We start from the raw sequence: 60,948 nt of genomic DNA, 5'->3' as shown, positions 1-60,948 counted from the left end.
ACCATTTCTTTTTTTCAGTATAATATTTAATATTTTTTATTAAAACATAGTTGATATACAAATTATATTGGTGTCAAGTATACAACATAAGCGATATGACAGTTATCTACATGATTAGATGCTTACCCCAACTAGTGTAGTTACTGTCAACATATAAAGATATTAGAGAATTATTGACTATATTCTCTATGCTGTACTTTCATCCCCATGATGAAATGTCTGTGTCTAGATGAATTCTTTTGCATGAAGATGCCAAGTTGTCCCAGCACCATTTGTTGAAGGTATTTTTGCTCCGTTGTATTGTTTTTGCTCCTTTTGCCACATGTCAGTTGCCACATGTCATATTATGATTGAGATTTTGTGCTTCTTTATCCCCTTCACCTTTTTCATCCACCCACCCCAATAACTCCTCCCCTTGGCAACCATCAGTCACTTCTCAGTGTCTATGAGTCTATTGCTATTTTGTTGGTTTTATTTTAGATTCTACTTATAAGTGAAATCATACGGCATTTGTTTTTCTCTGCCTGAATTGTTTCATTTAGCACAATACCCTCTAGGTCCATCCATGTTGTCACAAATGGTAATATTTCTTTCCTTGTTATGGCTGAATAATATTCCATTGTGTATATGTACCATCATCTATTGTTTATCCATCATCTATTGATGGACACTTGTCCATATCTTCGCTATTGTAAATAATGTGACAATAAACATAGGTATATATAACATAACTTTTTCAAAGCAGAGATTTTGTTTTTGGGTAAAATCCTAGAAGTGGAATTGTTGGGCCATATGGTATTTCCAGTTTTATTTTTTTGTGGAACCTCCATACTGCTTTCCATACTGACTACACCAATTGACATTCCTACCAACAGTGTAGGAAGGTTCCCTTTTCTCCACATTCTTGTCAACACTTGTTATTTCTTGTCTTTTGGACAGTGGCCATTCTGACTGGTGTGAGGTGACACCTCACTGTGGTTTTGGTTTGCATTTCCCTGATGATTAGCGATGTGGAGCATCTTTGCATATGCCTGTTGGTCATCTGTAAAGACATACAATTTCTTAAATAGGAAGAAGATTAAACATCATAAAAATACTAATTCTCAGCAAGCACATCAACAGGCTTTTTCCCCCTGCAACTAAGAAGCCGACTATAAAGTTTAAATAAAAAAATAAACAACCAAGAATATGGAGAAGCAGCCCTATCAGACATTGTATTCAAAAACCTCAACAATTAATATGAGTAATGAGCACATGAATAAACAACCAAACCAAAGAAACAAAATAAGTTCAGGAATAGACCAAAATACATATAGATATTTAGTTTAGCCTAAAGGTTTGAGAATAAAGATAAACTTTATAATTCATAGTTCAGGGATAAATGAATAATAATTTGAGAAAGAAGTTTCATCTATACCTCACATCATATACTAGGATAAATTAAAAATAGATCAAAGATTTAAAGCTAAAAAATTGTACACATTAATAGTAAAGTTCTTTCTAATTGAGTCAAAATCCAAAAACCAAATAAGAAAAGATTGATCAATTTAAGATTGATCAATTTAACCACATTTAAGAAAACTATAAACAAGGTCTAAGTACAAATGACAACCTGGGAAAATATACTTACAATTCATATTACAAAAGATTGATTCCCCTAATATATGAAGAGCTCCTAGAAGTTCATAAGAACAAGACCAAAAAAAGTCTATTGGAAATCTTAGAAAAACGGGCAAAGACATGAAAAGGTATTTCACACACACACAGACATGAAGTTGGTCTATAAATGCACAAACACCCATTTGTAATATGAGGAATGCAAATTAAAACTACCCTGAAATATTTTTTTTAACCTATCAAACTGGAGAAAATTCTAGAAATTCGACGATCTGATGGTAAACAGGCACTTACATTCTTTGCTCTTTGGAATACAAATTAGTACAATTCCTACGTAGATTAACAATATTTATAATGATTTAAAAATGCATTTTCCCATTGACCCAATAATTTCACTCTGGGTATTAATTTTATATATGTACTTCATGTGTACAAAATGATGCTTATATAAGGTTATTCTGAAATAATTCTTAAAATAGGAACAAAATGGAATTCACACCAAAGGACCATTGGTATATTGTGATGTGTCCATTCAGTGAAACATGAGGCAGCTTAAAAATTTTTTAAGTGAGGTGCTTTAACATCTTAATAGGGAAAGAACTACAATATATATGGCTAAATTGAAAAAGCTGTATCTAGAACAGGGTTCAACAAACCATTTTTGTAGGGCCACAGTAAATATTTTCAACTTTTTAGACTACATAACCTTTGTTGCAACTACTCCACCTGCCATGCAACCAGTGTAGCATGAAAGGAATCATAGACAACATGTGAACAAGTGGGTGCAGACAGATTTGGCCTGCTGGCAGTAGTTTGTCAAACTTCTGCACTGTGTATGTAGTTTGCTATTTTTGTTTAAATGGGTGTATGTGTGTGTTGGGAGAGATAAGAATATATATTTGGTTTTCCTTGTATTTGTATAAAAACATTGGAAAGATACATGTGAAAAACAGAGTGTGTTTCAGTCAGGGGCCAATCAGGAGACAGAAACCATGAAATATTTGAACAGGGAAACTTTAATATAAAGATTTATTAACTAGTATAATATTAACTATTACAACGTAAAGAATTATTAACTAATAAAGGAGATTAACTCCTAAGAGGAATAGAGAAACCTCTAAAGCAGTATTGTCCAATAGAATGTTCTGCAATGATGGACACATTTGTGTGTCTGCACTGCCCAGTGCAGTAGTTGTATGCCACATGTGGCTATTAAACTGTTGAAATGTAGCTAGTGTGACTGAGGGACTGAATTTTTTAGTTTATTTTCATTAATATATATTTAAATCGGCTACTGGCTAGCACACTGGGCATAGATCTGGGGAGTAGCTGCTACTAAGGCTGAGGGAGTGTACTCAAGGAGGAACAAATTTGGAAAGGCCCTTCATCCCTCAAAGTGAAGATTCCCACCTCATTGGAGAGGGTGTGGCTGTAGCCCACAGGATGCTGGAGTGTGTGTATCACTGGGTGTCCTGCATTCCTTTGACAGAGAAGCTGCCTGCTAGTAAGAAAGCCATCTGCTGGCAGCCACACTATAGAAGCCAGAAAGAAAAGCACAATACCAGAAGACAAGCCCCTTCTTCTTGCAGTTTACCTCAGTGCCCTCTACTGCCAAGGTCTAGTATTATACCATCTGCTAAAGGAGAAATGTTGATAGGGTCAAGTTCTGGTGTCACAGAGCAACATAAAGAAGAGCAAATTTGGAGCTGAGAGGCAAAATATGATAACTGGTACAGGATGGATGGTAACTGGGTAGGAGCAAAACTTTTCACTGTATATCTTTAAATATTATTTTGAGTTTCAGTCATGTAAACATATTACTTACTCAACAAATTAAAAACAAGATGAAAAATGTAATCCAAGCAAATATAAATCAAAAGAAAGCTAGGACAACAAAACATCCATACCCACAAAAAGGGCCACATATATCAGTAAAAAGAACTTTATGCTGAGAAGACATAATAATTAAAAACATATATGCACCTAATAATGTAACCTACAAATACATTAAAGTACTGATAGACTTACAAGGCAAAGTGGGTAAATTTACAGTGGTAGTTGGAAATATTAATACACCTCTCTTAGAAACTGATAAAGCAGAGAGAACAAAAGCAAGCATATAAACATTTGAACAATTAATGAGTATAGGCTAATATGAATAAATGCATCCACAAACACAGAGTACAAATTATTCTCAAAATCACATGAAATATAAAATGGATAACATACTAAGCTACAAAGGAATTATTAGTAAGTTCTGAAGAATTGACATCATAAAGATCAGTTATCTAAATCAAATGCAATAGAAATAGAAATTAATAACAAAAAGGAGAGCTGAAAAAAAACTCCACATGTTTGAAAATTTAAAATCATACCTCTAAATAACTAAAGGAGTAAAGATGACATAACAAGGGAAATTAAGAAATACTTGATATTAAAGACAGATATATATATAATCAGTGAGATGTTGCTAAAGCCTTTTTTATTAGGAAAATAATATCTTTGAATGTCTTTCTTAGGAAAAACCAGAAAGTGCAAATAAAATGAGGTTAATATTAAAGAAGCTAAAAAAATAAATAACAGAGTAAACTCCCTGAAGAATAAAGGGAATCATATACAAAAGCAAATGCCAATTAAATGAGGGGAGGGATCAATTAACAAAACCAAAATTTGCTTCTTAAAGAAAAGAACTCTAAAACTAAGATAGGCAAACTCTTTGCAAAGACAGAACAAATAAATTACATAATAAAAATGAATACATAAGCATAGCTACAGCAAAAATAGAAATTTTAATTTAACTTTAAAGCTATTAAAATACAACTTTAAAAATACAAAAAAACATAAAAGAGTTTTGTTGTATCAAGATGTTTGGGACTACAAATAGTAAAAAAGAAATCTATCTGAAACCAATTTTAAGAGTAAGAAATTTATTATCTTATATAACAAGAAGCACAAATGTAGGATAAATCAATGACTGGTTAACTGTACCTTCATTAAATCATCAAAGTCAAGTTTCTTTCTACCTCCCTACTTTTTTATCCTCAGGGCATCAGACTCATCCACAGACTAGCTCCCCTCCTAGACCCAAGATAGCTGTAGCAGCCCCAGGCTTCACATTATCACAACTACAATAATAGGCAGAATGTTTCTTTCTGTGTTTTCTATTTTGTCAAAGAAAAAAATCTTACCCTTATCCTCTATCATATGTTCTTCTGCCTAATTGCATCATATACTCACATCTAAGTTAATCAGTGACAAGGAAAAGGGGACCACTATGTTTGGTACTGGCCAAATCTGGATCACTCTACAAATCACTCTCTGAGGCTGGGATGGGCTGTACTCTCCTGAAATCTATGATCCAGCAGAGAAAAATAGAGGGATAGTGAAATGACTGATAGAGAGGCAGTCAAGAGTGTCTGCTATTGTTATGAACAACTTTATGCCAAACATTTTTTGAAAACAAGCAAAATATGTAAGTTCATGGAAAAATAGGAAATTGTCCCATTGACACAAGAAACACTTTTGCATAAAATATTCACTCATTCATTTGTTCAATAAATAATTACTGAGTGACTATTAAGTGCTAAGTACTGTTAAAAAACATGACCAGGAGGAGTAAAGATGGCGGCGTGAGAGGAGAGACAGAGGCTTCCTCCTAAAACTGGATACAATTAGAAAATTTAATTGGTGCAACTAATCCTGAGAGAGCAACAGGAAAGAGGACGGCATCAGACTGCACACACCTGGAGAAAAGAGCAGACCTCACCGAACGGGGTAGTACCAGAGCTGTGGCTCGGCAGGACCTGAGCCCTTCCCCCACCTCAGCTCACTGGCGTGAGGAAGACAAAGGGAGCAGGGAGGGAGTGGAAGGCCTGGGACTGCTGAATACCTAGCTCCGGAGATCTATGCTGGGAGCACAAACCTACATTTCATGGTGCTTTCATGAGACTTGCATGACTACCAGGTTGGAAAGTTAATACAGGCAGAGTTCCTGGGAAGACTGAGATGCCGGCTGCTTGTGGAAAGCAGGGATCCATATCTGGCTGCTCTGGGACAAAAATATACCTGTGTGGCTGGCCCACTGGCTCAGGCAGTGGAGACAGGCACAGCAGCTGGGAGGCGGGGAACAGCTCTTTCCTCCCCCCAGGCACCAGTACCGCTTCCCTGAGGCCCCCAACATTGCTTCAGGGACTGAGCAGCTCCAGAATAGAGCTTCTGGACACTAGAGGGTGCCATATACAAACATGAAATGCCAAAGGAACCTTGTCCAGAGTAAAATTGTTAATACAACTCCAGAGAAAGATTTAAATGATATGGACCTCGTGACTCTTCCTGAAAGGGAGTTCAAAATAAAAATAATCAACATTCTAATGGAGATACAGAAAGACATCCAGGAACTCAGAAATGAATTCAGGTCAGAGATCCAATCATTGAAGAACACGATGGAAGGTATTAAAAGCAGGTTGGATATGGTGGAAGAGACAATAAATGAAATAGAAACTAGAGAAGAGGAATACAAAGAAGCTGAGGCACAGAGAGAAAAAAGGATCTCTAAGAATGAAAGAATATTGAGAGAACTGTGTGACCAATCCAAGCGGAACAATATTTGCATTATATAGGGATAAGAGAAGAAGAAGAGAGAAAGGGATAGAAAGTGTCTTTGAGGAGGTAGTTGCTGGAAACTTCCCCAATCTGGGGAAGGAGATAGTCTCTCAGGCCATGGAGATCCACAGACCTCCCAACACAAGGCACCCAAGGAAGACAACACCAAGACACATAGTAATTAAAATGGGAAATATCAAGGATAAGGACAGACTGTTAAAAGCAGCCAGAGGCAGAAATAAGATCACATACAAAGGAAAGCCCATCAGGCTAACATCAGACTTCTCAGCAGAAACCTTACAGGCCAGAAGGGAGTGGCATGATGTATTTAATGCCATGAAGCAGAAGGGCCTGGAACCAAGATTACTTTATCTGGTGAGATTATCATTTAAATTTGAAGGAGGGATTAAACAATTTCCAGATAAGCAAAAGCTAAGAGAGTTTACCTCCCACAAACCATCTCTGCAGTCTATTTTGGAGGGACTGCTATAGATGGAAGTGTTCCGAGGGTTGGATAGCTGTCACCAGAGGTAGCAAAACCACAGTAGCAAGGATGGAGCAGCTGATTGCGAGGCAAATGCAAAATTAAATTGACTATCCCCAAAGTCAATCAACCGATAGACAAAAAGTACAGAATTTGATACCTAATATGTAAAGAATGAAGGAGGAAGAAAAAGGAGGAGAAATAGAAAAGAACCTTTAGATTGTGTTTGTAACAACATACTAAGTGAGTTAAGTTAGACTCTCAGATAGTAAGGAAAGTAACCTGGAACCTTTGGTAACCACGAATCCAAAGCCTGAAATGGCAATAAGTACATACCTATTGATAATCACCCTAAATGTAAATGGACTGAATGTACCAATCAAAAGACATAGAGTCACTGAATGGATAAAAAAGCAAGACCCATCTATATGCTGCTTACAAGAGACTCACCTCAAACCCAAAGACATGACTAAAAGTCAAGGGATGGAAAAAGATATTTCATGCAAACAATAGGGAGGAAAAAGCAGGTGTTGCAGTACTAGTATCAGAGAAAATAGACTTCAAAACAAAGGAAGTAACAAGAGATAAAGAAGGACATTACATAATGATAAAGGGCTCAGTCCAACAAGAGGATGTAACCATTGTAAATATATATGCACCCAACACAGGCATACCAGCATATGTGAAACAAATACTAACAGAACTAAAGGAGGAAACAGAATACAATGCATTCATTTTAGGAGACTTCAACACACCATTCACTCCAAAGGACAGATCCACCAGACAGAAATTAAGTAAGGACACAGAGGCACTGAACAACACACTAGAACAGATGGACCTAATAGACATCTATAGAACTCTACATCCAAAAGCAACAGGATACACATTCTTCTCAAGTGCACATGGAACATTTTCCAGAATAGACCACATACTAGGCCACAAAAAGAGCCTCAGTAAATTCAAAAAGATTGAAATTCTACCAACCAACTTTTCATACCACAAAGGTATAAAACTAGAAATAAATTGTACAAAGAAAACAAAAAGGCTCACAAACACATGGAGGCTTAACAACATGCTTCTAAATAGTCAATGGATCAACGACCAAATTAAAATGGAGATCCAGCAATATATGGAAATAAATGACAACAACAACACAAAGCTCCAACTTCTGTGGGATGCAGTGAAAGCAGTCTTAAGAGGAAAGTATATAGCAATCCAGGCATATTTAAAGAAGGAAGAACAAACCCAAATGAATACTCTAACATCACAATTATCAAAATTGGAAAAAGAAGAACAAATGAGGCCTAAAGTCAGAAGAAGGAGGGACATAATAAAGATCAGAGAAGAAATAAACAAAATTGAGAAGAATAAACAATAGAAAAAATCAATGAAACCGAGAGCTGGTTCTTTGAGAAAATAAACAAAATAGATAAGCCTCTAGACAGACTTATTAAGAGAAAAAGAGAATCAACACACATCAACAGAATCAGAAACGAGAAAGGAAACATCACAACGGACCCAACAGAAATACAAAGAATTATTAGAAACTACTATGAAAACCTATATGCTAAGAAGCTGGAAAACCTAGAAGAAATGGACAACTTCCCAGAAAAATACAACCTTCCAAGACTGACCAAGGAAGAAACACAAAATCTAAACAAACCAATTACCAGCAAAGAAATTGAAGCAGTAATCAAAAAACTACCCAAGAAAAAAAACCCCAGGCCAGATGGATTTACTTGGAATTTTATCAGACATACAGAGAAGATATAATACCCATTCTTCTTAAAGTTTTCCAAAAAATAGAAGAGGAGGGAATACTCCCAAACTCATTCTATGAAGCCAACATCACCCTAATACCAAAACCAGGCAAAGACCCCACCAAAAAAAAAATTACAAACCAATATCCCTGATGAATGTAGATGCAAAAATACTCAACAAAATATTAGCAAACCGAATATAAAAATACATCGAGAGGATCATACACCACGACCACGTGGGATTCATCTCAGGGATGCAAGGATGGTACAACATTCGAAAATCCATCAACATCATCCACCACATAAAGAAAAAGAAAGACAAAAACCACATGATCATCTCCATAGATGCTGAAAAAGCATTCAACAAAATTCAACATCCATTCATGATAAAAACTCTCAGCAAAATGGGTATAGAGGGCAAGTACCTCAACATAATAAAGGCCATATATGATAAACCCACAGTCAACATCATACTGAACAGTGAGAAGCTGAAAGCTTTTCCTCTGAGATTGGGAACAAGACAGGGATGCCCACTCTCTCCACTGTTATTTAACATAGTACTGGAGGGCCTAGCCACAGCAATTAGACAAAACAAAGAAATACAAGGAATCCAGATTGGTAAAGAAGAAGTCGAACTGTCACTATTAGCAGATGACATGATATTGTATATAAAAAACCCTAAACACTCCACTCCAAAACTACTAGAACTGATATCGGAATACAGCAAAGTTGCAGGATACAAAATTAACACACAGAAATCTGTGGTTTTCCAGTACACTAGCAATGAACCAATAGAAAGAGAAATCAGGAAAACAATTCCATTCACAATTACATCAAAAAGAATAAAATACCTAGGAATAAACCTAACCAAGGAAGTGAAAGACCTATACCCTGAAAACTATAAGACACTCTTAAGAGAAATTAAAGAGGACACTAACAAATGGAAACTCATCCCATGCTCTTGGCTAGGAAGAATTAATATCGTCAAAATGGCCATCCTGCCCAAAGCAATATACAGATTTGATGCAATCCCTATCAAATTACCAACAGAATTCTTCAATGAACTGGAAGAAATAGTTCAAAAATTCATATGGAAACACCAAAGACCTGGAATAGCCAAAGCAATCCTGAGAAAGAAGAATAAAGTGGGGGCATCTCACTCCCCAACTTCAAGTTCTACTACAAAGTCACAGTAATCAAGACAGTTTGGTACTGGCACAAGAACAGAGCCACAGACCAGTGGAACAGATTAGAGACTCCAGACAGTAACCCAAACATATATGGTCAATTAATATTTGGTAAAGGAGCCATGAACATACAATGGGGAAATGACAGTCTCTTCAACAGATGGTGTTGGCAAAACTGGACAGCTACATGTAAGAGAATGAAACTGGATCGCTGTCTAACCCCATACACAAAAGTAAATTCAAAATGGATCAAAGACCTGAATGTAAGTCATGAAGCCATAAAACTCTTAGAAAAAAACATAGGCAAAAATCTCTTGGATGTAAACATTAGTGACTTCTTCATGAACATATCTCCCTGGGCAAGGAAAACAAAAGCAAAATGAACAAGTGGGACTATATCAAGCTGAAAAGCTTCGGTACAGCAAAGGACACATCAATAGAACAAAAAGGTACCCTACAGTATGGGAGAATATATTCGTAAATGACAGATCCGATAAAGGCTTGACATCCAAAATACATAAAGAGCTCACGCACCTCAACAAACAAAAAGCAAATAATCCAGTTAAAAAATGGGCAGAGGAGCTGAGCAGACACTTCCCCAAAGAAGAAATTCAGATGGCTAACAGACACATGAAAAGATGCTCCACATCGCTAGTTATCAGAGAAATGCAAATTAAAACCACAATGAGATATCACCTCACACCAGTCAGGATGGCCAACATCCAAAAGACAAACAACAAAAAATGTTGGCAAGGTTGTGGAGAAAGGGGAACCCTCCTACACTGCTGGTGGGAATGTAAATTAGTTCAACCATTGTGGAAAGCAGTATGGAGGTTTGTCAAAAAGCTCAAAATAGACTTACCATTTGACTCAGGAATTCCACTTCTAGGAATTTACCCTAAGGATGCAGCACTCCAGTTTGAAAAAGACAGATGCACCCCTATGTTTATCACAGCACTATTTACAATAGCCAAGAAATGGAAGCAACCTAAGTGTCCATCAGTAGATGAATGGATAAAGAAGATGTGGTACATATACACAATGGAATATTATTCAGCCATAAGAAGAAAACAAATCCTACGATTTGCAACAACATGGATGGAGCTAGAGGGTATTATGCTCAGTGAAATAAGCCAAGTGGAGAAAGACAAATACCAAATGATTTCACTCATCTGTGGAGTATAAGAACAAAAAAAAAACTGAAGGAACAAAACAGCATCAGAATCACAGAACCCAAGAATGCACTAACAGTTACCAAAGGGAAAGAGACTGGGAGAACAGGAGGGTAGGGAGGGATAAGGGTGGGGAAGAAGAAAGGGGGTATTATGATTAGCATGTATAATGTGGCGGGTGGGGGAAAGGGGAGGGCTGTGCAACACAGAGAAGACAAGTAGTGATTCTACAACATCTTACTATGCTGATGGACAGTTACTGTAATGGGGTTTGTTGGGGGGACTTGGGGTAGGGGAGAGCCTAGTAAACATAATATTCTTCATGTAATTGTAAATTAATGATAACAAAATAAAAAAAAGTAAAAAGCATGACCAATAACTACTAGCAGCCACACTTCCTCCACCCCAACCATGTGCTAATAAAAAATCACCAGACCAGGATGGTTTTGCAGATAAATTCTACCAAACTTTTAGAGAACAACTAGTTCCTCTGTTATTCCAGTTTTTCAGAAAAGAGGGGAGAATTGTCTAACCAACTTATGAATCTAGTTAAACCTTGATATTATACCAGATATGGATGGTAGGAGAAAAGATAATCATAGGCCAGTTTTACTTATAGTTATAGATGCAAAAAACCCCAGGTGAGATTTAGTTTAGGAATGTACAGGTGATTTAGCATCCAATAAATCTATTGAGAAGTTTCAGATTTAAAAAATATATAAAATATTTCAATAAATATAGGAAAAACATCTATTTGTGTTTTCCACATAAAAATTCCACATAAAAAACTTAGACATTGTATTTAGTGCAAAAATGTAGATTTCCAATTACTATGGAAACCAGACAAGTATACTTCCCAATTCCACTACTATCCAATGTAGTATTGGCAACCTGGTATATAATAGATAGCATCACAACTCAGAGAGGAAAGAATGAACCATTTAACAAGTGGTAGTGGGAAAATTGACTCATAATGTAGGAAAGTAAAAGTAGCCTCCTAACATACACTATAAAAAAAGAACCAAACAACTCAAAAGTTCTCCAGATGGATTGAACACCCAACATGAAAAAGCAAAGCTATAAACACTATTAGATGAATAATGTAGGCAAATATCATTGACTGTAGAATTGGCAAAAATTTCTTAGGGAAGAAAACAGATGGATATGACTACTCCAAAATGAGAGATTCTGAGTATATCAATCAGTGAGATTGAGGTTTAGCTCTGAGAGAAGTAAGCAGTCCAGGGATGACACCAGGGACCCTTCTGCATCCTTAGTACCTAGTTCCAAATTCAAGATCCAGTACTTGAACCAGTAAAAAGGAGAGGAGGAAAGAAGAGAGCTCTTTATCTTAAAGAATATTTTCTGCAACACAGAAACTGGCACTGAACAACACACTAGAACAGATGGACCTAACAGATACCTATAGAACTCTACACCCAAAAGCAGCAGGATACACACTCTTCTCAAGTGCACATGGAACATTTTCCAGAATAGACTACATACTAGGCCACAAAAAGAGCCTCAGTAAATTCGAAAAGATTGAAATTCTACCAACCAACTTTTCATACCACAAAGGTATAAAACTAGAAATAAATTGTACAAAGAAAACAAAAAGGCTCACAAACACATGGAGGCTTAATAACATGCTCTTAAATAATCAATGGATCAATGACCAAATTAAAACAGAGATCAAGCAATATATGGGTACAAATGAAAACAACAGCATGATCCTCTAACTTGTGTGGGACACAGAGAAGGCAGTTCTAAGAGGAAATTATATAGCAATCTAGGCCTATGTAAAGAAGGAAGAACAATCCCAAATGAATAGTCTAAATTCACAATAACTGAAACTGGAAAAAGAAGAACAAATGAGATCCAAAGTCAGCAGAAGGAGGGACACAATAAAGATCAGTAAAGAAATAAATAAAATTGAGAATAATAAAGCAATAGAAAAAATTAATGAAACCAAGAGCTGGTTCTTTGAGAAAAAAAAACAAAATAGATAAACTCCTAGCCAGACATATTAAGAGAAAAAGAGAATCTACACACATAAACAGAATCAGAAATGAGAAAGGAAATATCAATACAGACACCACAGAAATACAAAGAATTATTAGAGAATACTATGAAAATCTATATGCTAACAAACTGGATAACCTAGAAAAATGGACAACTTTCTAGAAAAATACAACCTTCCAAGACTGACCAAGGAAGAAACACAAAATCTAAACAAACCAATTACCAGCAAAGAAATTGAATTGGTAATCAAAAAACTACCCAAGAACAAAACCACCGGACCAGACAGATTCACTGCTGAATTTCATCAGACATTTAGAGAAGACATAATACCCATTCTCCTTAAAGTTTTCCAAAAAATAGAAGAGGAGGGAATACTTCCAAACTCATTCTATGAAGCCAGCATCACTCTAATACCAAAACCAGACAAAGACCCCACCAAAAAAGAAAATTACAGACCAATATCCCTGATGAAGATAGATGCAAAAATACTCAACAAAATATTAGCAAACCAAATATAAAAATACATCGAGTGGATCATACACCATGATCAAGTAGGATTCATCTCAGGGATGCAAGGATGGTACAACACTCAAAAATTCATCCTCATCCACCACATCAACAAAAAGAAGGAAAAAACCACATGATCATCTCCATAGATGCTGAAAAAGCATTCAACAAAATTCAACATTCATTCATGATAAAAATTCTCAACAAAATGGGTATAGAGGACAAGTACCTCAACATAACAAAGGGCATATATGACAAACCCACAGCAAACATTAAACTTAACAGTGAGAAGCTGAAAGCTTTTTCCCTAAGATCAGGAACAAGGCAAGAATGCCCACTCTTCCACTTTTATTCAACATAGTACTTGAGCTTCTAGCCACGGTGATGAGACAAAACAAAGACATAAAAGGCATCCAAATTGGCAAGGAAGAAGTCAAACTGTCCCTGTTTGCAGATGACAGGATATTGTACATAAAAAACCCAAAAGAATCCACTTGAAAACTACTAGATCTAATATCTGAATTCAGCAAAGTTGCAGGGTACAAAATTAATACACAGAAATCTGTTTCATTCCTATACACTAACGATGAACTAGCAGAGAGAGAAGTCAGGAAAACAATTCCATTCACAACTGCATCAAAAAGAATAAAATACCTAGGAATAAACCTAATCAAGGAAGTGAAAGACTTATACTCTGGAAATGACAAGACACTCATGAGAGAAATTAAAGAGGATACCAATAAATGGAAACACATCCCATACTCATGGATAGGAAGAATTAATATTGTCAAAATGTCCATCCTGCCTAAAGCAATCTACAGATTCAATGCAATCCCCATCAAAATACCAATAGCATTGTTCAACGAACTGGAACAAATAGTTCTAAAATTCATATGGAACCACAAATACCCTGAATAGCCAAAGCAATCCTGAGAAGGAAGAATAAAGCAGGGGGATCTTGCCTCCCAACTTCAAGCTCTTCTACAAAGCCACAGTAATCAAGACAATTTGGTACTGGCACAAATACAGATCCATAGACCAGTGGAACAGAATAGAGAGACCAGATATTAACCCAAGCATATACGGTCAATTAATATATGATAAAGGAGTCGTGGATATACAATGGGGAAATGACAGCCTCTTCAACAGCTGGTGTCGGCAAAACTGGACAGCTACACTTTGCCCCTTTAATTGGGGCACATTAATCTTTTATTTATCCACCTGACCCCAGACTGAGATGCTGCTCCAAGGAGTCTTAGGTAGCTGCCAGTAAATTATTTTAATTGCTGTGAAGTTAACAAGTGTTATAATGAAACAATGTACCTGATGCTAAATAAAGGCTTTAGAATGTTCACACACAAAAAAACAAAAAACTGGACAGCTACATGTAAGAGAATGAAACTGGATCATTGTCTAACCCCACACACAAAAGTAAACTCAAAATGAATCAAAGACCTGAATGTAAGTCATGAAACCATAAAACTCTTAAAAGAGAACATAGGCAAAACTCTCTTGGACATAAACATGAGCAACTTCTTCATGAACATATCTCCCCAGGCAAGGGAAACAAAAGCAAAAATGAACAAGTGGGACTATATCAAACCAAAAAGCTTCTGTACAGCAAAGGACACCATCAGTAGAACAAAAAGGCATCCTACAGTATGGGAGAAAATATTCATAAATGACAGATCTGATAAAGGGTTGACATACAAAATACATAAAGAGTTCACGCACCTCAACAAACAGAAAGCAAACGATCCAATTAAAAAATGGCCAAAGGATCTGAGCAGACACTTCTCCAAAGAAGAAATTCAGATGGCCAAGAGGAATATGAAAAGATGCTTAACTTCACCAATCATCAGAGAAATGCAAATTAAAGCCACAGTGAGATATCACCTCACACCAGTTAGGATGGCCAACATCCAAAAGACAAACAACAGCAAATGTTGGTGAGGATGTGGAGAAAGGGGAACCCTCCTACACTGCTGGTGGGAATGTAAATTACTTCAACCATTGTGGAAAGCAGTATGGAAGCTCCTCAAAAAACTCAAAATAGAAATATCATTTGACCCAGAAATTCCACTCCTAGGAACTTACCCTAAGAATGCAGGAGCCCAGTTTGAAAAAAACATGTGCATCCCTGTGTTTATCGCAGCACTATTTACAATAGCCAAAAATGGAAGTAACCTAAGTGTCCATCAGTAGATGAATGGATAAAGAAGATGTGGTACATATACACAAAGGAATATTATTCAGCCATAAGAAGAAAATAAATCCTACCATTTGCAACAATATGGATGGAGACTGGAAGAATATATATTCAATACATATGACTGACATCAGTGTTTGAAATGTACAGAAAATCAGGGGGAAAAAAAGGAGGGGGAGGTCTATATATAGAAACATGGGAAGGAAAGAATATGGACAAGCCATTCCCAGAAGAGGAAACCAGAAACTAGAATAGCTAATAAACAGATAAAAAGATGTTTAATCTTATGAGTAATCAGAGAAATGTAAAGTGAGGAATGGATACTACTTTACATCCAAATATAAAATAAGGGATACTATCAAACTGGCAAAGATGTGGGGGAAATGAGACTTTTATGTACTGCTGGGGGAGTGAAAATTGATGCAGTCATTTTAGAGAGCAACTTGGAGGTATTTTATGATACGGACAAAACCCTCATCACTTTCTGCTGCAAATCCTATCTTGTATATAAACCTCAGAGAAATTATTGCTTAAGTACACAAAGGGATATGCTCAAGAATGTTTACTGAAACATTGCTTTATAAGAACAGAGTTGGAAATAGTTTACATGTTCTTCAATAAGGAATTGCTAAATAAAATATGTATGAATCATGGAATATAATGCAACAGTGAAAAGAAGAGGACTAGATTTCTATTAATCAGCATGGATGGATCTCAGAGAAGCTGAATAAGATATATAGCAAGATATCACTTATATACATTAAGTATGCACACATAACAATACCATTTGTTTATATAAATGCATATATATGCATTTAAAATGTAAATGCATTTATAAGTGTAAGTAAAATGGACAGAGAATCTGAGAACAGTGCCTATGGGGGAAGGGGAATGGCTTGGAAATGGAAGATAAACAACAACAAATAATACATTGAAAGATAAAATAATAATAATATAAAAATAAATAATAAGTATGGGCCTACCTGGGGCAAGATTAAAGCTCCTTAAGTGTAGATCTGGGCTCAATTAATCTTTCTAGCCACACCACATCCAGTTTTATAATCGGTTGCTCCGTGTTTCTTGAATGGATGACTATTCCCCAAACATAAAATCACTGGGTCTGATGGGCTACAACTTGGGATTTGTGTAATGATTCATACAAATATTTTTCTCTTTGGGGGTTTGCATCATTTGCCTCCAACTGTTTAATCTCATCAAGTAGCGCACTCACAATGTCAAGTTATTTCTTGTGAGGCCATTATCATTGCTGGGTTTTTTTGTTTTTCATTTGAAATTGTGTTTCTGAAGTATCTCTTCCCCTGCAGGTTTGGAGCCATCTGTGATAAAGGAGGTACTTAAGATTTCAATAACAACAAAAACAGATTAACTAAAGGTTTGCCTTTCATGTTGAGCACATTTCTGTTCAACTTTCAGGCGATGCACCACAAAGAGTCTTTAGTTTGTTTCAGTCGATTGAAAATGAGGCCTCGCTACAGGATGAAATGCATTTGTTCTCTCTTCAACTGTTTTTCCAAGTGTAGAAAGCTCTTCCTTCAGATATCCACATGGCTTCACTTATGTGTCTGCTGAAGTGTCATTTTTTGGAGAGACTTTTCACTGTTTATAACAGAATCTCCATTATTCCCTACCTTCTTTATTCTGCTTTATTTTTCTTCATGGCACTATTTATATCATATTGCACGCTTATTCATTCATTATCTGTCTCCCCACCCTAGAATGTGAGCTCCGTAAGAGCCTTGTCTCCTTTGTTCACTGCTCTATCCCCACACTGGAAAAAGTGCCTGGAACAGAGAGAGCGCTCACTAAATGTGCATTGACTGCATGAATGAGCAATTTCTGAAAAGTTTTGTATACACTTCTCCCTTGTATGCCTATTCAATTCAGTATATTTCTTATAATGAGCCCAATAAGCATTTCTTTCTTTTGCTGTTACTCTTTCCACACTGTCTATGCATTTATTCATCCACTATTTATTGAACTCCTACTAGCCAGATACTGTGCTAGGTGCTGGGGGCCTTCTATGGTAGATGAAACAGACCATGCCTCATAATTTTCATTTTTGCTTTCAACAACAGTGACCTCACATTTCTAAAACTGGCATACACATATTCAAAGTCTATTCCACACCAAGCATAGCGAATCTTGTTACATCCATTCTCTTTTTCAAACCTCATAACCATCCCATGAAGTTGATAAGATGAGTGTCTCAAAATTTCTTTCCCATAAGCATGTCATTTATGAGCAATAAAAACAGAATTTCTTGCAAAGGCGGATAGAGGCTTCCAGGGAGTGCCATAGAGGGAACAACTACCGGAGTGGGTGCGGAGCCCCCCACCCGTCCCACCTGTTCCCCAGGGGGTGTTGATGCTCTTTTTGCATCAAGCACACCTTTGCCTTCAACTTTACAGATTTGTTTAGCAGTTGTCTTATCACTCAAGGCTTTCATCTAGAAGGAATGCAGACATGCACGGTCATGAGGGCTCTGAGGTATATTTGAGTGTGATGTCAAGCTTGTCTATATACCACCGCCTTTCCATTCCATACTCAACACTGCCTCCTCCTGACAAAGGACTTTTGAGACACCCTAGCATCTTTTACATAATTTTAGGAACAAGGAAACTGCTGGACAGAGAAGTTAAAAAACTTTATTCACAGTGAGTAAGTGGTTGATACAGGATTCATACCCTGGCCTGTCTCCCTGAAGCATGTTCTCATCCACTGAGCTATGCTCACCCCACTGAGACCATCTTTACCCACTGAGGCCTCTGCCGATTTCCCTTTCATATTTCTCTCTGAGGTCAGGTTCATTAACCGGGAAGTCAAGAGAACTAGATTCTAGTCCTGATTCTGCCCCTAATTTACTATGTGACCTTGGGTGGTGTGCCTTTCCCTTCTGACCTTCAGTTTTCTCATCTACAAAATGAGAGGGGAAAGATGAGCATCTTTCATGCTTTAAAAATAACCCCTTTCTTCAAATGAAATCACACAGAGAAATACAATATAGAAAGATGTAAAACAGGTGAGCATGGAGCTTCTGTGGTTAATCTGGAGTTTGGAGGTTCTGTTCTCAGTCTATGTGGCCCTCCCCCACTGCTGGGGAGAATCATGGATGGGCTCCAGGGAATCCGTGACCTTCCAAAACTGTGTGTTGATCTCTGTGTGTGCATGTGCACATTTTTCATCAGTCTCAATGGGTGATCCCCGTTACAAAGGGATCATGATGACGGTGATAATGATCTCAACCATAACTGACATGCTAAAGCACTTTACATGCATTAACTAACTAACAACCTGATGAATAGCTTCTAATGCTAGAATCTCCACTTTATAGATGAGAAAACACAGGGACAGAGTGTTTTAGTCAATTGCTGAGGATTGTACAGCTAATAAATGCTTTTCTAAACATATAGGTTTTTGTAAGTATGACCAATCTACTCTCTTGGGCTAAGTATTATATACTCAGAAAAGGTTTACTGTTTCTTATGGGATATTATGTTTCATTAACTATGATATTTTGCCCTCAGGTTGTTGCCCTTTTCAAGCAGGCTTCGCCCAGGACATATCTTATATAGCAGTGGTTTCTTTTATGCTGTCCAGCTTCTTCTCTGCCCGAGTGTTCACGCCTTCTCCATGCTCTAAGACAGTGCTTTTCCAAAATTTGTCCTGGGAACCTCACCTTGGGATCCCCTGGGAAGTTACAGGTCATGTCTGATTTGAATCAGGGTCTCTGGTGTGTGTGTGTGTGTGTGTGTGTGTGTGTAGAGAGAGAATATAGAAGTTGGGAGGTTCTGCTTATGAAATCCCACTACCCATCTTCCTTGCCTGAGGGCAGCCTTTGTGCAGAGGGTGCAGGTGTGAAAGGTGCAGCAAGCCTAACAGAAAGGGAGGGATGTCATGTTATCTGGCTCTGCATCAAGCTTTGTGCTAAACACTGTCTTTGCTCTTTTTTAAACTTCACAATAACTAGAGGAGGGTAATATTGCCCTCACTTAACAGAAGAAGAAACCAAAGCTGAGAGGTTATGGAATGCTTCTGAGTTCACCCAGCTGGGAAGCAGAGGGGTCTTTTCTACCTTGAAGTCTTTTCCTACCATTAAGTCATGAGAATATTTTCCTATAATATCTCCTGGAAGTTTGATTTTGCTTTTCATATTAAGACCTATAATCCACTGGATTTTATGTCTCAGGGGTAGGAGTAATGGTAGGAGACAGTCTTTTTCTATATAGATATTCAATTTTCCTAAAACCACTTATCAAAAAGACCTTCATCCACTCCTTTGTTGTAAATCTAATCTGCATGTAGGGGAGGGTCTATTTCTGGGCTCTCCCTTCTATTCTGTGTTTGTCTATCCTCATACCCGCACTTGACTCTCTTAGTTCCTGGAGCTTTATAACAAGTCTTGATGTACAGTAGAGCAAGTGTTTTCTTGTTTTCCAAGATTTCCCATCTTTGCCTGGCTGGGCCCCAGCTTCACTCAGGTCTCTACTCAAACCTCCCTCAGTGAGGTTTCCTCTGACCATCCTATAGAAAATGGTCATTACCTCCATCACTTTCTATCTCTTTCTCTGCTTTAATTTTCTTCCTAGCACTTATCACTACCTGAAGTCTATCACGTTTAGTTGTATATTTCTTGATACAAATGCACTAGAAGGTAAATGCTATGAGGGCAGGGACTTTTTCTGTCTTGATGATATAGTGAATAATGTTTGGCACATGGTAGGCCAATCATTAGTTACTGGAAAAGTGAATGACTGACTGACAATGAATGAATGCATGGGAGGCTTTTAAGCAGGGAGATCATATCCTAATTTTAGAATGATTGTACTAGTTGTAGAGTTGCAAATAGATCACAACAACAGGATGAGGTTGTAGGCTGTTGGGCAGGCTGCTACGGGGCTAGTAGGGTACCCAGGCTTGGGTTGGTGGTGGCTTTGATCAGGATGATAGTGAGAGGTGGCAGAGAAAATAGACAGAGACTTGGGAGGGGAGAGCTCCACGACTTAATGACCGGGTGCTGAGGGACAGAAAGAAGTCAAAGATGGTCTCCCTAGTTTTGATCTGGACAACTGGCTGGTTGTGGTGCCACTTCCAGATTGTAGCTATAACCTGTTTACAGACAGAGGTGAAAACTCAAGCCCATGAGAATGATGTTGGGGTTGCCCCAGTGACTCCAGAAGACACTAAGAACTCATGCCCCCTTTACATCCACCTGCATCTTCTAGGGAGCAGAGAGGGTGGGGATGGCTCCCAGCGGAAATGGGGAGAATACCTGCAGAGGAGGGAGCAGCTGGGCATAGATGGTGTCAATGAAACAATTTCAGCCATGCAGGCATCTCACACTTCCTGGCATTCACATGATCAGGCCCCCTTAGGACCCTAGAAGAAATATCACCCAATAACTAGTAAATACCCCTGGCCTCCCAGAGATGCAGTGCTGCCAATGACCTTGGTGATAATGACCTTCAGGGGAAGATCCAAGTGAGCCCAACACCAGTTGGAGAAACTCTCCAGCCCAGAGGCTGTAGCCACAGCAGCTTCACAATGCATGGCTGCCTGCCTCTCTGTCCTGGGAGCAATTAGAAATTTTCTTCTGCCCTGAGTATGCCAAGATGAAACAGGTAGATTTGCTGCAGGTCTGCCTTCTGCCAGCACCCCAGTTTTTAGTCTGGTGACTCTCAGGATGCAATAAGACAGCTGGTCTCCATTGTAGATTCAATTACCAAATGGTGAATGAATTCATATTCACAGCAGCACAAAAGCCAGACCCAAGCCAGTCTCCAAGACAGAGGCTCTCCTCAAGTGCCATTGATTCAGGTCCTGCTTGGCAGTTTGAGTGAGCGGTGGTTTCTTTATGCCTTGAGAACCTCTCTTCTCTGGCTTGGCTGCTTCTTAACTGCAGGGAAAGCCACCCCAGTGGAGGGGCCTTGCTACCCTGCCCAGGTCAGAGGCATTGTGGGGAGCATATGATTCACCCAGACACAAAACCCTGTTCTCCTTGTTATGGGCCTTGCAAAGGATGGCCAATTTTTTTTTGGTCTGGCCTGTAGGCTTTGACACATGCTGTTCCTTCAGCCCGGATGGCCTTTCCTGGTCCTTCTTTACCTGACCAACTGTCCTTGTCCTGAAGGGCTCAGAACAACCATCACTTGCTTCTCCGTTGCTCCTACCTGCTTGCCAGGTGTCCCTTCTCTGGCTTGCATAGGCCCTGGGCTTCCCACTCCTCGTGCTAATCACACAAGGGTCTCTCGGTATCCACTTGCTTTTTTATCTCATGTGCCTAACAGTGTCTAGCGTGGGCAGACCCCCAGTAAATGGTTGCAGAGGAAACGAAATAAATTTACAATATTATTTCAGTAAAAAAGAACTGGCAGATTTAAACTCTGTAAATGAATTTAGAAGGAATAGGATTCTGTTGGGCCAACCGATAAGGGAGAAATCCAGATTGAAAGGTCAGAAAGTGGGCTGTGGCCTGCTCTAGGACGCGGATTACTTTCTCTTCTTTTGAGACTGGCAGTACAAACTCCATTTTGGAGACCTGGGATCGAGACTGTGCTCGGCCACTCGCGTGCTGTGTGCCGCCGAGCACAACAGCTCCCCCTCCAGGGTTCAGTGGTGTCCTTCCTGGAGTAAAATGAATATATCTCATTTTGGGTTCTTAACAGGGCCAGGCACTGTTCTAAGCACCATCCATGCATTACTTCATTTAATTCTTATAAAGACCTTACAACAAGGGTAGCAGTTTCCTCATTTTCTTAATGGGGAAACTGTAGCACAGAAAGGTTAAATAATTTGCCCCAAATCTCACAGCCAGTACTGGATGGAGCTGGAGCTTTTATCCAACAGCCTGTTCCCAGAGCCCACCTCTCAACCCCAAAGCTGAACTGCCTCTCAGCCGGATGATTTATAAGGCCCACCCCTGTTTTATAGTGGAAACTCAATTATTCTCAAATATTGAGGATATTAAAATTTGGTGTTTTCAGAGCCCATTTTTAACCGGCCACCTCTCTGGGAGCATAGGAATTCAGGCTTTTTTCTCTGCTCCGCATGTTGATTAGAGAGGAAACCGGTTAGAAGGTAGATTCAGGTGGTGGGCAGACCCGAGTTGGAACCGCAGCCCCACCACTCACCTGCTGCTCATCGCGGGCACGTTCCTCCTGGAACCTTGGTTACAATGCCTGTTAAAGTGGAGATGGTTCCAGAATCGTCCTCCTTGGTGGCTGTAATAATGAAATAATACAAATAAGGTTGCCGGACTTAAACAGAAATAGAAGATGTTCAGTTAAATTTAAATTCCAGGTAAACAAGGAATAATTTAAATTATATAATATGTAACAATCACACATAATAAGTAACATAATTAATTATACTTATATAATTAAGTATATTATTATGAATATCAATGCTTATATAATTATATAATAATTTGAATTATTCCTTGTTTATCTGGAATTCAAATTTAACTGGGTGTCTTGTGTTTTATCTGACAGGCTTCCACACCTGTCCCATAGGAGGTGCTCAAAAAACTTAAGGAGGACCTCTGCTGAAACCCACCACTTTACATTCATTTAAGGAGGCCTGGACTGTGGTTAAAATCTGCCTTCACCCTCGTTGGGATGCACCTGACTGGTAACAACTGTGAACCCCTGATTAATCACGTGACCGGACTGTCCGTGGATTTGAGTCGACTGACCTAGGCTCTCAGTAGAGGAGGCTTGAGAGGAGGGTCTTTCTGAAAAACAAGCTGATGTGCGGAGATGCGCCTTCTCAACAAAGGCAAGGTGCAAACTGCAGGCCGCCTAGTCACCAGTCCCAACAGCCAGTGGCCAGACCCGCCTGGCTCCCTCCAGTCGGTTCCCTATCCAAGGGCGCCATCTGGTGCCAGCATCTGGCTTGCCAGTCTGGTGTGTGGCTCTGAGCAGTGGCTGGATTGCCTTATCCAGCTCCCATCCCAACACAGCCTCCCCTCCTAGTCCGCTAATCATCCCGCTTTTGTCTTCCCTGCCCCTCTCGGCCGTCTCTGTCCTCCATCAACAGTCACATCAACCTGCTAAACAACACTATGCTGCACTGTAGAGGTTCTCAGAGAGGCTGCAGGTGCGGGAGATGCAGCACAGATCAGGGGTCAGATAAACGTAGCTCGGGACGCAAAGCCACTTACTAGCTGTATAAACTTGGGAGGATTTACACAACTCCTTTGAAGCTATTTGCTTTGCAACGTTGTGATAATAATCCCTGCCTTGCATATCTTGGAGGACATTGGTGAGGAAAAATTGGTTGTGCGTGCAAAAGTACTCTGACATCTGTGAAGTGCGCCTGCAATAGCGTCAATACGCTATACGTGGCGCCCACAGTAATAACGCTAACAACAGCGACACCTCCTGGACACCTGTTACCCTGACTCTGAATGCCTGGAGATGCCTATACCTCCTTGGCTCTGTTCGCCTCCGACTTTCAAACCCAGGATACCCCTTCCCTGCTGCAGGTACCCCCGGGGTCTAACCGGGGGTCGGGGGGGACAGAATGGCTCATGTGAGCTCTGCATCTGCCGGCAGTTACCCAAACTCCCTATGCCTCAGTTTCCTCATCTATGTAATGAAGATGATAGACAGCAGCCTCCCTTCTTGGAGGTTTGAATGAGATAAACATGAAGCACCTGACAGCTTTAGGCAAACTCTAAATGAATGCTGGTTATGATTTCCTTTGGATGCTGGCTGTTGCTCTGACTGCTCCCTTTTAGGAAGCAGTGCAGAGAAATGGGAATTCACGGCATTTGTAGCCAGAGAGAAGTGACACTGAGTGTCAGTTCTGTCGCCAACATCACTATGGGACTCTGGCAGGTCTCCATGTCTCTGAGTCAGTTTTCTCCCACATGAAATAGGAATAGAAATAGAATCTATCTCCATGGTTGGGGTGAGGATTAAAATGATGTCACTTTGTAAAGTGCTCCACTTATGTCTGTCACTGCCTAATTACCAGGTAAATGACAGCTCTGACATTTTTCTTCCTCCTCTTTCAGTCACACCTATTCATCCATCCATTAAAAAACATCTATTAACCTTTTACTATGGGTCAGATCCCATGCTAGTTGCTAGGGACACAAAGATAAATAACACAGGAGTCTTGCCCTCTGAGAATTTGTAGTCTTGTGGAGGAATAGTCATAAAAAAATCACTTCTATTTCCTGAGCACCTACTATGCAGCAGACACTATGCAAGAGCTTTACATGCATCCCCTCAGTAAATTCTCACGGAAACCCAGGATTTCAGCCCAAGCTAATGACCCTGGAGGCCTTGGTCTCAACCAGCATTCTCTCCTGTCTTCCAAGATTGACAGGTAAGTGTGCCAAATGCAGGGGAGAAGGGCACTGTAGAGGTCTGAGTGACACTAGTGGGGTGCAGAAGAGGGAGTGCTCAAGTCCATGAGGGGAGAGTTGGCAGGTGGGAGCAGTCGGAGGGCTCGCAGAGGTTTTAGAGAGAGATGCTCTGGGTGGTTTGGGGGCACAAAGTAGCAGGGCATCTTTGAGGGACCTGAGTGCTTTGGGGTGGTCAGACCAAGAGTGCAGGGGTTGGGGGAGGTAATGCTGGGGAGGTGGGCAGAGAAGGGGCTCAGCCCATGGAGGGCCTCGGGTATCCTGATTCTGCTGAGCCTTTTGGGGAGTATACATGCTGTAGCGGGTGTGCGGGTTTCAGAGTGAAGTGTGTGAATGGAGGCAGAGTGATGGGAGTGTGGAGGGTGGAAGGAGGAAGCCCGTGAAAAGTCCTTTGCTTTAACCTAGTCCTGGAGGAAGAGCCACAGCCGGAGTGGGAGGACAGCAGCAGGTGGACAAGGAAGGCCTGACGGGGCTGACCTCCTCCACTCCTGAGCTGACACAGGGTGAGAGAACACCCGCTGCTCCTCACGGATGGCTGGGCGGATACTGCCACCCACCGGGACAGGGAATCCAACAGGAAGAGCAGAATCTGGGGGGCAAAGATGGCAAGCATATTTTGAGCTGCTGTTCAAGAAGCAACTCGAAGTGCCGCGTTCCAGGCACTGCAGTGTGCACTTTCTTCCCAGCCCAAGAGCTCTATCCAAACCCATCATCATCCCTACTTTACAGAAGAGGACACTGAGGTTCAATCTCTTCCCAAGAACATACAGCTTGGAAATGACAAGGGCAGGACTTGAACCTGCATCGGCCTGGCTCCAGACCTGCTGGGGAAGGAAAAGCTGAGGAGGGATTTCCAAGGCTCGATCGTGACACTTGATCCTGCTGGTGTCCAAGTGTTAGAGCTGGACCCTCAGAATCATTCCAGAAGCTCAGGAAGGCCTTGACCATGGCCCTCAACCTATCATCCTCCTGGCCCCAGAGAAACTCTCGGGGGTTCCAGCCCTTCTCCAGGCAGCCTTGGCCAGGCTCACTCTGGGCCGTAGCGGCCTGCTGAATGGCAAGGGGGCTGAGTTCCCTGTGCCCACTCTGCAGTCCCCAACCAGACTGCCTCCTCTCAGAGAGCTTCACACAGGATAGACAGGAGATACAGGTGCTGCGGATTCGTTTGCCACTGGGGTTTGGTGAGAAGAAAAGGAGTGACAAAAGGGGAAGAAGGAAGGTGTGCTTGGGGGAGTTTTTAAGCCTGTGACTTAGAGGCACCAAACAAGTAGTAATAACTGTAGCAAGGGTTACCGTGTTTGAGGGCAGTTACTACCTCCAGGTATGGGCTATTGGTCTTTCTTACTTTACACCTCATTTTGAAACCTGTGCCATAGGTACTATTATTTTCCTTATTTATTTCAAAGACAAGGAAACTGGGGCACAGAGAGGTTAAGAAACCTGCACAAGGTCACACAGCCACCAAGAGTTTTGAGTGTCACTCTTGCTTCTGTCCCATCTACCTGGTGTGGCTGGCAGCCATGGGGCTAGCCAGGGTTAGGGTAAGGGGGGGATGGGGGTAGGGCAGGGCAGGGACAGAAGCAGTCTTGGTGGGTCCAGCCTTCCTGAACTTCCTGCTGGGGCTGAAGCAGGCGATCCGTGCTCTGGTCTCTTCTCTGCTCTGACTCTCTGTGTGTCCTCAGATGTGCTATTGACACCCTGGGCTCAGGAACCTCTTCTGTGCAAAGAGAATGTTTGTTTAGGTGGTTTTTAAGTTTGTTTCCAGATTAACATACGCTATTCTAAGAGCCTTGAACAGAGGGACTATTTGGGGTGTCAAGGAGCTCGTGATGCTGGCACTCAGCTGGACCGGCAAGGGCAGGAGCTGGAATGTGCACCTGATCTGCACCCCCTCCCCTGGGCTGCAGCACCTTAGGAAAGAGAGGCTCCCAGAAGCCACTAGAGGGCGGTGTGTCCTCACAGCTCCAACTGAGCTTCCCTCCGATGGTCCAGACGATCCGCTTGAGGCTGGAGAGAATTGGGAGGCTTGGGGCCAGTACTTGGGAGCCCTCTGGGCACAGCGGGGTGCACTCAGGCCATGTGGGGCCAGAGGACCTGCCCTGTGAAAAGATGAGCAGGGGCAGTGACAGGGAGCAGACGCTCTGGGCCTCTGCCACTGACTCGTGGTGAGCTTTGGGCAAATTGCTTTGCCTCTGTGAGCCTCAGTTTCAGCAGCTGTAAAATGGGACAGTGATGTCCACAGGCCTGTTGTGAGAAACACTGTAAGTGTGAGATCCCGTGGGAGTGCAAGAACTCGGACATTGTCTATGCTGGAGTATTTTAAGTATTTCTTGTTATTACCATCAAAGAATCATTCGAGAACCCTTGTCCACATAGGAGAGTAACATTTGGTAAGGGCCTGCTGTGAACTTGGAACTGACTAGGCACTTTCCCCAGGCTACCGCCTTTAAATTCTTGCTATGGCCCCATGAGCTACAAGTTAGTATCATCCTCACTTCCTGGTTGGCAAAGCCAGAGAGGTGACGCTGTGTGCCGAGGGTCCCCCAGCCGCCAGGTGAGTGGCCTTCAAACCCAGATCTGTCTGGCTCTACAGACTTGCCTTCAACCATGGCATGACCCCTCACGCCACAGCAAGGAGGGTTCTGGTAGGCCTCACTAAAGTCTCTCAGGCTGAGGTTTCAGATGAATGTCCTTTATTTAGTCCTATGGAGGTGGAGGCTCCCTCCCAAGGGCTCTTCCATGAACCAATATGTCCTTGCCATGGAAGCACATTTCAGTGGAGTCAAGGACTCTCTGAATCGGTTTTGCGATTTTATCTTCGCCTGAACTTGCACGTGATTGTTCTTCCTCCCCGGGAAGCAGAGCGGGCCATGGGCTGCCGGTGGTTTCACCTGCCACTTGCTCCAGCTCTCAGTGTGAGTCAGTGGCAGGTGGGTGGGAAAGCTCAGCTCACGGTCGGTCCATGGGGCTCCCCAGGTTGTTTGGGGTACAGGGTATTTGTTGCGGTGGAGGAACACGCCTCCATGAGATGGGCCAATTGAGGGGCCTGGAGTTGCTCTCAGTTTTTACTTCCTATCTTGATGAGAGACAGACTGTGCTCTTGGCATAATTGTAGATAAATACCAGTGTGGCTTCGTTTTCACGAATTCCATTCTTTCTACCTTTCCTTCAGCTTCAGAAAGGTGGAGGGGTAAGGATGGAGAGTGACAGCTAGGTGAACTCTGGGATCTTCCAACCTGGGGGTTCTTGGAGTTCCAGAGTCATGGAATTGTAGCACTGGGGGGATCCTTCAAGACCAAGAAGGCCAGACTTTTCAGGGCAGAGATAAGACAACTTAGGCCCAGGGGGAGGTTCAGGCCTGCTCAAGGTCACCCAAGGTCCGGGACAGGTCAGGGCCAGAAGCCGCCTTTCTCCTGGTCTCATGCCAACACATTTTGTTCAGTCACTTGCTGCCCAGAGTGTGGTTAGTTTAGAAAACTGAGACAAGGAGAGCAGGGACAGGACAGTGGAGGGAACTTGGGAGGTGCTGCCCTTGCTCTCTCAAAGCTCTAGTGGGAAGCTGATTGTTTTCCTCTGACATCAGCCCCTGGGCAAATAATGGCCACAGAAAGCAAACATTATCAGAGTCAATGTGTAAACATGGAGCTGGCGGCTGTTTCAGTGTCAGAAATAGGCTGATGACTCCAAGCTCAAGGAGACCAGCCCCCTGATGCTGCCTCTTACCTAATGCCAGGGACCCAGGTCCAGATGCTTTGTCAGCAGAGATGGGGGTGGTGGAGGTGGGATCCCCTTGAGAAGCCACAGTGGGGCTGCAGGGACAGACAGAGGGGAACTTGGAACTGGGGAGAGACAGCTTGCATAGGCATCAGAGGAGAATGTCCAGGGATGCAGAAAGGAAAGAAAACTGCCAATTACTGAGTAACCAGACTGACCAAGCACTTTATAGAGAATCGTATTCAATCTTCCCAGTATTCCTAAGGGACAGGCATTGTTGTCCCCATTTTGTAGATGAAGACTATGAGGCTCAGAGAGGTTGAGTTACTTGCTCACAGTCACACAGATAGGAAGTGAGGGAGCAGAGATTTGATTGCAGGTCTGTCTACCCTAGTGTGTTTCAAAATCTGGACTAGGGACCTCCCTTTATCAGAATCACCAGGAACACCTGTCAAAAAGGAAATACGCAGGCCTCACCCAGACCTACCAAACTGGAACCTTGCAGTGGTACTGAATTGGAACCAGGGAGGGGTACTTTTAAGAAGCACCCAGGGAAGGTGGGAAGGTCTATGCTACTAAGACCTGGTGATAATTGCTCAATAGCAGGAGTTGGCCAACTTTCTTTGTAAATGGATAGATAGTAAATACTCTAGACTCTTCAGGATTCATGGTCTCTGTCACAACTATTCAACCCTGCTATTGTAGTGTGAAAGAAGCCATAGACAATACGTACATGAGTGAGTGTGGCTATGTTCCAGTAGAATTTTATTTACAAAACAGGTAGTGAGCCAGATTTGGCCCATGGAGGTTTGCTGTCCCTTGCCTTAGTTTAAGTACTGAAAGCACCCTCATAACCTGTCTGTGTTGTTATCTCCCAGCAGCCTTGTGAGGAGGACATGATTATCTCTGTCTACAGATGAGAAGCCTCAGGCCTGAGAAGGTTAGATGTCCATGGTCGCACAGGGCATGCATGGCGGAGCTGGGATTCCAGATCTCCTGATTCCCAGTTCTATGGCACTGAAAAGTGTGAAAACTGATAAAAATGTCTGGGCCACAGGGGTTGTTATTTAATGAAAGCAGCCACCATTCATTGAGCACTTACCATGTGCCAGGCAGAGTCATGAGCTCGTAGAAGCTGCTATCCAGGGGTTGGATGTCCTGGTCCTTGTCACATGGGCTGTCACAGCCTCCCTGGGAGGTAGGAAGGCAGCTGTGCTATGTCAAAACCAGCCATCTCAACTGCCCCGTACACCCGATGGGCTACAGCTGGACAATAGGAAGGTGGGAGCCGCTGTCAAGACATAGTTGCCTTTCTGTTCTTGAGTGTGCACACATATGCATGCTACTTGCAAATATCAAATGCACGTGGTCAGTTCAGTGAGCTCCTGTGACAGGTAGAACACAAAACCCAAGGCCTGGAAATGACTCCATTTACATGAGATGCACCCACTGAGATCAGGAACCAGGAAACTGCCTAGTGTGGGGAAAAGAATGTTGGACTTCCAGTTAGCCTAGATTCCACACCATACTCTGCCCCAGTCTGCTGGGTGACCTTAGGTGTCGCTTCTCTTATTTAAAAAGTGTCAGTTTCCTAATATACAAAATGTGTGGGGAATATATTTGCTCAGTTGTTTAAGCCATTCATTCATTCATGCATTCATTCACAATGTATTAAGTACCTACTAGGTACCAAGCCCAAGTAGACCATTTTGATTTAAAATTCCAAAGGTTTGAAATTCAATCCTTCTTACTCCTGAGTAGGAGTTAGTACATAAATGATAGGATGCCTTGGGCTAGGATTTCTCTGTGGGTAAAAAGTTTCTCTTTCCCTTCTACATAAAATAGGTCTTGGCAAGAATGCAGTCAGCTCCACCTACCAATCCATTCATCCATCCATCTTTCTATGTACCTACCTTTGCATCCCTTCATCCCATCACCTACATGTCTCTATCCATTTTATCCATCCAAGTATTTGTTGAACACTTGCCATGTGCCTAATCAAGTGTGTCTACTCTCTCCCCACCCCCAGGAAGTCTCCACTAGTACCCGCAGCAACCTGGGACTTAAGGCAGAGGTGACGGAAAGCCTGCATTCTAGGTAGCAATAATTCTCCATTCCCAGATTCCAGGGACTTTCTGGAATGCCTTATGGCACTTTGAGAGGGGACAGGGCCAGAGACTGACATGCTCAGGCTGCACACACCTCCCCTTCAAATGCGGCCCCTCCTCCTGGTTTTGTGCTAGCCTCCCTCCCTCTGAGAACACTTGAGGTCCAAGCCCAGGGCATGTGTGAACTAAAACTAATCCTATGCGAATGGATACACAAAATGTGGTGTATCCATTCAATAGACTATTATTCAGCCGCAAAAAGGAAAGAAGTACTGATACATGCTACAACACAGATGAACTTTGAAAACACCATGCTAAGTGAAGCCACACACAAAAGACCACACATTGCATGAGTCCATTTGAATGGCATGTTCAGAATACACAAATCCAAAGAGACAGAAAGAAGATTAGAGGTTGCCAGGGTCTGAGGGGAAGGAGGAATGAAGAGTGACAGCTAATGAGTACAGGGCTTCTTCTGGGGGATGATGAAATGTTCTGGAATTGGATAGGAGTCATGGTTGCATAGCCTAATGTAGCAAAAGCCATCAGACTGTATACTTTAACAGTGAATTTCATGGTATGTGAATTATTTAAAAATACTTAAATGTTATTAGAGAACAGTAAACATTTTAAAACAATATTCCTGTATGCTCCTCCCAACTTCTGGTGACATAGCCACGAAGGCAGATAACATTGGTGCTGTTTTTCAACTGAAAAACTGGGAGGTCAGAACAGGTGAAGGGAGTGTCAGGACTGCACTGTTACTTAGCAGCGGAGGGATGACGAGAAGCCAAGTCAGACTCCTGGTTGGGTGTCTTCACATCAGGCTGCCTGATGAGTAGACGGTTGCGTCATGAGCTGAACTCCCAGCTCTGTCCATATTTGCTACTTTAATACAGGGGTCTCTGCAGGTGGGGACTGAGCTACAAGAGGCTACCGCCATGACAGTTAATGGCTGCCATTCAAGGAGCATTACTTGGGAACCATGTTACAGGGGAACCATGGGTGTTGTCTTATTTCATTCTCAAAGACTCCAGTTATGAACTTTTGTTGTTCGCTCCAAATCCCCTTCTCATGAGACCCTGATAATTCCTGGGAAATCTCTAGTGGATGTACATTGCTGGGAGGTCATGCTCCTCCACAATGGAAACCAAAGTAACGGTCAGGGATAGGCACAGAACTTAGGTTGGGCCATGAACATGGAGCAAGTGATGTGAAGGCTCAGGGGCCGCTGGTGTGCCGGTTGTCACCAGCCTGCACTGGGCTGCTCCCACTTGATCTGGTCTCTCTTGCCCTGCCCTTGCTTTATATCTGCTTTCTAGGCCTGGCCTTTCAGCTTTCTGTAGATTCTGTGGGCTCCCAACATCCTTCTAATGAATTTCCTTGTGTGCTTAGGAAAGACAGAGTCAGCTTCTGCTGCTTGCAGCCAATCACTCTGACCGGTGTGTCCTTGTAAGATAGACAGTCTCATTTATTTTGTCCGTTTCACAGAGGAGGAAACTGAGGCTCAGAAAGGTGAAGTGACTTGCTCAGATAACCCTAGAGCAAAGCCAAGATTTAAACCCAGGTCTGTCTGAGTCCAGAGCCTCATCTCTCAACTTCTACAAGACAGAAGGGACAGGAAACCTCTTCTCTAAGCCAGACCCTGAGCTGGCATATCCTTTTAATAGCTCTATGGGGGATATTATTCCTGTCTTAGAGATATGAAAACTTAGTCTCTGGGCAACTGATTTACAGGTCCCAGAAGTGACATTAAAACCACGACTCACCTGACTGCAAATCCTGGGCTCTTATGCAGACAGGGAACTGGGACCTAGATGGTGGCTCTCCGCTCTTCCGCCGGCAGAGTTCTGATCGCTGCTCTTGGCCCCATGAGCACTCTCCTGCCAAGCCCTGAGAGGTGGGAGCTGGATCCAAGCCGTTAGCACATGAGCTGGGGCAGTTCCTGCAAGGAACCGGAATCCTGACCCACAGCCCAGGTCCCTATAAATCAGGGTAGAAGAAGCCACAATATCGATAAGTATCGGCTGCTGCCTCAAAAAAAGGCTCACTTGATATATTTTACTTGTGAAAAGGCAGTCAATGGCAGGGCCCTGTTACTCCAAGCCAGTCCAGCAGAGCTGTAAGGATGCTCTGTCCCAGCTGGAGGTGGGGCCCAGCCTGGCACCGCTGGGGCACCTCCAGGCCACAGCACCGGGTCAGAATGTGGTGCTTTGCTTGGATGGAACTCCGGGAAGGGCCCACTGGGCAGGCTTGGTGGAGAGAGGTATGGGGCCAGGGAATAGCAGGGAGGGGGCCCCAGGCCCTAGGGCCTATTCTTCCAATAGCCCCAGAACCAGCCTTACCCTCAATTCCAAGGCTGCTCCCAAACCAGCACCACTCGAGGCTGGATATCAGCGCCCACCTCAGAACTCCATTCCATCCTCATCCCAGCCAGTTCCATCGTGCTAGCCCTAGCTCTAAACACCTCTGCAGCTGCCCTAGCCCAGCCCCGTCCTCACTTCAACACGACATCAGCTCTATCCCAAGCTCAGCCAACCCCAGGCCTAACCTCAGACCCATGGCAGCTACACCCCAGTCTGAAAGTTCAACCCTAAGCCAGGCCTGGATCTTGCTCCCATCTCTGCCACACCCTGGTGCTGACCTCAGCCCCACTCACCCTGAGCCCCAAGGCCAGCCAGTGGTATGCTGTGGTCAGGGACAGAAGGGGCACCAGATGGCTTTCCTTTGCCTCAGAGTCTGAAACAAATATTTATCAAATATCTCCCATGTGCCAGGCCTTCTTCTAGGTGCTGGAAACATAGCTGTGAACGTAAATATTGGCATGAGCAGAGTGGAGAGGTCCCTCCTCCCCCCAGCCTCTCTCCTCTGCCTCCAGACTTCCTCCCCCCAAGTCCCTACTCCCTTCCCACCCTCCCTCCTTTCTTCCAGCCTCCATCCTTCCAATCCCAGCCTCCCCCCTCTACCTAGCTTCTCTCTTCCCCTAGCCTCCCATCTTCACCTCCATTCTCTGCCCTTCCCTTCCAGAGCCAGGAGGCTGGAACTATGCCCTCCCTTTGAGATGTGGGCAGGTCTCCTGCCTCTGGGCCTTGATAAAGCTTCATAACTGACAGCGAGAGAGGGAGGGTCAGACAACCTGGCCTTGAGCGGAATTCCACCTGCTTGTGGCCTTCCATAACCCACTGATCTACACGCAAAGGTCAGTGTCTAAGTGGTACACAGATGCTAGGTTTTCTGGACTGAACTTCCGTGGTAGCGAGCAGCTCTGGTATCAGGAACAAACAGATGGTCTCTCTCTGGCGGGGTCTAAAGAGCACAAACCCTCTCTTCAGTGCAAACCCAGAGCCATGTGGTTGAAGGAGTCATGGAGCCCCCCGGTCCAGGTCCATGCTGGGGCTCTGACCGCTGCTGTCCGCCCAGGGCTCCCCAGCGCTCAGCCTCTTCCTGTTCAGCCTCAGCCCCCTCCCCTGTCTTCAGTGACAGTCTCTTTGGTTTCCCCACTTTCTCTCCTGGCATCTTTTGCTGTGTTTCACATTATTTTCCCGTCCCTCTAATTTTCTTAGGCTCATCTCATTCTTCCGTCTCTCTCCTGTCTTGTCATTTTCTCTGCACATTTTTCATTTGTGTTTGTCTGTCTCTGCCTGTCTCTCTTTCTTTCAATTCTTGTCATCTGTCACTTACGGACCTGGAGCATCGGATCAACGGCAGCTTAGGAAACCTGAGGAATTTTAGTACTCAGTACCTAGCTCGTGATTTCATTCCCACAAAGTCCATACCCTCATTATCTGGGTTAAGTATAACTCTTGAGACGATTGGGTGACCTTCAGCACGTTGTCCCTTGAGACTTATAATGAATCTCATAATCTCACTCGGTCCTGTGAGGAAGGCAGGGCATACATTAATGTCCCTGTTTCCCTGATGGGGGAGCATGCTCAGAGTCGGGGGCGACCTCTCAGGGCACGCCGGGCACTAACGCTGAGTCCAGTGCCTTCCTTTGTCCCGCTCATCACACTGTGGGCTCTCGCACCCGTCTCACACATTGGGAGGAACATTGCTGTTGGATTCTGGGATGTGCAGGGGCCTCAAAGCTGGGTGGTGGGTGATGTTTTCTGCCCAGCTTCACGATCTGTAGGTCACTGCAGTTTCTGTGGGGACCCAGGGAGAATCAACCCCCAATCCACCCCCAAAGAGCAGCCCTGGGGAGAACTGGAGGAGAGGCTGCTGCTCTTCAAAGCCCAGAGAAACAGGAACTTCCTCATGAAAGGAAGACCCACCAGGGAGAGGGAGGCTGGTGAGGGAGGGTAAGACCTGCCAGCTCCTACCCAAGGCACTGGCACTCAGCTCAGGAAAGGGGCCCAATGAGAGAGCACAGCTCGACTCAGGGCATAGGCTTTGGGTTTGAGTGCCAGATGCCAAGGGGTCTCTCCAAGTTTCAACCTTCTTAAGGCAAAGGAGGGGTGCTGCCCCACCTTTGCCCCACCAGAGTGATGGCTCTGAAGGCCCTCTGTTGAGTGGAGGGTGCAGGACAGTGCTTGTTGTTAGTAACATAGACCGTTTATTTTGAATATCAAGGACCCAGCATTGAGCAGAAGTCTCTCTGTTTACCTACTAACTGCATGATAACTTTAGGGAGCTTGTGATTCTCACTCAATTCAAAAGAGCAGTGGAATTTGAATTTTCTTTTGGAAAAAAAGAAACCCCTGGCAGCTAATAAACTATTCATTCAGTCTTTGTAGAAATGGGATGTTGCAAAGTTTGTGTGTAATTGGTAGAAGATGCAAAGATAGGGGTTGTAAGGCGTAAGTGCTAATAACTGCCAACTTTTTTATTTCACTGAGCATTTATCATTTGCCAGGAACATTTTAGGCCCTCTATATGCATTTTTCATCCTCACGACACTAGGCGTTTAATGACCCTGTTTAACAGACAAGGAAACTGAGTCTCAGAGAGGTGAGAGAACTTGCCCACTCTTGGGTAATGGATCCAGGATATGAACCCAAGCAGTCTGGCCCCGGAACTCAGATTCTTAACCATGCTCTATTATTACATGCTGAGAACTTTGCATACACTATTTCATTGGGTCTCATCATAATTCTGCTAGATCAGAATAATAATTATTATGGCCGGCATGTGTGGAGCCTTTGCTATATAGCAGACCCTGTGCAAACACAAGACTTGCATCATGTCATTTCATCTTAACAGCTCTGCAAGATATCCCAGTTTTATAAACAGAGAAGAAGATTCTCAAAAATAAGATTCTAATCAACCTCAGAATAGGGTTCAAGCTCCTTAGCCCAGCATTTGAGGCTTAGGAAACCCCTTGAGGACTGGCTTCCTTCCATGGCCTCATCAGTGGCTTATGCCCCTTACACTCAACTTGCCAGCACCATTTGCAATTTGCTGAGAGCATCCTGACATGTTATGCTTTCGAGCCTTTGTGAACCTTCCTCCCCCTACCTGGGATTTCCAGTCTCTCTATACTGCCTAACACCTACTTGTCCTTCAATTCTTAGGTGGGATATCACCTCCTCCAGGAAGCTGTCTGTGATTGCTTGTGACCAGCTGGGTGCCTTTATGTTCTCCCATAGACCTCTGCCCCTGGACCTCTAATATGCTGTGTTGAAATCACCTCTTTGCTGGTTTCTCTTCCATACAGGGCAGAGAGCACCATGAAGGTAGAGACCTGTCTGTCATGTTCACTGCTGTCTTCCTTGTTCCCAACCCAGCACCTGATGCCAGGAAATGCTCAATTAATACTTCAATAAGCAAATAAATAAAATGCATTAAAATAGACTAAACAGCTAAGTTCATCAAGTGCTTACCCAATGCCAAGGGTTTTACATGTATCATCTCCTTTAATTCTGACAACAATCTGAGGAGGTAGAGACTATCATTATAACATTTTAAAGATGTGAAACTGAGGCACAGAGAGGTTAATTACTTGCCCAAGATCACACAGTTAGTACTAGTAGAGCTGGAATTCAAACCCAGGTTGCCCTACTCTAGCATCTAAGATAACTTAAAGGAAGTCAAAATACTTGGAAAGGACCTAACTCAAGGTATACTGATTAAAATATAATTATAGTTGAATATTCAAATGAGCAAGTACTTTTAGAAAAAGCAAGGTAAAATAAAAATCCTTAAAATGCTCAAAAGTAGACCAAATAGCACGGGGAAGCTCCCTAAAAGTTTATCAAGGTCTAATCCCCCAGCATGAAATGCTGACTGAAGCAGGGAGTCGGGGAACAGGGAGTACCTGGCCTCAGGTGAGGCCCCGGCTTGCTGCCTGGTGGGGAGGCAGCAGGACAGCTCTCCAGACAGGTGGGTGTATCTCATCTCCCTTCCAGCTACCCTTTGCCCTCTCCTCCCCTCCACCCTGGCTGCCGGGCTGGCTGGGCAGCATAGTAAGGAGAGTACACCCACCCCCAGCCTTGCTCCAAGGGCACATTCTCCGTGCTGGGCCAGGGTCGTCCCAGCCTGTTATCTGTCTGGTTTGCATTAGAAGCTGGCTCTACAGAACCTCAGGCTCATTAGCAGTTTCATCGCCCAGCCTGGCGCCTGCAAGATGGTAACATTTCATTGTTTCCTTGTGTTTTTTTCTTTCTTTCTTATTCCTATCTCTTCTCCCTTTTCTTTATTGTCTCAAAGTTCCAGCTCATGCCTCAAAAATGCAAAGGCTGCCACAGTCCCACTAGGACACACTCAAGTCACAGCCTCTCCAGGGCCTGCACAGCTCACCAGTCTCCGAGGGCCCCAGGCTGCAGACTCACGGATCCTGCTCCCCAGGCAGGACTCAGGGGAATAAGGGCTGCTTGTCCTCCTGCTCTGCCGCCCAACACACAGTGCACTGCCAAACCTGCCTTTCTCTGGGAGCCCAGGGCGCTGCAGGGTTAGCAGGTATTTCTGGAGTCGCTTTGCCTTTGTTTTCCCCCGACCCAGTTTTGAATTCTGATCCACAAATTATTCCTTTACTTAATAACTCAGCTTTTTCTCACCTGTGAAACAGATGTAATAAGAACATCTATTCCATGTAAGATGTTGGGCTGAAAAGGAGAGTGAGCAGAAGACACTTATCCCAAACCAGGCACACTGTAAGCGCTTGTGATAAGTGGTAAGGCATCGCCATTATCCTGCTGGGATAGGGGACAACCAACTGTGACCACTTGGAGGGCGCCCACCTCAGGGACATTGGGGGCGGGGGGCGAACAGACCGGAAGTCTCACCAGGTCAGGTGCGCGGAAATGCTCAGGACAGGGCTCCGGCATTTGCCATCAGCAGCAGCAGCCCTAACGTCCCGTTCATCGCTTCCTGCTTTCTCCTTGGCAGAGAATGGCACGAGAGAGAGGAAGGTTGAGCTGCCTGGGGTGAACTGTGAATGGCAAGACCCAAGAGCCCCCTGAAAAGAGAGCTGGGCCAAGTCAGACAGGGCAAGGGTGCTCAGGGGAATGGCGCACCGGGCCCGGGAGGACCAGGAGGGAGGGGAGGCAGTGGGGGGAGAGTTAATTTCCAAAGACATGATCAGAGCTCAGTTAACAGAAAGCACATGACCAGGGATGCTCTGGGGGTCTGTGGCCCTCGCAGCCATCTCTGGAGGAGGGCACTATTACTCCCAAATCCAGCATTGGCATCTCAGGCATCAGGGTGGGATGGGCATGGAGGGGGGAGACACTACAGGGCAGGGTCTCTGGGAAATTGCACCATGCATGTGTCCACTCATTCCGGGCAGGACCGACTGTGCCCGGTGGGGCTTGTGAAGGCTGTGCCAGGACACCGGCTGATGTTCTCTTGGGATCCTTTGCCAGACCCCTGTGTGGGTGGAGGAGCGGCCACTGGGTTGCTGGTGGGTCCAGGCTGGCACGGGGAATTGGGAAGTCTGGGTTTCAGGATGCTGGAGAGAAGACTCCTCTCATGTGCCGGCCTCCTGCTGCCAAGTGGGCACCCTGCGGGCCTCATCTCCCCAACCCCTCCCCTCAGCAGCCTCTGATAAAGCTGATTTCTCCCTCTGGCTTCAACACCCCAGGACACCCCACTCCCTTGGCTCTCCTCGTACCCTCTACTCCTTCTCAGGCTCCTTTCTGGGATTTATCTCTTCTTCCAAATCAATAAATGTTGGAGCACCCCCAGGCTCCTCTCCATCTGCCCCGAGGTGGCCTCATCCGGTCTGAGGGTGCAGGTAGAGTCTCTTCCTGCCTCCAACTCCTAATCGTGTCCCCAGGCCAGACTCCCACTGAGCTCCAGACTCCTACATCCAGCGCCCCGCCTAGAGAGTCTCCCCTCATCTCAGACCAGACTGAGTTCCTGAGGCCTGCTCTTCCTTCAGGCTTCTGCCCCTCAGAAATACACCACTGGTTGTCAAGCCCAAACTCCCAGAATCCTGCTGCCACCTCTCTCCCCCACACCCTGTACCCACAGATCCACAAGTCTGCTCAGGGCTGACGCCCTAAGAATTTTGGCTCCCACGGGCACCCCACTGCCCCCCTGCTCTGGTCCCACCAGCTTGTGCCCCTGTTGCTGAACTAGGCTCATACTCCTCCTTGCTCCTCCTCTTCCCTGCTGCCCTCCAGTCCCGTGACCCCTCGAAAGTGGACACTAGATCTTGTCACTCCCCTGCTAAAAATTCTCAAATGCTTCCTGGTGTAGATGTAATACAGTCGTCCTACCTGGCAGCCAAATCCCTGTTGTGTATTACAGACTTCTGACTGCCTCTCAGCCCTGCTGCATCTACTACACTCCTGCCCCACTCACTCTGGTTCAGACTCACTCTGATCCCAGCACATTAGCCTCCATGGTGGTCTTGGCCTTTGTAAGCTTCTTCATGCCTCAGGGCCTTTGCACTTGCCCTTCGTCATGCTTCAGTTGCACTGTGCCACGTGTTCCCAAGACTTGCTCCCTCTCTTTGTTCAGGTCACTTTTCCAAAGCTACCTTAGCTAAGAGGCCTTCTCTAAATGACTTACACTGGCTCTCCTGCTCAGACTCCCACACCAGTCTGTTCCAGCCTGCAACCTGCTTTGTTCTTCTTTGTAGGACTTACTTCTACATTAAATAAGATCATGTGCTTATTTGCTTGTTTAGTATCTTTATCGCCCAATCAATTGTAAGTCAAACTGTAGAGACTTTGTCTTGTTCACCACTGTCTCCTCAGTGATTAGCACCGAGCTTGGTACATAGTTGGTGCTCAGCAAAAATGTGTGGGATTACTGAATAAGGATGAATTAATATGAAGTTGTTATATTTGCCTTTTTGATAGCAGCTCCTTGAGGGCAGACCCAAGCTTGCTCCTCTTGGTATTTCCCACGATGCTTTACTGAGCGGTGTGACCTCAGGCAAGTTATGTAACCTCTCTGGGCTTCAGTTTACTTCATCTGTGAAATGAGAATTATAATGGTATCCATGTCAAAAGATTGTTGGGAAGATTAAATGAGTTAATATATGTAAACAATGCCTGGCCCAGAGTAAGTGCTCATTAAACATTATTAGCATCCTGGTTTCACATGTAATAGGTGCTTCAGTAGCTGTAAGGCAGGGGACTGAGCAGAACTGAGTTACCTTGAGCTGAGTCCAAAGAAGCTTGTTCATCTTGTCCCTTGCTTTTCCCATACTGGGAGCTGGGAGCCGTTCATGTCTGATAACATGAACAGAGCTGAAATTAGAAACCACATTATGCCGTCAACTCATGCTGCGTTTGTGGTCAGCTAACCCCAAAGCCTTTCTTCACAGCTGTATTGCTCAGCCAGCAATCCCTTATCCTGTATTTGTGGGTTTCACTTTATTTTTTGTGGTCTTGTGCTTTTTTTTTATGTTCCAGATTATAAAAGTAATATATGCCCACTGTGGAACGTTTACAATGAGCATAAAATTACTAAGGGCAGGAAAAAAGCAGGTTACAAATCAGCATGAAAGGTTTGAATCCACTTGCATAGTGTTTATATATTTATAAAGAGAGGCAGAGATAGGAGTACAGAGAGTGAGAAGGATGCTTAAAAAGATGTTCACTAAAATGTTTGCCACAGCTGTCTTCTATGTGTCTGTGTTCCACATGAATTTTATATTGTCCTTAATATTTTTCCTTGATGCTGTTTGAATTTTTATGAGAATAAACATGTTTTATCTTTTCAAAGCCACCATGTTTTGTAATAATTATTTTAAAATGGAAATCAGATTGTTTAGCTCCCCTCCTTGAAGTGCTTTAAGGGCTCTTTATCGATTCAAGAGGTTTTCATTGAGTGAGTACTAAGTGCCAGGCCAGTGCTCTTTCCTTCTCCTTGCTCCCATCCTATCTCAGGTTCTGGACTCAAGGTCTAAATATTAAACTTAGAACTTAGCCCGTGCAAAGGCAGAGCTCTGCATAATGTCTGTGCCTGACTTGGACACTGCCTATCCCCAGGGCCTAAAACTATGCCCGGCATGTTCATCTAGGAATGAATGTTTAAAAGCAGAAATAAAGAAGTAAAAGAAACTCTTTCCTATTCCCACCACCTAGAAATTATTGTTAGCATCCTGGTATGTGTCCTTCCAAACTTCGTTTCTATTTTCTGCATGAATATAGTGGAAAACACATTTTCGCATCTTTTTCTTTTTAACCCAGCAAAACATAAATAAACATTTCCCATGATATTAAGGAGTCTGATTTTTCTTGAATGTACAGCAGTGGTTTTCAACCAAGGGTGATGTTGCCCCCCAAGGTGGCATTTGGCAATGTCTGGAGACATTTTTGGTTGTCATCACTGGGGGGAGTGGGGGCTGTTGCTACTGACCGCTGCACACACAGGATGGGCCCTACAGCACAGAACTACCCTGCCCACAGTGTTGAGGTGCTGAGGCTGAGAACCCTGTCTTCGGTCCATTGTGTAGATCTGCAAGATTTGACTCATCCAGTCCCCTCTTGTTGGAAATGGAGTTGTTTTTAGTCTTTCACTAATGCAAATAAGGTCGTGACAAACAGTTTCAGACATAAATCTCTATTTATATTCTAGATTATTTCCTTAGGATAAATTGCAATGCTTCATTTTTGGGAACTTAAATGAAGGACAACATCGACCTTGATTGAACTTCATTTTGCCAATTTCAGCTGGGTAGTCCAGCCCCTCTGGGCATTCTGTCCTCGCCACACTTGTGGTCTCTCCTGGCTGAGTCATGTCAAAGGAAAATACGCAGACTTCCATGGCCAGGGTGCTTTCTGTGATGAGGGCTGCCCTAGCAGTACCTCACCTGTCTTAGTCACTTAGGACTGCTGTAACAAGTTGCCACAGACTGAGAGGTTTAAAAAACACACATTTATTTCTCACAGTTCTGGAGGCTGGGAAGTCCAAGATGGAAGTGCCAGCAGATCCTTGTCTGGCGAGGACCTTTTCTGGATTTGCAGATGGCTGTCTCTGTTTTATCCTCACCTGGCAGAGAGAGAAAGTTCTAGTTTCTTTCTCTTCTTATAAGGGCACTAATCCCATCTTGGGGTTCCATCCTCATGGCTTCATCTAAACCTAGTCACCTACCAAAGGCCCCACCTCCTAATATCATCCCATTGGGGGTTAGGATTTCAACATTTGAATTTGGGGGTGGGGGGACACACACAAACATGTAGTCCTTAACATCACCTGTCCAGGATTTCAAGCCCTTATTTGGGACAAACCTGGTTAATCATCGTCTCTCAAATGTTATCTGTCATGGGAGTAGAAGGGCAGGCTTGGAGCAAGGATGCTGTTACTTGCCATCCCTGAGTTACACCAAAAGAAGCCCTATTGTTCAAGACAGTTTGGACACCTCTTTGAGAATTGTCTTCCTTCAATAAGAACATCATCTAGGTGGGAAGCATTGCTGTGTAGACAAATACAGCCTATGCAGAATAATCAATCATTCAACAAATAATTACTGAGCCTCTGCTATATACCAGGCACTATTCTAGGCTCTAAGGAAGCAGAGATGAAACAAGACAGAGAGAGCCTCTGCTCTCATAGAACTTACATTCTGGAAGATACAGTCACATACACAAATGATATAAAATACAATGTCAGGAAGAGATTAGTGCTTGAAGGAAAATCATAGCAGGGACAGGGACAGAGTGTCAGGACGAGGAGTGCTAGTTTAGACAGGATAGTCAGAGGTGAGCTCTCCGAGGAGAGGATGTTTTAAAGTGACCTGAATTTAAGAGCGCCAACGAGCCCTGGCAGTATCTGAGGGAATAGCAAGTGCAAAGGCCCTGAGGCAGGAGTGTGGTGGGCAAGTGTGAGGAACAGCAAAAAGGCTGGTGTGGCTAATAAGCCAGTGGGAGAGCCAGAGGAAATAAGGTCAGAGTGGCAGGCGGTGGCTAGATCAAGTAGGTCTTGTGGGCCAGGGTAAGGACTTGAGGCTGTACTTCATTAGAGGGTTTAAGCAGGGTAGAAAAGAGATCAGATGTCTGCTTTAAAAGACCCCTATGGAAGATGGAGCATAGGAGGCAAGACTGCAAGTGGGGAGCCTGTGGCTTGGGGTTGTAATAAGCAGGGGAAAGATAAGGCAGCTGGGACCAGGGGGGCGATGGTACAGGTGGTGTGAAGGTAGAGCTGGTGGGTTTTGATGGATTGTGGGCTGGAGAAGGGCTAGAGAAAGAGGAATTGAAAATGACTGACAACTGGAGTTGAGCGGGAGCTCTGGGGGAGCTCGGAGAGGTCTCCGCTAGGATCTGCGTTCCTCTGACATGCCCACACATGATGGAACTCTAAGACAGACAGCCAACTCCTGGACAGCTGGACACCAATCAGCTGGCAGAGCCAGGCGTGCTCCAGGGTGCACGAGTGTGTGTGTATTTCTGACCATGGGCTTTCTATCACTCTTAATTTGGTGCCTTGGGACAGGCCCCCTACCCCAGGCCCATGAAGCTAACTAAGCCTTCCAGCCAGAGGACTGTCAGGACAGGGGCCCGCCTGGCTCAGGCCAAGCCACGGGGGTGGTTTCAGCTGCTCCTCTCCTGCTGCCTTGGCTGGGCAGAGCGCAGCACTCCTGGTGAAAGCTCAGACACCTCCGTCCAGGCTCTCAGGAAGGCTGCTGCCTGCCTGGCCTTGAATGCTGGGCTTGGCAGCACCAACTCAGTGGACCTGGCCTGCATGATAGAGAATAAATTAATGCTTCCGTTAAGGAAAAAAGTCTACCTTTATTGTTGGTTGGTGAAACGGAGTATGGGAAATGTTTGCTTTGGTTTCAGGGCTGGGAGGAGAGGGGTGTGGGGAGCAGGTATGCAGAAACGTGAACAGTAGAGGTTAGGACAGGAGGAGCAGCTGTCAGGAGCTGCCTCCACGAGGCTCAGGGAAGGGGTCCTAGATGGAGGCCTCTGGGCTAGAGGTTGCCGAAGGTCACTCGATGCTTCTGGAGACTTGGCTTTCCGAAGTGGCACGCTGGACCAGCCAGGGGTTGGACACAACTAAATTCGACCCCAGGTAGATGTCACTGTATGACTTGGGGCAGATCCCTAACCCTCACTGGGCCTTAGTTTCTTCACCTGTTAATGAGAGAGTTGGTCACAATGGCCTCTTAGGGTCTCCCTCATCGCCACTCCTAGGATTCACTTGACTTTGGGACAGAGGCTGTCCCTGAGTTTGTTTCTGACACCATCACCAGATGTGTGGGGAAAAGCAATGTGCTCGATATTTCAAGAAAGGCAATGCTTAATTCCAAATATGATAACTGCGAGTTTTCATGCTACAAGCACCCTCTATCCTACTTCAGAGAAGCTCGGCATATTTAACTGTGTCAAAGTCAACTTGCTGGGAATGGCTGGAGAGTGAGAAGGCAGGGCAGGATGCGGAGTGCAGCTGCCACGGGTGAAGCTGGAGAGACCCTCGGAGAGGGCAGGGCAGACACTGAGAGAGAGAGGGGAATGTGTGTATACGCATGTGCGTGTGTGCGCACAAGTTGGGGTGGGGTGGTAGATTAACGAACTTCAGTTCGTTGCACTTCAAGGTTCTGATAATTTTAGAGGGTTTTAATACCAGATATCGGGGCTGAGCCATGGATCAGGGTGGACACCATCGCTGACACCAGAGTTCAGACCAGGGCAAGGAAGTGCAGCCAGGAGGAGAGGGCTGGACTCCATCCCCAGCGGGGGACAGCATGGCGCTGTGGGTCTGTGCTCCGGCGCTGGACTGCGAGGCAGCAGGTCTACAACCAGCCACAACTCCTCCTGAGCTCCTACTGAGCTACTCTGGGCAGCTGACCGCACTTCTCTGGGCCTCATTTCTCTGTCAGGGGGGAAAGGAACAGTTGCACCTCAAAGAGGTGGGGAGAGCATTAAGTAAGTTGGGGCTCCATGTGTCAGGGTGCCTGGGCTCACTATGGCTGTGGGCTGTTTTCACAAGGACAGGAGGTCTGTCCAGCAGTCTCTGCCCCACTCCTAAGCTGAGCCAGCTGTCATCATGCCTGAGGCCTGGGGACAAAGCTACAGAGAGTGCCTTAGGTGAAGCAGTCTCACCCTGTCCCGGACCCTCCATGTGCCCTCCACTGGGCTTCAGGTGTAAGACTGGGGATGCTGGCAGCCTCCTCCTCCAGTGGCTCCAGGAGCCAGGCCCTCACTCTGCTCCCACAGACCCTGCCTTGTCCCCGAAGACATATCTGTCTGCAGGGTGGACATGCTCCCTTGCCTCCTGTCAGGTTCCAGTGTGACCAGCTAGTGACTCACAGCCCACAGCAGAGTGCTTGGTACCTCCTAGCCGGCAATGTTTGTCCCATTCCCAGGCCTTTAGAGGAGGCAATCAATGACAGGGTGTGACTGGGGGCCACCCACCCACCGAATTATCTTCTTTGTGGATGCCTGAAATTCCACCATTAATACTTTAGTCTTTTGGAGGACATTATTGCCTTATCTCAGTTCCAGTCTTCCCATAAAAGTCCCTTGGGATATATAACATACCTGAATATAGATGAACATGTCAAAACATTTTCCTTCCCAGCAGGAGGGATCCAAATTCTCAGGCTCCAAATTGAGCACTCTTTCTAATACCCAGCATGTTCAGTCACTCCACAAACATGATCCAGTCCCTCCTATGTATTGCACCCTATGCCTGGAACAGAGGTGAGCCAGACATGCTCTTCTCCTTGAGGCACATAGTAGGTCCTCCCTAAATGTCAGGAGAAGGCATTACTTTCTGCACCCCTCCCATCTCACTCAATGCTTGATGCCTAGTGGGAGCTCATTAAATATCCTTGAGCGAATGAATGAAACCCTACAGCTACAAAAATAAGGCCGCCCACATGGGTGGTGTGAGCCTATGGACTCTGAAGCCCACTGTCTGAGTTTGTCTTCTGGCTCTGCCCCTTAACAGCTGTGTGACCTTTGGCAAGTTTCTGCATCTTTCTCTGCCTCAGTCTCCCCCTTGGTTAAATGGAAATAACATTGGTTGTTATGAGGATTAACTGAGTTGATCTTTGTCAAATACTTAGAACATTTCCTGGCACATAATAAGCACTATGTAAGCGTTTGTTAAATAATGAAGACTCAACAAACATTATTGAATACACATGGAAGGCATGCGGTAATGTTTGTTGGCTGGTCTAAGGGCGACACATGGCAGGAATCATATTTTACTATTCTCTGTATCCCCAGAGGCTGGCACGGTACACTCAGTAAACGTTGGCTTACTGGACTGATCCTGTCCTCCTGGACCCATCCTTGGTGTTCCGGCCGGGAGCCGCATGTGTGGGAGGGCTGGCAGCCATGGCAGGGCTGGTGCACTTTGGCAGCCCGGGTTCTTAGAGATGTAGTCGTAAATCCAGTTGCTGTCAGGTCCCTCCAGCAGGGCTGGTTTTTTTCTGCCTTTTTGGGTGCAGACAGAAACTGTCAATACAGAATTGATCTTTACAAGGCAGAGACTAATGTGTGGGGCGGTGAAATGTGGTGTGGAGACAAGTAGGAACAGCCTGTGCTGCTCACAGCCTCCCCATGGTTCTGGGTGTGTGCCTGGCACTTGGTAAATGCTCACTAATGGTGTCTGAGCCTGGTTTGAAGCACCCAGTCTCTTCTTGACCCCCTGGCATGCTACAGTGTGTCAACTCCAGGCCTTTCCTTGGGCTGCTCATGCAACTCAGAACATCTTTTCAGATCCCTTCTCTTCTCCAAATTCCTTCTGCCCTTCAGGGTCCAACCCTGTTCACGTGGCTTTTCCCTAGATCTCTGCTCGGTTTTTGTTCATTACGTACCCTGCCATGCAAACACCACCCAGACCCATCAAACCACTTATTGCTCTTTTGTTCATCCATTCCACAGACACCCACTTAGAGCCTAGACGGTCACCAAGGCTCTACTCTGTGTGGGGACCTGGGGACACCAAACTCACAGTTTAGTGGGGAAAATGGTAAGTAAATAAACAATCACTATTATGCAAAGGGCAGACGGAAGCTGTGTGGGGCCACAGCACAATGGAACCTAAGCCAATCTCGGGGCCAGGAAGGCCTGTGTTAGGAGGTTAGGTTCAAGGGGAGTGTCCAAGAATGAACTTGAGTTAGCAGATGAAAGAAGGCAGAAAGCAGTGCAGATTTTAAACTGGATACCAAGGGCAATTGGGAAGTTTGAAATGGAGATCAGGTGATGGGATGTCAATTTTAAATATGAAGTGAGGTTGATGTTTAAAATATAATGGTGTTTTTAAAGGTTTTTTAAAAATCATCTATGTTGAAGTAAAATTTACACATATTCAAATTCATGAATTTAAAGTGTACAAGTCCATCATTTTTGACAAAGGCATAGTTGTGTAATTACCACCACAATCAGGACATAGAACATTTCCATCACCCCCTAAAGTTTCCTGCTGCCCCTTGACCATCCACGCCTTCTACCCACCCACCCATTCCCAGGCAGCCACTGATTTCTATCGACTTGGCTTATCTAGTCTTCCTGTAAGTTGAACCACACAGCATGCAGTCTCCTGTTTCTGGCTTCTTTCACTTAGCATAATGCTTTTGAGATTTCCCCATGTTGTGTAGAAGGGCTGATTCCTTTTTACCGTGGAGTAATATTCCACTGTGTGGCTGTACCACAATATGGCATGCTTTCACCGGTTGATGGACATTCAGGTAGCCATTAGGTTGCTTTTAATTCTCCCCTCCTCCCACCCTAAGCATGTTGCTTTGCAGCCTTTCTACCCAGAAAGAAAGTTCAGGAAGCTTATTGCCTGGGGAATAAGTATTTTTTAGAACAAAGAAACCAGGCCGGCTTTCTTAAATTTGCAGTAAAGGAAAAATATTGAAAATTAGCCTAATGGAAAGAGAAAAGGTTTTTTAAAACTGTCCAAAACTCCTTGCATTCACAAGCCAGGCCTGACCAACTTGGACCTGAGAGCCTTAGATAGAAGGAACTGCACAGGATACAAGAAAAGCAGCCACTGCAGAGAGGGCAGCACTGGGAGCCCCTCCTTCTAGAAGGGAGGAGAGCTGGGAGGACCAGCCCGGGGTAGGCACTGTGCCGCTTTGCTGGGGGAGGGGAGAGGGCAAGGCTCCAGGGAGGATCTCATACTTCCTCGAACTCACCAACTATAGGAAGTGACAGGTCACAGGAATTGGGCACTTTACAGTATTTGAAGAAGTACTTCCTTAAGTAAGCCTGGATGAACAAGAATAACTTGGATGCCAAATGAATGGGCATTTAATACCAGTATAGGATGAAAGCTATTCCTTTTTCTCCCCGATTTTACTGAGTTATATTTGAAGTATAATATCCTACACATATTTCAGTTGTATGATTTTGGTCAGTTTTGACATATGTATACAATTATGAAACCATCACTATAATTGGGATAAGAAACATTGTCCTCAGTCCCAAGACCACCGATCTGCATCCATCACTATGAATTGCTTGCACTTCCTAGATTTCTATAAACAGAGTCATATAGCATGTATGCTTTTTTGTCTGGCTTCTTTCTCAGCCTATTTTGAGTCACCTATGTTACTGCATATATCAATAGTTTATTCTTTTTAACTTCTGAGTAGTAGTCCCTTATATGGATATGCCACCATTTGTTTATCCACCCATCTGTTGATTAACATTTGAGTTGGTCCCAGTTTTTAGCTATTATAAATACAGCTGCTATGAACATTTGAGAAGTTTTTGTGAATATATATGTTTCTTTTTCTCTTGGCTAAGTACCTAGGAATGGAGTCATATGGTAGTATATGTTCAACTGGTTGAAAACTGCCAAACTAATTTCCAAAGTGGTTATACTATTTCTCATTCCCACCAGCAGATTATGAGGATTCCATCTTCACCAGTACTTGGTATGGTCAGTCTTTTTAATTTTAACCATTCTAATAGGTGTGAATAGTATCTCATTGTGTTTTTAATTACCTGTTCTCAGGTGAATATTTTTAACGTTTTTCATGTGCTTATGTTCCATCCATGTATCTTCTTTGGTGAATTGTCTGTTCAAATCTTGTGTACTTTTTTTTTGTGTTGGGTTGTTTGCTCCCTTATTATTCTTGAGAAATCTTTATATATTCCAGATGCAAGTCTCTTAACAGATATGTGATTTGCAAATGGTTTCTCTCAGTCTGTGCCTTATCTTTTCATTTTCTTAACAGATCTTTCCAAGAGCATAAGTTATTAATTTTGATATGGTCCAATGGGTCCATTTCTTCTTTCATGGGAAGTGTTTGTGGTACTGAAGCCAAGAAATTGTTGTCTACCCCAAGATCACAAAGATTTCCTCCTACATTTTCTTTTAGAACTTTTATGTTTTTATGTTTTATATTTGGGTATGTGATCCATTTTTATTTCATTTTTTTATATAGTACAAAATACAGCTCATAGGAGAAAGCATTCAGTCTTGCATCATTAAGTATTCTGTTAGCTCTAGATTTTTCACAGAGTTGGTCCTTTCATCAGACTAAGGACCATCATATTTTCGTGGCTTTTTGTATATTGATGATTTTGGCCTGCACCCTGGCCATTGAATGTTACAGTGTTAGAGGCCAGATTGTTACTGTCTTTGGAGAACATTGAGGATTTTCTATGAGTGGCCAAACAGCCTGGCTGGGTTCAGATTGTAAGTTCTGCATGGCTCCTATGAGTGGTGGTTTGAGACCTGGTTCAGTTCTGGGAGACTTTGCCACTTTGCTTTGGACCTGTCCAGCGTTTGCGTGTTGCAGGTTAGTCTGAAACAGATTGGATCATTTCTAAGCTCAGCTCAGTTTCCTGAGCCCTGTCCTGATTTGAGCTGTGTAAGAACCATTTGAGAAAAACAAGGCAAAAATCTACCATCTTATCTGGGAAGAAGAGGCATTCAGGGCCCACAGCCATGTAGGTATGCAGGGGGCAAAGGCCACTGGTAGGGTACTCCTTCCTTGCCAGCTGTGAGGGCTGAGGGAGGCCTAGATCAGTGGTGCTGGAGGTGGGAGGCTGCCTAATGTCTCTGAGCCATGCAGTGGAGACATGAGACCAAAGGCTGACCTCCCCAACCACACCCTGGCTCTGGCTGAGGTCTTCTAGCGCCTGGCCTTCCCCCTCCCCCATGCCCCCACCCGGATGACAAGTACTGTGACTCAGATTGTCTATCCTCATCCTTCTATCCCATGGCCCAAGGGCATGTGGTAGCGGATGGAGGAAGGGAAGTTTTGCAAGGAAGGGGCGATCCCTTCTCTCTGGGCGTCTCTGGGATTCATCATGAAGTCAACAGAGTCCCAACTACTGATGTCAGGGAATAATAGTTATAACAACACATATTTATTGAGTGCTTACTGTGTGCCAGGGACCATGCAAAGTGCATTACATGCATGCTCTCCTCAACTTCTGGTAACAACCCCAGGAGCCAGGGGCTGGGATGATACCCATTTCACACAGGAGGAAACTGAGGCTCCTAAAGGTGAACTCCTATGCACAAGGTCACACAGCTGGTAAATGTTAGGCCCCTGAGGGAGGCCTTCAGAGTTGGATCCATTACTCTGCAACAGGGGGTGCTCCAACAATTGAACCAACTCCCCAAATGCTCTGCCACTCTCCCCAGACACTTTCTATCCTTCTAATACCACCTGCAGGTACAAGAGCCCTTCCATGGGATGCCCAGAGGAATGAGCAAAGCCTAGCTCCCAACCCAAAAGAGAAGAAGAGGGCAGATTCCCTGGGGCCCTTAGGCTGAGCAGGCCCCTGCCTCCAACCGGAAATTAACTCAAAGGGAGAAGGGAGCCCTCTGGATGCAGAGAGGTCGGGCTGATTGTTTTCTGTTCTTCATTGAGTAACAAAGGGGAGAATCAACTGGGCATGGAGTACAAGCTTCCCCACCAGCACTGCTCTGGACTCCTGGAACATCTTTATCCACTTACCAGGGGATCCAGGAAATTCTCCTTCAAGCCAGTTTTATTGGAAATTTTGGAAGCAAAGCTCACAGCTTCCCAATCAATAACAGATGAACAATGCTCACATCACATTTTTTCCGGAGGACGTTTGGCCCCATCTTGTCCCATTTGAAGGGCCTAGCCTTGGACGTTCCCATTCAATCAGACATTGCTGGGAAGTGAAATTCAGGGCAATTCTAGAAACCAGAGTTATCATCAGCATGAAGGTGTGGTAGGAAGGGGTATCCTGGACTGGGCCAGGCCCAGGGAAGTCCTGTGTCTAGTAAGGGTTGGGGTTTGGCCTGCACAGCTCCCCCTTGCCTCTCTTCTCCCCCACCTCCTCCCTGGCTTGTCTTCCACATGTGCTCAGCTGGGGCATCCAATCCGCAGGCCATAAAGAATCAATCAAATCCAGTCCTGGTTGAGCCAGGGGCCATGGCGCCATGATGGAGGAAGGGTAGGCAGCTGGGGGTATTAACACACCCCAGCTGTGCAGCAGCAATTTCAGCAGAAACCTTCTCCCCACCCAACCCTCCACACCACAGATACTTGGCGCTGGAGAACAGAGTCCGAGAATGGGGACCAGGACCACAGCTGGAAGGGCAGGACGGCGGGGGAGGGGAATGGAGAATGGTAACGTTACAGGGGGGTGGTAACCCTTTACCAGCAGACCATCTATAGTACAAGGGGAAGCAGGGTCCACAGTTCCTTTTCCCTCATCTCATTACTTATTGAGCACCTATTGTATGCCAGCAAGGAAGTACAGACGAGCAAGGCAAATGCAGGCCCTGCCCAGCAGAGTTACAGTCTAGCAGGTTCATCCAGCTACTCTGGCAACATCACAACTCTCACAAGAGAGAAAAAAGAACAAAAAGAACAACCTACATTTTGTGGATACCTCAAGGGAAGGTGGCTGTTGCCTGTGCCATGTGGGATGCTCTCTCATGCCCACAGCCAGCTCATTGGTCTCCTTCCTTGCTGGAGAAACTGCTGAGTATTTTGGTCCCGCAGCGGTCATCCCCATCCTCTGGCAAATATTTTTTGGGCACCAGTGACATTGAGGGCCCTGAGCAGACATGTTCTGTGGAGGCAGAAGGTGGGCCAGTGATCAGAGAGCCTGCTGGTGGAAACCACATGCCAAAGGCTCTAGGAAAGCTCTGATCCACGGAGAGGGAGCCCCATGCCACAGGGTGGAACTCGCCCAGGACCACAAGCCACACATACTGGTTCAAGCCTGGCTCTGTCTGCGAATCACTGGGTCACTTTGGGCCCATCTGTACCCCCTCTGGACCTAGGCTTCACCATCAGCAAAATGGGTTGTTGGATAGGTGTTTCTTAGTCAGTGAGCCACTTGCTTCAGAATCATCTTGGGGTGAGAGGACTTGGTGAAAATGCAGATTCCTGGGCCCCAAGGATGACCTCTGGCAAAGGTCCTCAGAAGGTGGGTCTGGGAAGCTGCATTTGTAATCCACTCCCCTTGGGGGTTCTGATACCTTGCAGTTTGAGCCAGACCACTGGACAAGACTCTGTCTAAGTATATAGCAAGCTTGCCCACTTGGATTTTTCTCTAAAGGAGGTGAGCTGATGAGAGTTCAGGTGGCCGGGGGAGACTTGGCAGAGGGTATGAGCTGAGCCTGAGCGCATAACCACCATGGGCCTCACTGCTGTTGCTCATCAGATGGCCTTACCAGGCCCAGTGCTAAGTGCTTTGTGTGCATTAGCTGATTGAACCATTGTGACAGCCCTGCAAGATAAGGGCTCTTATTCCCATTTCACAGGAAGGCAACTCGGGCTCATCCAAAGGCGAAGTGATGTGCTTCCCTGAGATGTTTGAGACAGACTGAAGAATCTTCCCTAGGAAAGTACCACTTCCTTAGGCTGGAGTCCGGAGTGACAGAGGAAGCCTTTCAGGAACAGATGGTGCTGGCATCTGAGGCTCAGAGAACAAGAATGGATTGTTTCCTAGAATGTTTCATTCACTCCTGCATTCATTCATTCACTCATTAACCCAGGTACTTACTCACTTATTAAATCTTTTGTTTAATCACTGTTTGTAGCAGACTTTATTTCCGGAATGTGTTAATCAAGACACTTTCATTACAAGTGGTGGAAACACAACTCAGAGTGGCCAGTGACATGCATCTCTGAGATGTCCAGAGGCGAGGATACATCCAGCCTCAGTCGCGACTGGGCTCCCGGTGCTCCGACGTCATTGTCAGGAACTCCACCTATACCCTTTGGCTCTGCTTCCTTTGTATCGACTTCATTCTCAGGAAGGTCTGCTGTTTCTTTTCTCTATACTTGTAACGTTGCCCACCAGCAGCTGCAGGCTCATGTCCTATTAGCTTGGCCATCCCTGCTGAAAGATGCCTCTTTACCACGTGTGCAGCAAAAATCCCAGAGCGGTCTCTTATTGACCTAGCCTGGGTCACATGCTTATCCCTGAACCAATCACTGTGGTTGGAGGAGTTAGCGCTCTGATTGGCCAGTGGCTAATAGCGTCAACCTCAACAAATCGCATAGACTGAGCATGGAGGAAGAGTAGTATTCCCAGGGAAACCTGAGGCACTATTACAAGAAGAGAAAAGGGATCCTGGGCAGGCAGAGATCAAGAGGTACCTTCTACATAAGGGTAAAATGTTTGCATTGTACTGGGCTCCTCCCACCCAGGTCCAATTTAACTTGTCACCAATTTCTTCTTAATTTCATGATGGAGTTGGGGAAATGGCCCCTTTTAGCTTGGAAATGCCAAGCCACGATGTCTTTCCATAACTGAGGTGATGATACCAACAGCTACCACTCCCTGGGCATTCATTCTCTGGCTGGCTACGTGCCATCTAGACAGGCCCCTTTAATCCAGCCAGGGGGCAGGGGGAACACTGCTCCCATTTCACCCTTGGGGAAGCTGAGGAGCAGAGAAGTTAAGAATTTAAGCTACTGCGATGGCTAATTTTCTGTGTCAACTTGACTGCACCAAGGATTGCCCAGAGAGCTGGTAAAACATTATTTCTGAGTGTGTCTGTGAGGGTGTTTCTGGAAGAGATTAGCATTTGAATCAGTAGACTGAATAAAGAGGACGACCCTTGCCAGTGTCACTGGGCATCAGCCAGTCCTTTAGGGGCTTGAATAGAACAAAAAGGCAGAGGAAGGGTGGGTTTGCTCTCCCTTTGAGTTGGGACAGCCCTCTTCTCCTGCCCTCAGACATCAGTGCTGCAGGTCCTTGGGCCTTTCACACTTGGCCCGGGATTTACACTGCAGGCTGCGTTACACCACCAGTGCTGCTTTCCTGGGTCTCTAGCTTCCAGAGGGCGGGCTGTGGGCTTCCCAGCCTCTGTGATCACTCCTGTAGTAAATCCCTTCTTATGTCTCTATATCCACTTCGTCTGTTTCTCCAGAGAACATAACAGTAAAGCCACAGTCACAGCTGCCCAGTGACAGCTCGGATTTCAACTGATGTCTATGCAACGGAAGAGTCCGCACAGCCCACCTCTGCCTGGAGAAGATGAATTCCTGCCCATAGGTGAAGTTCAGTTCTGTGTGGGCTGAGAGTGCGAGAGGGTAGAGTTGTCCATTTGAAACTAGTCAGAAAGAAAGCTTCCAGGGTTACTGGAGGTTTTCTGAGATTCACTGCAGCCGAATGAGGTCCGGGTTTCTGTGGCACTGGGATCCAGGCTGCGTGGGGACAGTGCTTAGGCAGGGCCACACCCTGCAGGATGCATCTTAAGCCTCCTGAGTTGTAGGGTAACTGAGGTCACCAGGCAGCTGGGGAAGGGTGGGAACTAACTGTTTGCAAAGCATCCATTGTGCACCCAGAACTGTGTCAGGCTGAGCAGGGTACCAGGAAGCCTAACTGCCGTAATCATCGCGGGCAAAGATTCTTAGCATGTTCGCACAGCAAGTGGCTTCCGGAGGCCATCTTGTTCAGGGCTGGCAAACTCAGATGGCTGTCAGGGCTGGTCAAGCAACATTCATGGGGAGAGCTGGAGGGGCATGAGGCCTGGCATAGGAGGAGAGTCCTGGGGAACACTGACCCTTCTCTAAATGGGGATGGTCACCACTCAGCATCTGCCTTGCAGAAGTGTGGGCCCCGTGCTGCTACACCCTCTGATTTTTTGGAGAAAACCTAGAAATCAGCTTTTGTGAATGCCTCCAGTGTCTAAAACATAAGTCCGAATTTTTAAAGGACATTATGTAGGCTAAACCAACATGTCTGCTGGTCTTGTAACCTCACCTCACTTCACTGGTAGGGATGCTGAGGCCCAGAGAGAGGAGGTAATGTGCCCAAGGTCACACAGCTAGAGTGAGAACCAGTTCTTCTGCCTTCCAGGCCTGTGGTCTGACTTAGGCCTGGAAGTCCAGCACAGGACAGCACTTCTGCACCTGTACCTCTGTCAGTCTTCAGCTTATTCCAGGAGGAGGCAGAGGGAGACAATCACCCCCACTTTACTGATGAGAAAGCAGAGGTGCAGAGGAGCTAAGTGTCAGGCCCAGACCCCACTGTCAGTAAAAGGAATGCTGACATCTGGCCCCAGGGCAGTGTGTGCTCTCCTAGTTGGTATGAAATCTTGTGGTCTGGGTTCCAGCTTAAGTCAGGCCTTCCAGAAGCCTGAAGCATCTCAGGAGAGAGAGAATAGGGTTAGGAGACAAAACTCAAACTAAATACGCTCAATGGAGCACGAATGTGTGAGACAGAAAATGAGGGGAAATAATAGCAGCAGCTGACTTGGGTCAGGTACAGGGCTGAATGCCTGCCATGAATTACCCATTAGGTCTGCACAAGTGTACCCATGAGGGAGGTACTCCTCTTTTACTGAAGAGGAAACTAAAGCACAGAGAGGTGAAGAGACTCATTCCAAGTCATTCAGAGGAGGTGAGAGAGCTGGACTTGGCACCATGTCTGCATCCAGAGAGCCCATGCTCTGGAAATATTACTGGGAATGGGCAACAGGTTGACGCCATCAGGAAGGATGCACTGGGCCCCCCTGGAATATGCCATTGGGTCATTCCAATGGTGGATCAGCATGAGCAAATGTTTGGAGGCAAGAATATGCATGTTGATTAAAGATCAGCAAGGAACACGCCTACCAAGGACGGCAGAGCTAGAAGAGTACTTAGTACTTGGGACCCCAGCCCTTCTATGTCAAGAGGACACTGATGCCAGAGAGGTTCAGACCCAAAGCCACAGAGCACCTTAGTGGAAGAACCAGGGCCAGGACCCAAGTATCTCATCTCCCAACTGCTTTCCTGTGGCCCCAAGCTTTCCTCTCAGTGCCCTCGTGTGTTTGAATTTCCAGATACGGGACTTTCCCAAGGCAGATCCCACAAGTGTCAGAATCCTGCCTGTTCTCCCTCCCTATTGCTTCAGGACAAATCCTCCCCAAACTTAATGGCTTTAAACGACAGCAGCTTTATGGTCTCTCCTGTGCCTGTGGGATTGACTAGGCTCAGCTGGCGGCTCCCCATGACCTCAGAGGAGGGGTTGAGTCAATCACCTGGTGTCCAATGACTGGATCAATCAGGTCTGGGTAATGAAACCTCCATAAAAGCCCCGACTGAAGGGGTTTGGAGAGCTCCTAGGCTGGTGAGCACATGGGGGTGCCAGGAGGGTGTCATGCCTGGAGAGAGCATGGGAGCTCCCCACCCCTTCCTCACACCACATACCTCATCTGGCTGTTCATCTGTAACCTTGTAACATCGTTTAAAATAAAGTGTAAGTTAATGTTTTCCTGAGTTTTGTGAGCCGTTATTGCACATTATTTAAACTGAAGAGGCGGTTGTGGGAACTCATGATTTATAGCTGGCATGAAAATTAATAAAGGGAAGCCTCACTGAAATCGGTCTGGAGGCCAGCAGAGGGAGCTCTCACACCCTCTCACTTCTTGTCAATTGCAGATCCACCTGAAAGAAATCTTACCCTGCTTGTAGATACAACTTTAGCTACTACTTACTAGCCCCAGTAGGAGGAAGATGGTTTTTCTCCTCCCCCAGCAATAGCCCAGCCAATGAGAGACTGTCACAACTCAGCCAATGAAAAGCCACATTTCAAACTCCCAGTTTACTCCAGTGGGTTTTAAAATTTATAACAGCTCCTCCCAACTCCACCTTTTCCTCTATAAAAGAGCATTTATCTCTCCTTTGTTCTCTGGACTTGCCTGTGGTTCTCCTGCAGCTTTCTTGTCTGGAGTTGCAATTCTCCAGACAAGAGCAAAATAATTGAAAGTTTTACTTGTATTTTTATTTTATTTTTAAGGTTAACACTGGTTTATTAGAAGCACAGGTGACAACCTGCGACTTGAAACTGGCACCTGAAGTCAGAGGCAGTCTTTAGGGATGGGCCCTTAATCTGTGGGGGTCTGTGCTGACACTGGGCAGTTAGTGTCAGAATTGAGTTAAACTGTAGGACATCCAGTTTATGTCCTCTGAAAACTGGAGAATTGCTCAGTGTGAAAAGGCCTACACATCTGCTATCAGAAATGTTGTGAGTAGAGGAAACAGGAAAAATTTCCCTTTAGATTCCAACACAAGAGAAGGCTTCCCAGGAGTGAGCATTCTAAGAGACCCAGGTGAAATCTGCAAAGCTTGTGATGCAACCCAGGTTCAAAGGGAGGGGGCTACACTTGGGTGTGAACACTGGGAGGGGTTCCTCTTGGAGAGAAGAGCTACTGTCCTATCATTCTCTACACCCCATCCATTTCTCCCATTCTAGTAGTCTCGAGGACTTTGGAGTGATTCCATCCAGGTCACCTAGGTGCTTTGAAGGGCACAAATGCTTAGTGGTACAGCATCTAGGAGGTACTCAGTAAATATTTGCTGAAGGAAGGGAGGGAGGAAGGAAGGAAGGATGGGCTTCTTTCAGCAGTCAGGGCTGCCATCTAGCCTTCTCCATGAACCTCCCCAACATCTTTTCCCTGCTTTAGGCCTTTACACTGGCTATTCCTTCTGCTTGGAATCTTCTTTTCCCCAAGTTTCCCATGGCCAGGTCTCTTATGTTACCCAGCTCGAAAGTCCCCTCCTCAAAAAGGCCCACTTTAAAGTCACCCAAAGTCATCACCACCACTAGCCACTCTCTTATTACCCTGAATTATGTGCCTCAGAGCACTTCCACCATCTGAAATAGTCTTATTCATGTAGTTACATAAGTGTTCATTATCCGTGTCCCTCTTTTCCTCCCTCCAGACCAAGGTTTCTCATTCTTGGCGCTGTTGATATTTTGGGCCAGATAATCTGCTGTTGGAGGGAGGGCTTCCTGCAGATTGTAAAATGTTTAGCGATATCCCTGGGCTCTGCCTGCTAGATTCCAGTAGCATCTCCTGCACGTTGTGATAACCAAAGATATCTCTAGGCATTGCCAAAAGTTCTGGGGCAGGGGCGTGTGTCTGTGTATGTCTGTGTGTGTATAATCCTGCCTGGTTGAGAACCAGTTTTCTAGACCACTGGGCCTCACGCTTCAGCTAGATCACCATCACCTGGAAGACTCAACACAGATTGCTGGGCACCACCCCAGACTTCCTGATTCCACAGATCTGGGGTGTGACCAAGAATTTCCATTTCTCCCAAGTTCCTGGGTGATGCCAATCCTGCTGGTCTGGGAACCACACTTTGAGAAACTCAGGTCCGAACACTCCGTAAGAGGTAGGAGATTGTCTGTCTTGTATTCTAAGTGCCTATTACACCAGCTGCACATTGTGGGCTCTCATGAATACTTTTTTAATAAACCACCTTAAAATCTCAGGAGTAAAGAAACCACGCTTGGGAATTTACAATGAAAAGTTACCTGGTTGGGAGAAGGAGAGATCTCATGTGTTTAGGGAGACGGTGTGAGAGAGAGCGTACTAAAAATTCCCAATAGTCCTGGTGTTTTAGGAAGTGAGTCCTCACCACCCAGAGCAGGGACACAGGTATCAGGGCTTCAGAAGACATTCTACGAATTCATGTGTCAGTTGGCTTTGACCTAAGTGGGCTTACAGCTTTGGCAACCTGTCTTGGATTTCTCTGGCAGGTCTCTCTGATCCATTTCTTGTGTCACTGAGGAATCCTTTGCTGTGGGAGCAGCAGGCAGCAGGATGACCTCCCTCAGGGCCCCAGCCTCCCTGAGAAGTGACGCTTGCCTCCGTCCTTTGCTGCCTCACAGTTGAAGGATTCAGTGAGGACTTCAGAAGGTGACAGGTCCTCAACGGTGAGATAATTCCTCATACGGCTCCAATACTATTAATGATCACAAACAGAGCTCACATTTATGGGGGGCTTATTATGAGTCACGCAGAGGCATATACATGCATGACTTCATTTAAACCTCATGGTGGCTCTGTGAGGTATTTGTTATTATCCCTGTTGTACAGAGGAGGAAAACTAAGTCTCTGACAGGGGACATCACCTGCCTAAATTTGAAGAGTAGTTAGAAGAGGTGAAGCTAGGATCAAAACCTAGGTCTTTCTGACCAGAGCCATGGTCTTCACCTCTATACCAGTTTTGCAAACTGCTCTGACAGATGCTCAAATGTAGATACTACCCGCATGCTCTGACCTCAGGGCCTTTGCACTTATGGGTCCCTCTGCCTGGAATGCTCTTCCACCAGGTATCTGCATGGTGGACTTCCTGACATCCTAAAGGTCTCAGATCAGATATCACCTTCTCACCTGGGGCTTCCTCACCTCCATACTTAGAATTGCAAACCATACCTACTCCAGCGGTCCCCATCTTTGCCGGCTTTACTCTCCTCGGTGTCACTTGCCTCCATCTGACATGTTCTATAAACATACTTTCTACCTTTACTGTCTGTCTCCTCCCTCTGGAGTGTCAGCCCCATTGGGGCGGGGGTGCTGGTTTGTTTCGCTCATTGCTGTATTCTCAACACTTGGAGCAGTTCCCCAGTGGATATTAGGGACTCACTGAGCACTTGTTGAAGGAAGGATGGCAGGGAGGGAGGAAGGAAAGGAGGAATAAATGGAAATTCTCAGTTCAAAATGAACAAATCTTCCTCACTGCAGGACTGCTCAGAACTTTCATCACACTGATGTGCTGAAAATTTAGAGAAAGAGACATAACTTCTGGCATTTCTCAAACTGACTTGATGATGTTTTGGTAGAGCTACAGTCAACCTCAATTATCCCGAGGCACAGGCTTTGATCCTCTGTCCTCTCCAGCTGTCTCATCTCACCCCTACCCTGCCTCCTGCATAAAGTGCACACCTGGGTATCGGGGTGCACGGACACCTGCCCACGCACCCGTCTGCTGGCCATGGTGGAGATCTGCTGCGTGACAATGTTGGCCTGCTTGTGGAGATGTGTGCCTTTGAATGGGTGACTGACAAAGGCAGAGAAAGGCCAGCTCACCTTTGAAAGAGGCCACTCGCCAGGCAAAAGCAGGGTGGCCTGAACTTGAGACAACAAAACAAGGCAGACACTGAATCCATTAGAAGCAGTTGGGAACAGCAGGGGCTGTGAGACTTGGCTTTCCTGCACCAGAAGGACAACACGGAGCTGGGTCCCACTGGGACAGCAGTTTCCATGTCTTTTTGTCTGCAATCAGAGCCAACAGCCCCAGGGCCAAAGGACTCCAGAAATCAAGGACCCCTCACGCATCCGACTTTTGGATTCCTGTTGCCCAGTTGGACTTCCCAGCCAGCCAGCCCCAGCCCAGGAGCCTTTGCAGTTTTCTTCCCCTGCAAAACCACCTTTCCGTAGGATGCCATCATTTAAAGAGAAGTGGTGTCAACAGCATACGCTTTGGAATCAACAGGCCTTGGTTCAAATTCTGACCCAGGCTGTGACTGCCTAGTGGCCTTGGACAAGTCACTTCCCCACACAGCCTCTATAAAATGGAGCAATCATACCTAACGTACTCTCTCCCCTCTTGTTCTCCCACAGCAATTCATTCATTCATTCACTCATT

At 45.0% G+C, this 60,948-nt stretch overlaps 1 long non-coding RNA gene across 1 annotated transcript; it reads right to left on the bottom strand.

Annotated features, from left to right (window-relative positions):
- Positions 1–375: 375 nt before the first annotated feature.
- Positions 376–30,047, bottom strand: LOC140848651 (uncharacterized). The gene is made up of 3 exons (XR_012129746.1): positions 29,768–30,047; positions 22,709–22,798; positions 376–1,042 (listed from the first exon to the last, which is right to left on the bottom strand). It is a non-coding gene; the product is annotated as an uncharacterized lncRNA (long non-coding RNA).
- Positions 30,048–60,948: the final 30,901 nt, after the last annotated feature.

Source organism: Manis javanica, chromosome 4 (genome assembly GCF_040802235.1).
Source record: "Manis javanica isolate MJ-LG chromosome 4, MJ_LKY, whole genome shotgun sequence".
Classification (NCBI taxonomy): domain Eukaryota; kingdom Metazoa; phylum Chordata; class Mammalia; order Pholidota; family Manidae; genus Manis; species Manis javanica.
Note: the sequence above shows the minus strand (reverse complement) of the source record. Positions and strands in the feature narration are given on the sequence as shown.